Source organism: Ochlerotatus camptorhynchus, unplaced genomic scaffold (assembly GCF_037179485.1).
Source record: "Ochlerotatus camptorhynchus isolate MF236.1 unplaced genomic scaffold, CSIRO-AGI_Acam_v1.1 ptg000827l, whole genome shotgun sequence".
Classification (NCBI taxonomy): Eukaryota; Metazoa; Arthropoda; class Insecta; order Diptera; family Culicidae; genus Ochlerotatus; species Ochlerotatus camptorhynchus.
The window spans coordinates 58,024-130,112 of record NW_027041288.1 but is presented as its reverse complement, the minus strand read 5'-3'; the positions used below and the strand labels follow the sequence as shown (position 1 = coordinate 130,112).

The 72,089-nt window shown below is 39.8% G+C and overlaps 2 protein-coding genes and 1 pseudogene across 2 annotated transcripts; all 3 read right to left on the bottom strand.

Annotated features, from left to right (window-relative positions):
* Nucleotides 1-24,846: 24,846 nt before the first annotated feature.
* On the bottom strand, nucleotides 24,847-25,492 carry LOC135715164 (uncharacterized; annotated as a pseudogene).
* An 11,358-nt stretch (nucleotides 25,493-36,850) lies between these two features.
* On the bottom strand, nucleotides 36,851-37,835 carry LOC135715163 (zinc finger C2HC domain-containing protein 1A-like). The gene is made up of 3 exons (XM_065238563.1): nucleotides 37,791-37,835; nucleotides 37,377-37,511; nucleotides 36,851-36,973 (listed from the first exon to the last, which is right to left on the bottom strand). The coding sequence occupies exons 1-3, from the start codon at nucleotides 37,833-37,835 to the stop codon at nucleotides 36,851-36,853; spliced, it is 303 nt and encodes a 100-aa protein (XP_065094635.1).
* A 2,307-nt stretch (nucleotides 37,836-40,142) lies between these two features.
* Nucleotides 40,143-58,469, bottom strand: LOC135715162 (transmembrane protease serine 9-like). Its single transcript, XM_065238562.1, has 9 exons — nucleotides 58,225-58,469; nucleotides 42,798-42,895; nucleotides 42,620-42,735; nucleotides 42,285-42,550; nucleotides 41,889-42,221; nucleotides 41,746-41,831; nucleotides 40,915-41,686; nucleotides 40,755-40,856; nucleotides 40,143-40,696 (listed from the first exon to the last, which is right to left on the bottom strand). Exons 1-9 carry the CDS (start codon nucleotides 58,355-58,357, stop codon nucleotides 40,143-40,145), a joined length of 2,460 nt encoding a protein of 819 aa, XP_065094634.1. The 5' UTR covers nucleotides 58,358-58,469.
* Nucleotides 58,470-72,089: the final 13,620 nt, after the last annotated feature.

Below are 72,089 nucleotides of genomic sequence, written 5' to 3'. Positions count from 1 at the left end.
TTAATACTATTAAAGTTACTTGTACCGAGTAAATCTTAATAATATATTCACTCTATCGATTACATACCGTTGTTTGCTTAAATTCATCTAAATCAGCTAGAAATGTTGATGTCAAAACCGCATAAGAATTATTCTCATGAGTGCTTGATCATTGAAAAATGACAATGATAGTGAGAGAACCTGTTTTCTCATCGTCACATGACGGCCGTGATATTTATCAGCTCTGTTGCTGAGTCTTGGATAATTTTTGCTGAGATCTCAGTAAAACTTTTTTTGGCGACATTTGCACAGCCGAGCTCGGTAGTGTGACTTTGTATCGGAACATAGTACCGAAAATCCGGATTTCCGGGAATCAGATGAGCATTGTTGGCAGTGTCCAGAAAACGAATGAGTTTCTGAATCCAAATGTGCCAAAAGATTTGAAATCGGTCAAAATTTTCCGTGTAGCAAGCATTTTAACTGAACTCTTAAAGGTGTTTTTTTGTCAATCACATAAGGGTTAAACAGCGACTTAAGTGACACTCATACAAAAATAGGGACCTTTATGTTACCAGCTCACTGAAAAGTTACACATCAAAAAAATTCTGAATTTTAACTATCGCATAAAATCTACCCTCGTTTAATTTTGAGCTATAGTTGGTATAAACAACGAAATCGTTTACAAGCTTGCATACAATATTGCTAATAATTTATGTGATATTGTGCATAAATTTACACGCGGAGACGAACCAGCCCAGGGCTGAAAGTCTCCTTAATAAAGATATAAAAAAAAAAAAAAAATTACACGAAATATCGTGTAAATTTATGCCAAATATAGCCACAATTTTATGTACGCTATATCTTGCAGAAATTTACATGAATTTTTCAAACAATGTATAGTGCAAAGCCTGAATCCTTTCCACAAAAAAAGCTTAGATTTGTGCGTTAGCTGGAATATTGCGGCGTTCAATTCCAGGGTTTATGTCACAAAATTCGGACCCTTCACACGAAAAAATTATGATTATTAAATGAGACGTAATTGAAAAATGGACTTAATATTGCATGTCGTAATTCGAAAATAAACTAATTTTAAGTTTCACAAGACGCACCCAAAATAAACGGTCATATTATTGCCACTTTCCATCATGAACCTCATAATATTACTTCTTGGCAAATAATTTTACATGCGTGTACTCAAAATTATGGGAGTACACTTTTTTTTTGGTGCATGATGACTTAAAATTACACGAAAGAACGCTGGCCCAACGAAAGCGAAAACTTCAACGTCGTCGGTCGTGAGCGGTTCGTTAATGTGAAGTGTGTTAAAAACTAGAAGAAAAATGGTGTTAAACTGTAAAATTTGTGATGTAGCTATCGCAAATATAGATTTTATATTAAGAATGTTCGGTTGCATAAAAATAAAATACATTTTGAGTGTCCAATTGAAGTTTCTAATATAAAACAATACAAAGTTATTTTCAGAGTGTGGAACAACAAACGAATGCTCTACGTTTTTGCAGAGCAAGTACGGCTGAGTGAAGGAACAACAAATGTGGTTGCCGCTGTTGTGGATTTAATGTGCATACATTATGTTCATAACTTTTATCTGAAGTTCCAAAGTACACACTTAAAAATAACTAATCTTACATCTTTGACATAAAGGATGAGACGTAGAGAATCCATTATGACTCAATTTTATGTCAAAATTGACGCTCGTATTTGTCACCATACACACTTAGACAAATTATTGTAAATTTAGGTGCTGCGAGACTGACATATACGAGCGTCAATTTTGACATAAAATTGACTCAAAATAGACCCAAAATGTAGCTCAATCAAACGTAATTTCAAACTTTTCAGTCTCGGAGCACTTAATTTAAAATGACATGTTTGTTTACGTCTCATCCTTTATGTCAAAGATGGATTCCGTCACGTGTAAGATTAGGTATTTCTAATGTCGTTTTCGTTTTTGCGGTGTAGCTACACTGCCGAACACCGAAAAAATTTAGGGTGTAGCTATCGGTTGCACCTTTGTTTACAAAGAAATGATGATGAACTGTCAATGACTCGCACTTATTGCTGCTTACACTACACCGGTGTAGTGTAGTAAAAACGAAAACGACATAAGTGTGTACGTAAACAATGACAATGCATGTAGATTTTTCACGGATTAAAACTCATTCAGGTAAACCGCCATCAGCATCTGGTTATTGAAATCTACTCTATCCGGATCTAGTAGGATCTGTCGATTTTTATGATTAAGTTTTAAACCAAGAAGCATGGACGTTTAAAGTCATTGTCCACATTTGATTCATTGCATCTTTTCACATGTTGTGCAAGAATTGATAAATCTGTAATGTTAATCCCTTTCCTATAGCTATTAGACGGAATATTCCGTAGGCAGCTGAAAAATACGTCTCATTATAATTTTACAGGTCAACAAACTTACTCGTTCAAATTACAATTTTGCTTCATTTCACGACATGTAAAAATACTAACAGACGTAATTGTATGTTATTTGAGTCGCTTACATGTGTCGGTCTTAGGAAACTTAAAATTACATGAAGTTTTAGAAGTGCGTTAATACCTCCGATGATCATTTTAGCGCGGTTTTTTTTTCAGGCGGAAGTGAGGTTGGAACTATAAATAAACCATTTGTCCGTGTTCCCAACACAAAAGACAGAAAAATGTTAGGGATAGACTCAATTTTATCCGTAGTATATACATTTAAAACTCTATACAGCAGTTCCATTTCAAATGACGAATTTCATTAAATTTTTTGATCGGCCTTCTACGATTATGTTGAAACTTTACCTGTTGACCAACTGTGTTTTTTATTCAACCGTGGTCGTCGAAACTAGCTAGCCTATATGGGGCCAAATAACAAAATACAATTTTCCCATACGGTATCTTACTCATAATGAATTACATCTTAACTCATGCAAAACTGTGAAGTGCAAAGTTTAAGGAAATTAATTGCGCTTTCCGTTAAAAATACTTTCAAGATTGGACATTCACGAATGACATCTCAAAAGGGTGAAAATTGCTCAAATTATGCGATAAGTGAATTTTAACCTACGAGTATCTCAAAAATAACAACTTTGAGCAATATAAGCAATTTTGTAAATTTAATTTGTTTTAATAATAACGCCATTTCAAAGATATTCGATAACCGTAGGTAGTATTTTGGAAAATAGTACTTTTTTCAATAATTTATATTTTTTTTTGTTTATAAATTTCCCAGCAAATACACGTTGTCAGTAGGTATCACTTAATCTAAACTACAATATAAACATAAAAAAAATGCAATTTAACTAGTTTTAATTTTTTTTTATAATTTTTTTACAGCGAACATTTTGTCTTGAAAGACGCAATACGTGTACGGAACTTCGCCCAAGACACCACTTGATCAAACATATTTGTTTTTTTTTCTATTTATGCGCATCATTTTTGCATAATCCCTTTTCAAGTGTTAGTCGTGTACAAAATTAGGGAACCAAATATGTTAATCGACATGTTGGAAAATAATAAACAACTGTGTAAAATAACAAGTAATAATTCTAAAAACATCGATCCGAAACGATTTGCGAATCTTTGGGGAACTACTCTATACCTCTTCCTCCGTGAAATTCTTTACAACATCGCTGACAATGTTATCCACCCGCTTTCGCTTGTTCCATGGATTCCTATGAACGGACATTAAACTATTTTTTACCTTTATTTAGGAGATTTTTAGCCGTAGGCTAGTTCATCTCCGTAAAGGGTGGGAAGCCTTAGAAAGAGGTCCCCCAGCCACATTGCATGAGTATTATGCTACTTCAACCTTTGATAATCTACTTAGCTAAAATATAAACAGCTAGTACAATAACACAGTATACAGCATACGAAAAAGACAGACAAAAAGATACAAATTAAGAAGAACAAAATATAAAGTGAACAAAAAAACCAATAACAAAGCATAGGTCCACTGTAGAAGGACCTTGGGAGGTCCTGACGGCCGAAGGAATCGATGGTGCTAAATCCTGCAGTTTAGCTTCGCCGCTTTCAAAAAAGCGCATTACAGCTGCTTGAGTTGAGGTCACGTCTCCTAGCATGTTCCGTACGCTGGCAGGCAGACCGTGGCACAGTGGTTCCCCTTAGAAAAAAAGTTGACCAAAACCTCAAAATTGTTGCAAATAGGCAAAAACAGTTGAAATAGATGTTTTTTAGCTGTACGAAGAAAACTTGACAATCAAGACTTCACAAAAGGAGTATAGTAGAACCAAAACCAATGCACGATGGTCTCAAAGCCGTATTTAGGATGACAAAAATGTTTGCGCCCAAACCGTCAGTTTAAGGTATATGATTTCTTAGGGAAAGTTGCTTCATACTTTTTGGTTATTCTTTTTATGCTCGTAAAATTAGGGTGATCCATAAAATTGGTGAATTAATAATACAAACTTTTTTATTATTTGAGGTAGACCAAAGCAGTGTTCTGAACAGTTTTAGAACAACAATCAACTTTGTTGAAGACACAAAGTTTTTATCTCTTATGGTTCATGAGTTATGATTTTTTTAAACAAGCAGGTTAGGGTTCGGATTTCTTTGCATATCTTTTCATGCGTTAATTTTTCGTCAAAACATTGTTCTGATTACATTTAGAACTTTTGATGACGCATATTTTTGCTCAAGCAACTAGGTAACTATCTTTTTTATTAGAAAGTTAAAGGCTATTTTATTTGAAAAAAATGGCTCTTTTCAATTGTCAATATCTCAAAATAGAGCAAACCGATTCTCAAACATTTAATTTAATTGGAAACATCGTTTTTTCTTCATTTTTGGTCAAAAACTGCAACAGCTTTTTCTGTTTAAAGCATTTAATTTAATTTAAAAATTAAAACTAGCCATAACTTTTCAAATAAACGAGACAACAACTTAGCAAAAATATGCGTCATAAAAAGTTCTTGAAGTGTCTAGTATAAAAATTTCACGAAAAATGTATACGTTCATATTTATAAAGATATTTAAATAATGACGATTGTCTAGGGTCCACCCTACCCAAGTAACAATTCTGCAATCATTTGGCATCCACTCTGATTTATGATGGTTTTATAATGGCAATGAATAATCCATTTAGTTTAAATACAGCATTTCACAGTTTAAATCGTTCCTGCTTAGTAGTTCACCTTTTCGCTGTTTTAAAAACCTTTAACAGTCTGGCGAGAAGTCAAAAACTGTCTTGTTTTAAAATTAAATTTAAAGTAGTTCTCAATCCCACCATAAAACTGTTCTATAAATCAATCATAAACTTCATTAGCAATTTTGTATTAATGTCGTGATAAAATACTCTATAAACCTGTTCTATCATTATAAAGCAATCATAAAACCATTAGGGGGTAAAAGACATATATTGTTGCCTTTTAGGCTAAAATCTCCTCTGTTTACAAATTGAACTTTAAGGATGGATCCTCATATTGAATAAAAACCAAATTTATGACAAGGATATCTCGAAGGATAAACGAAGTTGGTGGAAAAATTCAAGCGATGCTAACTACCGAACGGAAGTCGATTTCAGTAAAATTTAGTTCTTTAGAAGAACCAGCACGTCCGGCGGAACGGGTACCATCAACGACTGAGTATCTGGTAGAGAAGAGTGAAGTGAGCTCCTCAAATTCATAAAACATTATCAAAACAGCCTGAAAACAGATATGTAGAAGGCTCTCCTGACCTTGCGAATTGATGAAGATCGGAATAACTTGCGTCAGTACCGACAGCAAACTACTGAAACTGTCAGTTAGCGGACACTAATTGGTTTCCGATCCATAGCTGCGAAAGGGTCATCACTTGGAAAAAAAATTCATTCAACCGTACATTCCTGCATCTTTCCAGAACCATCCGGAAGATTGGGTTCTTTTCGGGAATGATCGAGGTTACAGCTGTGCGAAATGCGAAATGTTGTGAACACTTTCTGAGTAACTGCTTCCAAGCCATCGGGAGAGTATCGCCTGGAAGAACGCTGAATCGCACAGCGCATCTTTCGAAAGATAAACAAACTTTGACGTTTAACATTTTGTAGGCAACATTGCCGCCATAAATCTGAACGGGTTAGGATCAACCAAAATGGCTTTAGATAAATACAATTCAGTCTACAAGTTTTCTTCATAAAAGCCATTTCAAAACCTTTTGAATTTGTTAAGGATTTCTTGAAAGCAAAATAACTTTATCACAAATGGCCCATGAAAATCAATTTTTATGCCTCCGCAATATTACAATTATTTTGTTTTTTTTTTACAATCTTCGATTTTCAATTTTTATTTCCTTGGATATAACTTTATTTCAGTCAATTTAGCAATGAGAACATATTTAGAATGTAAAAATCCTTAGAAACAAAAATCTTGGCTAAGTTTAATTATCGATCTAAAGAATATATATTTTTTTGCTTAATGTAAAATAATTAGTAAAATCGATGCTTTCCGTGGGCGGACTCAATTTTTTCGAAGTTTTCACGTACATTTTACATCAAATTTTATATGGCTAAGCCACTTCATGAAAACTATTTTATAATTTTTAGAATTGGGCAGGATTTTTATATTAAATAAAACAGCAAAAAAGGGTTATCTTCCATTTCATTCCACTTAATTAATTTTGGTATCCATGACAGATACGTATTTCGACTACAATGTGCAGTCTTCATCAGTGTCATTCCCACTAAAGAACTTATCAAAATCTAACCCCCTTAAGTACTCATCCCCTAGGTAAAAAAGTCAAGATCATAGATATAAAAATGAAACTACAATGTGTTGAATCGGAACCTACCTAACTAATAAAAACCAAAGATTTAAGTAAGCTAAAGGAGAAAAATCTATACAACTCTCTAATAAGGAAAATCCCCAAAGGCTTGGTAGAGCCATCATAATAAAGTTCTTTAGTGGGAATGACACTGATGAAGACTGCACATTGTAGTCGAAATACGTATCTGTCATGGATACCAATTTTAATCAAGAGGAATTAAATGGAAGATAACCCTTTTTGGTGTTTTATTTAAGCATTCCGCAAACAACTCAATTTCATTACATTATTACGATGGCTACCAAGCCTTTGGGGATTTTCCTTATTAGAGAGTTGTATAGATTTTTCTCCTTTAGCTTACTTAAATCTTTGGTTTTTATTAGTTAGGTAGGTTCCGATTCAATACATTGTAGTTTCATTTTTATACCTATGACAGTGCAGACACTCTTTTAACCATCCATTTGACATGAAATAAGCCGAGAAACATTTCTTCTCAAGCAACCAAGTTGATAAACACATTATTTTTTGCTATATTTGAGCAAAACAGTGTCAAGAAACATTACAATTTTTTTTTTCAAAAAAATTTGTGATATCGCTACACTATAACAACCATAAAAAATATGTAATCAACAGAACTGCACAAATCATTCAATTTAAGATACTCTTAACATGTAAAAATGAAAAAAAAAATATTGAAATAAAAACATCAACTTTAATTTTTGAGGTTTTGGCCAGCCAGGAACCACTGTGCGTGGAGGTAATGAAGGTGCTCGAATTGTCGACATACGCATAACACGTGCTCCACAATCGAAGGAATATGGCAGAATTCACAGGTCTTCCTGAAGGGTCCTCCGCTAAAATCCCGTGAAATTAGGGATTGTCCTGTCCGGAATCTGGAAAAAATCCTCTGATCTCGCAGGTTTGCAAGGTCCGTTCACTTTCCGATGTCGCCTTTAATTTTTCTAATAAACGGAAATCTGACACTGGACCATTCCGTTGCCCACGCTGTCCGCACTGTGCAAGTGATCCATCTCTTCCCGTCCTGCAACGGTACCTTTTGCGAGTACCGAGGATCAGATGGGCCTGACCCGGCTAGGTTGTCCGCCTCGATGTTCCCTGGGATCCCGCAGTGTCCGAGAATCCATGCTTAGGTAGTGTGTGGTGGCGCAACTTCCAGGATGCCTGGATCCAGGGGTGGACCGGGACCTCCGACGAAAGGGCCTGAATAACACTGTGGGAGTCCGACAGGATCAGGATTGGGCGATCCGCAGGAACCGTGACGGCATGAAGAATAGCCGCTGCTTCTGCCGAGAATACCGAACATTGTTTTTGCAGACTTCTACTTGTTGGGGAAATGTCACCAGCGATTCCCATTTCCATTCAGTTTTCCGCATATTCGAGAAGTTTTCCTGGGAAAAGCGTCGGAAAATTTACTCATTCTATGAGTGATCTACGTTTTCGCGAATTTGAGTAACCTGATCTCAAATATGAGTAAGTCTTACTCAATTTTGAGTTGTTCTCATTGGCCGTACATGCGGAATTTGTTTATAAAAGTATGGCAAATGCTCGTTGGTGGAGTCGTATGGCAATGTATTAAGTATAAGAAAAGTACGTTATGTAAGGGTGGATAGTATTAAAAAGCAGTCTGTTGCTTTACGTAACACTTTAATTGGCCCTAGGAAGTCAGTTTTTGTTAAAACTGATTAATAGTTACCGTAAAATGGGGTTGCTTTAATCATTTTTTTAAAAAGTATATTCTAAATATGTTTAACAACAATGTACTGAGGATCCTTGAGTGCATGCGTTAGTAATTTGTTTAATGGAAAATATTGCATCTGCACTATTTTTTTTGTCTTGTGACCGAACACCAGTGTTTGGTTTGTTTTGGGGTTATTTTGATAATATAGAAAAACATGCATCAATGTCAACCAATTAGGTAAAGAAATATTAGATTTTGAATGAATATATAATCAGAAACATCATAAGCAATAAGCAGCATTGAATTTGTGATGGCTTTATCGGAATCATTTAATACGATATCAGAAGTAATTAAGGGTAATTAGCTACAAACTGCCTCCCTTAGCTCAGTCGGTAAAGGCGCAGCTACAAAGCAAGACCATGCTGGAGGTGGCTGGGATCGGTTCCCCGTTTGGTCTATGATTTTTTCGGATTGGAAAATTTCTCGACTTCCCTGGGCATATAGAGCATGATGCTACTTGCTTGCCACACAATTTTACTAATGCATAAATGGTAGCATGCATCGAAAACTCTCAATTAATAGCTGTGGAAGTGCATCTGTAACCATAATTCTGAACAGCTAAAAGTTAACCGAGACACGACCGAAGATCGTGCGATATTTACTCGATGTCGGATGCGACATGAAGCATGCAACAAACTCTATCTCGTTTGCTCTGTGACAATACGAGCAGCAGTGAATACATTGTGTCGCGAGTATAACCGCCTCTAATTGTGGGCAGCTCAGAATAAGCTGATCGATCATCAGTCGGAGCAGTTCAGTGTATTAGATAGTGAAGTAAAACAGAAGAATTGTACTCCCCATTGTACTGGGTCAGAAAAAGTTATACTATTGTTAAAAGTGAGTGAAAGCCAAAAGTGGCACAAGGCGCAATTATTAAATAGCCTAATTTTTATTCTCGTTAAAGAACTGCTCCTCTTTTGTAAAACCAGATCGCTTTCAGAAAGATCCTGAAATTTGCAGGATTATAGAAAGCATCAGATTGATTAAACCTTCGAACGAAGGTTTTCTTGTTCGGTCGAAATTCGCAGGTTCGAGACTTTTCTCCACACCGAAAGCGCCACGCGGGAAGACCAAGCTAGTGCTAGTGATCTAACCTCCTATAGGTAGGAGAGCCACCTCGTGGACACATAGTGTTCGCTTAGTGCACTGCCATTAGTAGTCCGTAGGGGACCACGCTAACTCCCTGAGCCATAGGACGCAGAGTGAGAGTGTTCGAAGACTTCGAATTTGTTCGTCGTACGCTTGGCCGTGCTCACCGGTCCGATCTGATCCGTAGGGACCCCAGCCAAGGTCCTGAGCCAAAGGAATTCCGACACTCCTCATCTGTTACCGCATGCTTCAGTCCGTAGGGGCCAACATCAATCGCCCTGAGCCATAGGACGCAATCGTGGTGCGAAACGGCCTCAGTCGCCCTTTCAGACCGTGCTCACTCACCGGTCTTGCCGATCCGTAAGGGTTACACGTCACAAACCCCGAGTCAGTGGACGAGCAACGGACGGTTGGATAGGAATAGTTCCCCGCCACGTGGCATCGCTTTCATCATCCTTTCGGTGTGTCATCCTGCGTACAACAACCTGCATGCTTGGCTTCGAGTTTGGTGAATAGTAGCATCGTTATCCATCGGTGTTCGCTGTGGGCGAACGAAACGCCTAAGCCAGACCAGCCGCATCAAACAAGCCAATCCTTGGTACATCCGTCGTGGGACAGTCGAGTATCTTCAGAAGCCGTCTTCCGTCAAGTTGTCTGCGGCCTATCGCCGCGAGTAGCAAGAGTCGCCTGTGGCCCATCGCCGTATATACCGTCGCTAATATCATCGTCGACTGCGGCACTCCTGCCGCTGCAATCAACGTGTCGGTGGCCTCGCACCGCTAGGACCTGCCCATCGTAGGCCGACAACAGATCGGCGAGAGAAGGATAACTGTTGTCTCGACGTTTCAACCATCCTTTGCGGCTTCGTCGTGCATCGTGCGACTTTCATCGCCACGCCTATCAGCAACAACATCAGTGTCACGTAACACTACGGCGTCTTGGTTGTCCAGCAGATGATACAGGTTAGACTTTCACTATTTTCTCTCTAAAATCAATCAAATGGTCAGATGATGAAATTATATACGCAATCCCAAATGTGAGATTATCCAGCATGCATTGAATATAAGCTTAAAATGAGTGAGCATTAGCTTTTGTGAGCGATGCTCGATTGTGTGGAAGATCCTTCAGTTATTGAGTCCGATTACTACAGTTTTCGCATAATTTTGAGACGGATATTCAGTGCCGTTCGTCCGTCAGTAGAGTACTTGAGATTGGGTCGCGTTTTGCCTTTTACCTGCCCTGAATGATCTAGTCGGGTTCGAACGCGCAACTTCGCATCAAACCCCTTATTTGGAGTTTGTTGGCGCTTAAGCGAAGTTTGTACAGCAGAAAGGCTGTGATCAGTGTCTGCTCGGCCGGTTTTTTTTTGGTGTTTAGTCTGTTTGGTTCAGCAATCGCCCTAGAGCAACCCTGAACGCGTTACACATCTAGAACACTAAGTTAAGAGAACGCAATAAGCTTGAAAATCGAAAAAGAAGAAGAAGAAGCTACAAATTGGAACCAATGTTTCCAATGCGGAAATAGTGCAGAGAGTAAACTTTAATCTATATATTCTATTATCAAAGTTACCCGCATGATCAAAGATACCCCGTTTTACAGGACAATAGATTCTACACACCGAAAAAAAAATGTTTTACTCACATTAGGTTACTTTTAGTAGCGTAGTCCTAGGTCAACAGTTCGTTAAACCCCACCCACCCCTTGTAGTTTTTTTAAATGGCTCAAGAGAACCTGGTTTCCTCTTTATGGTTAGCATAATATCGAAGTATCACTGCGTATTGAGAATGTTTTCTAACATTCCTGGAAGTAAAATAAACGACATTATTTATGAATAGACAAATCTGCCGTAAAAGGAGTGACGCCATTTACATCAACTGAAAAATTTGCCCCAGCATAATTTGGGGTGCGTTGCTAATTCATAAACATACCACCAAAAAGCAACAAAACCTCTACTCATCGTGTTAAAATAAACAATTACCAACAATGGTACAACTAATTCGTGCCGAGCAGAGCCAAGTCAAGAACCGTGAAAAATGATCAAAACATCCGATATTTGACATTGAACCGTGAAATATCGTTTCGGTTCATCCTTGCACTCTTCTCCAAATACGAAGCGATCTTATTTAAACGAGATTGGTTACACCGCAAGTAAAGAGCAGACAAAAACTGGGTGCGAAACGACTTCCTTTTATCGACGTGAGCTACGAGAGCGGTGAAGTTGGTTTGATATTTTGCATAAACATTGTGCACTCGTTTGCATTTAGCTCTAATCGATCGCTTCCATCTCGCACCGAATCCAATCTGAATCTTACGCAAAAAAAATGAAGCAAGTTGCTCTTCACTAAGGTTGGTAACGAGCATGAAAAATTGCTCTCAAATTCAGCCTTGCTTTAAGTCGACAAGTAGGTATCACCACTTGCGAGGTTAGGTTGATTGAGTTATTTCATGCTAATCGATTTATCAATTGCACACAAGTGTGCTAACAAAATCGCTCATAAAGAGCGTACAGGTTTCTCACGACCATTATCCAGTAAAGTGTGGTAGATCTAAATTTTGACCGTAATAGCCCGAACGAATCGAGGATCTTCAAACAAAAATGGCCCAACATTTGCAAAACAATGCACCATCGCCGAGGTAAGACGATTGCTCACTTTTGACCCACTCGGGCGCAGGCAGGTTGAACTTTAACCGGTGCAGCTCATAGACCAAAGCGATGCTCACATCATCGGTCATCATAAGAAGGAGGTTGCTAATGCATGCGTGGGAGGATTGCCGAACCACCTTGAACTTTTCTTCTTCTTCTTCTTCTTTTCTTCAATGAGGGATAGCCTTAGCCATAAGGCTTATTGTTTATTGATTAATTCATTTGTTTTTGCCTTTGATTGACGGCTTGATTGAGAGGTTAGCGGTGAGTGTTGTGGGTGAAGAATAGGTTTGTAGATGAGAGGTGCTTTGAAGCAAATTGCGGAAAAAAAATCTCACAATGTGTGTGATGTGACAGTGCTGCGTGACATCTTCATTATATTTTCGCAGGCCATTTTTGTTTTATAAATTTTTCTTTCTCCATTTTCTTGCATTGGACCGCAGCTCGATATATCGCATCCTCCGTTCATGCGGTTTTCACTAACATCCTGCGATAATGAATTCCTCATAATTGTAAGCCCATCTTACATTCTTCTGTCGAGTGTAGCAAGCAAAAAACGAAACTTTGTTTTACAGCACTGAATCACTGTGCCACACACAATTTCATCAGATAAAGATTCACACTGCTTCCTGTTAGTAACTGATTGAAGATATATGCGTATGCAGCGTAGAATTAGATAGGTACCAAACACCCAGTAACTTAACTTTCGACGTTTGTTTTCTCAAAACTCGTGAATCTGATTAAAAAATTGTTAACTGCATGGTTCAAGAACATTAATTGTGCATTTTGTAAAAAATATTTTCAAGGTTGGACACCCACAAATAGTATTTCAAAAGGACGTAAATTACTCAGTTTTCACGATTAGTAAATTTTAAGAAACGAATATCTCGAAAATAACAAACACGGGCAATTTAAGAATTATGAGCGTTTTTATTGTAAATTAAATGCTTTTTAATATTTACACTGCCTTAAGGATAATTTATTACTGTAGGCAGTCTTTTCAAAAATGCTACATTTTTCAAAAAAACAATATATTTTTTTTTGTTTATTGTCAATATTTCACACGTTACCTGAGCTGCAATATATCTATATAAAACAAAGTGGCAAACATAAGACCACGCATAACTCAAAAACGGATCGTCCGATTTGAGCTGTTTTGTGAATGTCTTCATCTTCACCCAAAGAACATTTTTACTGCAAGAAAATCGGATGATTTTAAAGGAACATTGGAAAGGTCGGAAAACTATCTTCTCTTCTTCTATATATAAAACAGAGTGGCGTTCATAAGGCCGCGAATGTTCGATCAAAACAAATAATTTAGGGTGGAATCGTGAATGCTCGAATTTTTCTAAACAAAAATTCAATTTTGGGCAGGGCAAAGTTCACCGGGTCTGCTAGTTTTATTTAAAAAAAAGTATTGTGTTAAAAATATGCAATTTTAGATTTATTAAGATTTTTCATAATTTTCAAATTTCTTACTAAAAATACACAGTTATAGTTTTCACTGTATATTGTTTTCTAGAAAGGCGCAATACTTCTGAACAACTTTGCCCAAGACACCATCTTGATCAAGCAAATCGTTCTGGAGATATGTATTGTTGTATTTGTATTTGTCATTTTTACATAAGCCTTTTTCAGAAGTTAGTCACGTTCAAAACTAATAGCGAATTCGTTTATTATTCAGTTCCAACCTGGATGGGGTATCAAGATTGGGCCTGCTTGTTTTCTGACAAACGTCAGTTTGCTCGTTTGTTTTTAAAATCCAGCTCCGGTTGAGGTTCGCACTGACAAAAAGTTCGGTTTCGCGTTTTCGCTATAAGGAAACAAATGTGTAAAATGGCATGTTGGGCAATAACAAACAACTGTGTAAAATTACAAGTAATTCAAGATTTGCGAGTCTGCGTGGAACTGCTACACTGTGACCAAACCTAACTTCACTCGACACCGATTCCTTATGGCCAATCGCGTCAAAATCGGTTCTATATATCAGACACTCAAAATTCAGACTTTGATAATCAATTTTACAATACAAACCTACACTGAAAATATTTTTTCGTTAATTGTCTCACGCTCGTTTCGTAAAAATGGGTTTCGTAGATTGAACCATTTTTTCCTTAATTAAGTGAAACATTCGTATTGCACGTCGTTAGATATAATACCGATATTACGCAAAGTTCGTGCAATACAAGAACCGTTAACCGTACCGAACCGTAAACACTGCTAAAAAAAATTATTCGTACACATTACGAATGCACTCGTTGTTGTAAGAATTCGAATCGTTTGTGGCACGAATGCAGAAGTAATCAAAATATTAGTGGCTACTGAGTAGAATTGTCTAATTGATGGTTGATATCAGAAATCCCTCGATTCGATAGACATATTTAAGGATTATCTCCAAAACGAGTAGTTTGCTGTCCTAGATGGGGTAAGTAATTTATAAACGCATAGTATACATCTGTGATCTAATATTCTCTTTCTATCATATTAACAGCATGACGATCGTTTCTCAAACAAAAAGCCGGCAGAGTTCCATCGGAAGATGACTGGCAAACTTAATGGTGATCAAGTGCTACCTGATCTACCTGGACTTCCTCCATTCTATGCACTATCGAAAACTTCATTCCCCCCTCGAGGATCGAGATTCTGGACCCTGCTACCGGTCGGAAAGGCCCTGACCTACTTTCTACTGGAGCAGTTTCAATTGTGTCAACCGAAGCGGCTTTCGATCGGTGACATGCTGCCACAGGAAGAGCTGCTTGATTTTCACATGTCATTGGATTGCAGCTTCGGGAATGGTTCTACAGTAATACTAAAAGTTATATGTGAGCTAGTGTTAATAAATTAATACAGTTTTTATTTTACCTACTAAAAACAAACTGGGTGACACTCGGGGTCGTCTCCCCTCATCAAGCAGAACATTATACCATACGTGGGAAAAACAATTCCTGTGAGCGGGGTGGGGTGGAGGGATTTGAAAGTAGTCTCTTCGTTGTTGATAACACTAGTTTACAGCATTTTTGAACTCGGTAAGGTGATGATCATTTCCAATGCAAAATCCTACGCTGAATTTAATGCCGTGGTCAGAAAAAATGAAAGTAGAGCCATTTTTGAGATATACAAAAATTTTGATTTTTAGGAAATTTTGGACAAAAGTACGATTACTAAAATGTCAATATCTTTGGAACTAGTGCACCAATTTTAAATCTTTTTTTATGAAAATGAAGCTTAATAAATTTGCTATCGTTCACTAAAATATTATGCCTTAATTAAAAATTTAATTTTAAAGTCATTTAAAAATTTACAGCATTTTTTTTTATTTTTCCTGCGAATTTTCCATAAAAATCTTGTTTTAATCAACATTTTTAATGGGATAAAAAGATTCAAAAAATCATTCCACAATTTATTCTTAAAGTCCATTCAAAACCGGAGAAAATGAGCCTTTAATGGATGAAATCGGTTGGAAATTGTCGAAGTTATGAGCATTTTTGTAAAACACTTAAAAATGTTGCTGAAATACAACAGCTTTAGAGTTCCTTTTCTAGGTGTCGTTGTAAGCATCAAAATCGCATGTAATGTTTTCATGGGAGATTCTTTTCTCTACATATCAATTTGATTAAGGCATATCAGGATTTAAAACCGAGTTGATACAAAAAAAAATTATTTAGGTTTTATTAAAAATGATTGAGATTCGAATGACTTTGTCTTCGATGTTTTGAACTTGTTTCTCGAATCAGAAACCAACAATAGTCGCCCATCATTGCTTCATCCCAAAACCCTTGGTAACGACGTTCCATCATCTTCATTTGTTGGTGAAAACATTCGCCGTGCTCATCACTCTCGTCACCAAGATTTTCCGGGAAAAAATCCATTTGAGAATGTAGGAAATGTATCTTCAAAGACATATTCACACCTGTGTTCAGTGAAATAAAAGGATTTGAAATTAATTATATGTAACAAACACAATATTTTTGATTTATACCTATTTTCTCATAATTTTTGAGCAATTCATCGACGGCTTCCTCATAATCTGGGCTTCTGAAATTTCCTAAAAAGGTTGTGACAACACGCTGGAACGATTTTCACGCTTCTTCCTCATCTGGTGTCAAAACTGTATTGAATGCGGAATCATTGAGCAGTTTTTTGATCTGTGGGCCAACAAATACACCTTCCTTTAACTTTGCGTCAGATAAATTTGGAAATACTGATTTCAAGTACTGGAATGCCGGCCCTTCTTTTTGCAACGCTTTGACGAAATTTTTGAATAGCCCAAGTTTTATATGTAGTGGTGGAAGTATTATGCGTTCTTTTACCACAAGGGGATCAATTTTAAAATAAAGCCTGTATGCAGTTTGCAACGAAGCAGTGAAATTGACCGATTTTGTAAATATATAGTTGCCACACGCGTAACAAAACTTTTGAGGATCATTTTACACTTGAATTCACGTTTTGTAGTATACATCGTTAAGCAATGTTAAAGAAAGAAAGCTTTCAAATTGAGTTGGTTGCGTTAGGTTCTCGCAGAGCGGTCTCACAAACACTAGCGTAAATTATATTGTTGAAAATATCCCATTTAATTTTGCGTAACAGCTGGTAGTGTTAGTGAAATGCACCGTATGCGTACACGTCCGCAGAAAGGCTTACTGGAAGTGGTGCATGAACCTAGGAGCGGGACAACGGCCAATCTTGGAACATTCAATTTCCATGATTTTACAAAAAATCTCATAACTTCGACAATTTCCAACCGATTTCATCCACTAAAGGCTCATTTTCTCCAGTTTTTAATGGACTTTAAGAATAAATTGTGGAATGATTTTTTGAATCTTTTTATCCCATTAAAAATGTTGATTCAAACAAGATTTTTATGGAAAATTTGCAGGAAAAATAAAAAAAATGCTGGAAATTTTTAAATGACTTCAAAATTAAATTTTTAATTAAGACATAATATTCTAGTAAACGATAGCAAATTTATTTAGCTTCACTTTCATAAAAAAAAGATTTAAAATTTGTGCACTAGTTCTAAAGATATTGACATTTTAGTAATCGTACTTTTGTCCAAAATTCAAAAAATCAAAATTTTTGTATATCTCAAAAATGGCTCTACTTTAATTTTTTCTGACCACGGCATTGAATTCAGCGTAGGATTTTGCATTAGAAACGTTGGTCAACCACTAAAGTTCACACTTTTTATGTTGTTTTGTAAACTAGTGTAATTTATTAGATTTTTCGACTGGTAGGCGTATGGAGATTTCTTTTATATGGCTTTCTCAGTCTAGGGTAATCCAAACAGTTAGTTTTGCATATCCAAAACAGTCTACCGTTTGTCGTTAAATTTTGTTTGTTGCAACGATAAGCTTGGAGGAGCTTCCTGTATGGTCCAATGAGTTTAATTTTAGTTAACATGGGACACTATCCCGAGCAGGAGAAAATATCTTATGTGTGTGTGTGTGTCATCCTCTATCCCTCACCCAGCCGGGGGCGTTGGACAAGTAGAACTGCGAATAATTTGATCAAATCTCATGCTCCGTAATGGTGCCCTTTATGTTGTAAAGACTAGTACTACAAAAAGGGCAACTTTTGAGGCAAGACAGGGTGTCTCAACAAGTTAAGGAAACAGGATGCACTAAATGTCCACAACAGGTACAGCAAAACATCACATAGACGCCCTTATTCACACTAACTACTCAGGGGGTAGAAGGTCAAGAAGAGCCACCGCCGCCAACTAAAGCTTGAACCGGGTACCTGGGACTCCCACGATATACCCGCGGCAATGGTCAGCAGACGATGCCCTGTGTGTATTTAGTATGTAATATGTTTTATTTGGATACACAAAATGTTTGAAGCCATGCGTCATCTAAACCATAATTTGCATCACCACAAATACACTTGTCAACAATCTTCAACTGGAACGTACTCACTAAATCACTTCACCCGGGAGCGCATTCCCTATGCTTCCACACATATTTAATTTCCCTCCACTCCAACCACACAACAACCAAATATCACTTTTCTTCACTTTTCTTTTTCAAGTCAATCCTTGCACAAAAGCAATGCACATCGCAAAACCCTAACAATAGATCAGCGCCGTTCTCATCACCGCGTAAATAAACAGAAATTAAAATTTTCACTCGCGATGCCACAAATTTCTGGTCCGGGAGAAACAATCAAACCACGCAGCGCCAAATCTTCTGATGCTTACAATTTTGCAAACATGATGAATCAAGTTTTCTTTCTCGATTCTAAAACTTCTCGGAAAGCGAGAAAACCACCACTCACACAACGTATAACCGTCCGGGAGGCAGAGTGCCAGCGCTAATCCGGCAAATGCAGCCGAAAACTATGAAAGCGAATGCACGCACAAAACAGAGAACGAACTTAACACACAACCGTATCCAAAGGCGTTCGAAACTCGACCCGAGCAGGAGAAAATATCTTATGGATACCAAATTCAGGTATGAAAATAGCATAACTGGCAACCTAAATATGGTATTGACGAGGCTGACATAAGAGGTAAAATACCAAACATAATACCTCAAAAATGTTCTACGAATAACGAACTAATAATTAATTTAGTTATTATAATAACTGACAGATAACAGACATTTTTCTAATGCCAGAATACAAAAACTTACTATTTCTATTACCAATAAAATAACTCTTTGAGGTGTTATTGTCTCAAAACTGAAAGATCACATATTGTTATTTTGATATTTATTTGATATTTTACAATATATTTCGATAACTGAATAATATCAAAACAAGGTTTAATACCAGCAGTTAAGCAATCCTCAAGGTTATCCCAACAAACAATTTTAGCTGCAGCTTAGCTTATACAGGCAAAAATTAGCTGCATAAGGCAAATTTTGGCTGTATAAGCTAATCTGCAGCTAAAATTGTTTGTTGGGATGCCAGGGCTAAATCTACCGTGTGCAGTGTCGCCAAACGTTTCTGCGAGCCGAAAACTATTGTTTTTAAGAATCACAGTAAGCGTCATAGTGGAACATACGATCGAGAACTGCATTGAAAGGTATTGAGAACAATTAGAGCAAACCCTGAACTTTCTGATGGTGACATTGTCATAAAATACAATTACATCAAAAGCACAGTCTGGAGGATCCGTCTACGCGAAGGCTATCTTTCTCATCGAGCCAGAAATCAGCCAAACCGGACACTGAAACGGATCCGAATGGCCAAAACACGCACCTGGAAGTTATATAGAGAAGTTCTCACGAGGAAACCAGGATGCATACGGATGGACGACGAAACGTATGTGAAGATGTACTTTGGACAGCTTCCTGGGCAAAAGTTCTATGTGGCCAAGGCTCAAAGAGATGTCCCCAACAAATATAAATTCGTTTTGCTCATAAAGGGTGTAACGTTTAAAATCCGCACACACGAAATTCATTCTCAAAATTCGAGTTTTTATCCGATTATCACCAAATTTTCAGGGAGTAAAAAGAAACAATTAAAGCTAGTTTTTGCATCATTCATTTAATTTTTGTCGCCTTTATATCCGAATGCGCGAACCTTGGCCTTAACCCCAGCCATAAGGTTCTGCACGACCTCAGAATCGACAGTTTTTTACATATTAACCCATGCTTCTGCATTTCTCCTATAGGTCGTTTTAGAAGGTTCTCCTTCATAATGGCCCAGTATTTTTCTATTGGGCGCAGTTCCAGAGTGTTTGGGGGGTTCAGATCTTTCGGCACAAAATCGACATCATTCACCTTATACAACTCTATCACGTCCTTCGTGTAGTGGCATGATGCCAAATCCGGCCAGAAGATCGTCGGACCGTTGTGAGCCTTCAGGAGAGGGAGAAGCCGCTTTTAGAGACACTCTTCCAAATACACCTGTCTATTCATGGTGCTTGCGGTAACGAAAGGTGTACTCCGCTTTCCGAAAGTACAAATCGCTTGCCAAATTAAGAACTTCTTGGCGAACTTCGACATCTTCTGTGTCCGGTGGTTCTCGGGAGCATCAAACTTATCATTGGTAGTCACATACAGGTTTCCTGGAATCTGATTGATATCTCGTCATCCATTACGCAGCAGTGTGGTTTCGTTAACTTCTGGTCGTACAACTTCCGGGCACGGCTTTTAGCGACCGTATTCTGTTTCTCGCCTGTTTTGCAAATTTTTTTCGCGCGCGCACTGTTCTTTCGTTGCCATTTTGGAAACTTGTGCGCACCTGATAAAATCAACACACAGAGTGTAAACAATACACATTAAACTATGTCAACGCAAAATTTCAATTGATTTTACCCAACGAATCAAAACATAGAGCAATTTGAGTGTGTGTGAATTTTAAACGGTACACCCTTTAAGGCTCAATTTTTTTTTTAAATAATGCGTTTATTTTTCCAGGCTCATTTGCAGTAGCTTTGCGGAGCCGATATTCATTGTTTAGAGAAAAAAAAATTACTTAAAACTAACGTTAGTAAAGTGGGGGCCGATTACTCGCGGCTATCTCGAGGTTAGGGGTAACAAATTGTAACAAATGGATGGCAGGGTAGGGATTGAAAACACAAGGTTTGGAGAGCGATGTGCTCTTGATCTCGAACTGTGATATACTGATGAAAAAGACAAACATGGGGGTACACCGATGGGCAGCTAACAACTTGGGAGTACACAAGATGACACTAACTACTAAATCCTCAGATCTATCTATTTAAAAAACACATAAATTAAATTCAAATAGTCGAAATCTCGGCTAGCCAAGACATCTCTAACGGGTATCGCGGGTTGTTTTCCTCTGGCCCTGAGGCATGTGGATAACTCATATATGACAACAAGGTTTAGGGTACACGACCAAACAACATGCTCGATATCATGATACCCACTGCCACACGCACATAAATTGCTGCCTGAGAGCCCAATTCGATAGAAGTGCCAGTCTAACGAACAGTGATAGTACATAAGCCTTTACATAGCGCGTATAAAGTCACGGCTCATATCCACCCCTTTGAACCATGGTTTGTTCGACACCTATGGGAGAATAGAATGTAACTCTCTTCCCAAATCACCATCATTCCATTTTTGTTACCAACTGATGAGGACTTGCTGACGAGCAATGGAGAAAAATTCGTTGAAGCCATTTTGTCGCTCAAAAATATCGCCTTCCATAGCGCCAACCTTAGTCAACGAGTCAGCTTTCTCATTACCCGGAATTGAGCAATGAGATGGGACCCAAACTAAGGTGATAGAATAGGAGCAGTTGGATAAAACACTCAGTTTAGATCGTATTTCAGGCAGGAAATACGAGAAGTGCTTCATCGGCCTCATTGAACGAATAGCCTCCATTAAGCTAAGACTATCCGTAAAAATGAAATAATGGTCAGAAGGTAGTGAGGCAATTTGCTCTACTGCGTTAAATATGGCTGCGAGTTCCGCAACGTATACGGAGCATGGTTTTTGCAGTTTATAGGAGGCGTTATGAAATTGATAAATACACCAAATCCAGTGGAAGCATTTATGGTTGACCCATCTGTGAAAAAAACTTTTATCGTTACTTACATGGTGGTACTTGATTGCAAAAATTGAGGGAAAAACCATCGACCGATGGTCATCATAGTCATATCAAAATTTACAGAGGAACTATAGAAGGCTTGAAAGCATGCTGCATCACGATTGGAGATTAATTTAGAAGGACCAATCTCCAGCGTCATGTACTCATAGTACAAACTCATGAATCTTGTTTGAGGATTTCGGTGGAGCAACTTCTCAAAGTGCTCTATTACCAAAGGATTCATTACTGCACAACGAATGAGAAACCGGAAAGACAGCTCAGCGAAACGATCTGTCAGTGGGAGAACACCCGCGAGTACTTCGAGGCTCATTGTATGAGTCGAGTGCATACAGCCTAGCGCAATACGAAGGCTACGGTATTGAATCCGTTGCAGCTTAAGGATGCTTGCTTTTGCTGCGGATTGGAAGCAAAAGCTGCCGTACTCTAAAACCGAAAGGATGGTTGTTGGGTACATCAGATCAGATCAGATCTTCCGGGTGGGCTCCCCCCCCTCCCCACTCCAAGTTCCGGTAATTGTACGAAGAAAATTAATCCTTTGCTGGAATTTTTGTTTCAGATACGCAATATGTTTTCCCCGTGTGCATTTGGAATCGAACCTGACGCCTAAATACTTAAAAAAAATACTTTGAGTGATTGTTTTACCCATTAGCTGAAGCTGTAACTGTGCAGGATGATAAGGTTCAATTTACTTTGATGCATTTTCGAAAAATTCAAATGCGTTTTTTTTTGCGACGCATCATTTCAGATTGCAAAAAGCTCGCGACATTTTTTTTATAATAGCAAAAATAATAGCGAGCTTTTTGCAATCTGAAATGATGCGTGAATTGAACCTTATGTTCACTAGAAAATTCCTGATTTGGCAAAAAAAAACTCAAGTTTTCGTTACAAATGAGTCAATGGACTCGAAGCTCTACAAGAAAGTGGCCTATAAAAACGCATTCTACCATTTATCAAAGCACACAAAGGCCCCGTAAAGTTTTTTGCCAGATTTGGTTAGCTGCCACTACATTCGAGAGACACTTCAGTGGTACTGTGACAACAGGGTGGATTTCACCGAAAAATAAAAAAAAAATATGTTTCGAACTAAAAAATTAATTAATGTTTCGAACTGCTCAATTTCGAACTATTAAATTAGGCAATAAGCGAAAAATTTTGATGTGTATGGAAAATAAGTTACTGTACTAACAATTTTAGAGAAGGCTTCGTCGATCATAGAGCGGCTATGGTCAATGGCTTTACCCGTATCCTACTTTCTTAGAGGGAACTAAATTGTGTGTACATTTCCAAATTACACAGCGCATGGATTTGAGGTGGAGCGGGGGTGCTCAAATGGAAAACCAGTCAGTACCCAGCTCATAATTAACCATGAGCGCACTGTTTGACTCCCTGCTTACAATTTTACAACAACTCTGGTAACCATACTTTCAAATTTCTGGGTACATGGTTGCACTTCCATTTCCTGAATCGAATAATCGTATAGACTTGTTTGCGTGGTAAATTTTTAAACTGATTCATGCATGTTTGCCACCTAACGATGCTCATTCTAAGTACCTACCCAAATATCACGAATCCTATCGTATTTCGACGGTAGTACCAGCTGCTTCAAATACCATAGCATTAAATGTTATCCAACCTACTGCTAGGAACGTGCTTCCCTCGTGTACGCATCCGTGGTTCTTAACTTAATTACATGCCCCCACAGGCACGCGAATGTAAACATCCATTCAGAACGACCACTACCTGCACTTAAGTAGCCAAAATACACAATAAAATGTGTTGTTTTCAACTGATCACGAAATAACATAGACAGACTCTGGTTACTGTTGAGAGGTGCTTTGGTACACTCCGACAACAACACCATAATCAAAGGTTTGGCGCATTGGTTCGATATGTTTTCCAATCAATCAATAAAGCCGATGCTTCTCGTCCGCCAGGCTTCCACTCACTGATTTGATGGATCACCTTTTACAGAACGTGCTCTGTACCTACCTAGTAGCCTTGTATGAATTATTGTCGATATATGTATCGCCAGTCTGTGCCACTCTTCACGAAGTGGAGAGGAGTTTTTTTTTTCAAAGTTCAAGTTCTTTCCGAAATCTACGAGGAGCACTTCTCACTTATTGAAGTGCACTGTCTCACCGTCTCACTGTAAAGTTTAAGTACAGTTATACCATGGGGTACTATCGAGAATTCAACAGTTTCAGTATTGTACAAGTCCAAAGATAATCGATAACACGATCCTTATTACTGAACCGGTCTAGTGAGCATGCTTTCATTAATAGCCGAAATTTGAATGTGTCATACTAGTTGCGTTCTGCTCAAGCTCCTCCGATCGATAAACATGCGATGAGCGATCCGCAATAATTTTGACCAATTCTTTGTCGGATCTGCCACAGCACAACGCACAGTTCAATCCAACATCATGGCCAGGTCCGATCCGATGCTACCTACATGAAACTTGGGTGATTCTTTGCTTCCATCGATGACGCGTTGCACACAGGGGGAGGATCCGTCAGAAGGTGATTTTAATTGATTATATTTTTGCGCTCATCGCCAATCACCGAAAGCTGCTGACTGCCGCCGGTGGCCAGGATATACCTATATATTATATACAATCAATTTCCACCATCAGCAAAGTTCGACCTTTGTGATTTGTGCTTAAACAACGTCAATAATTGAGCCAATCGGTCAAGGTTGCACCGTTTATTCGGCGATTATTTTAAGCTGCAATTAGGCCACCAAAGAACATTAAACGGGCCACGCAGGCATGAAGAGAGCGCGAGCGATTGACGCTTGTGTCGGAAGTGATGTTTATGCAGCGAGCCAGAATGAGTATGATTCAATTTGTTTGTAATTAGGAAATGATTGGCTTATGTTTTTTTGCACTCTTAACGAGAAATTACGGAGTTATTTCGTTAATCATCCTGACTAGAGGAATGGCTTTGGTAAAATAAGTCAACTTGAAACGATTTGCTGAGGAAATTCAGAGAACGAATTCTTGCAATTTGTACGAAAAAGACTTTGATTTCAAACAAACACCAAATCTAATTTTGTTGACGCATAGTCATTCAAATCGTGACGCTCATGATTGCCTCATAACGGACTGATTCAGTTCTCGCTTGAATCGATTGATTATTTTACTTTCTGGATAAATCAAAGTTTCGTACGTGGGACAGTGAGGCTCATGCCCGGCCGTCAATAGACTATCTGCCGTTAGAATGGTCGTGATGATCTTCACCCCATTTGGGATACTGATAATTCGTGTGACTCCGATAGAATCTTGCACAGTCCCGATCGCCCTCGTCGATGACTGTCTGCATTGATTTCGGCACATCTCTCTTAATCGGGACACTATAAAAGATGCCATTCATGAGAAAAATTCTCCACAAAAATGGACTCGATTGATCATACCGCTGATGGCTGCTTCCTCCGAATGTTGGGACACTTTTGCCCTCGGAGTCATTTTCTCGTGATGATTGCAAATTTTCCTCCACTTGAATTTTACTCTCGAACAGCTGTCGCATTTCGTGAACGCGTGACTTTCCATCGGCGGTGCTGGCGGTGGCGCCAACAGGCGTGGGACACACAAAATCACCGCAGCACGCGACAGGCTGTTGGCCCTGCCGAAGCTGACATTCACACTCGATGGCGTTCATTACGGTGTGATTTATGGTTGAGAGGGGTTTTTTCTTCGTTTGCAAATTATATTCGATAATTTAAATGCTAATTACGATCTACACGGGTCTTGATTTTCAGCAACGAAATGTTGGATTACGTGAGTTTGACTTGATCTGAGAATACGTTGTTATGTAATGGCAGGAAAAGCCAACTGAGATTTGCTAGAAGACAGGTTCTAGCGCGTAATGCCTTGTTCAGACTGGAGAGTTATAACATGTTATAACGGTTGTCAAATAATTGCAACACAGAGACCACCATCAAGATAGCGCTATAACATGTTATAACTCTTTAGTCTGAACGTACTATAAAACGCTGGCCAGACTGGAGAGTTATAACATGTTATAACGGTTGTCAACTAATTGCAACACAGAAACCACCATCAAGATAGCGCTATAACATGTTATAACTCGTAGTCTGAACGTACTATAATGGGTCACGGTGTATTTGGTAGGATAATAGTACGTTCAGACTACAGAGCTATAACATGTTATAGCGCTATCTTGATGGTGGTTTCTGTGTTGCAATTATTTGACAACCGTTATAACATGTTATAATGCCTTGTTCAGACTGGAGAGTTATAACATGTTATAACGGTTGTCAAATAATTGTAACACAGAAACCACCATCAAGATAGCTCTATAACATGTTATAACTCTGTAGTCTGAACGTACTATAACTCTCCTGTCTGGACAGCGTTTAACATTATTATTAACCAAACGAAATATTAGGTGGCCCTCTTTTTTTTTTTTCCTTTGGTTTGTTTTTTCCGTCGATCTTGTTTTCCGTGCTGAGCACCAATGCTACCGACGTGCCAGGAAGGCAGCTCCCACACCTGGACCCTACCTATCGACCCATCAACTCATGAACCGGGGACCAACGGCTTTACTTCCCATGCGAAGGAAGGCGTGATCAGAGATGTTATGCCTCAGAACATCCCGGCGGCGCCGACTGGGATTGAACCCAGGCCTGCTGGGGTGAGAGGTAATCACGCTTACCACTACACCACCGGCGCCGTTGGCCCTCTTTTGTTTGAGGCTTGTTTTAAAATGTTCTATTGGGGGTCATTTTCTTTACATTGAATGGTCTTTTCTTTCCTTCATTTAACGTTGGTCTCTGTTCCGCAATCTAATGCCAATCACCGACGGACATCGATTGCCATCCATTGACGGCAATCGAATGTGCAGGAAGGCAGCTTCCACACCTGCGTAGGATACCGCACCCATTCAAACACACATGGGCCGGGACCAACGGCTTTACTTCCCTTCCGAAGGAAGACGTGACCAGAGATTTATATGCCTCAGAAAAATCCCACCGACCTCGGCTGGGATTGAACCCAGACCCATTGGGGTGTTAGAAAGCAGTCACGCTTACCACTACACCACCGGCGCCGGCAAATTAATTTTGAAGCTGCAGATAGACTTGTTATGCCACGATAATTTGTCACGTCACGTAAATGTAAATATCTGCTCCAGCCAGACGGGACTGTCCACGTCGCCGCAAAGCTTTTCGATATTGGATGATGTCGATGGTGAAGATGAGCATGAACATGTCCAATGTCAAATAAGTCAGAAAATTTATTTAAAAGAAAAATATTTAGTGCTTTTTAATTAATATCTTTTTGGATTAATTTTTAATGATTTTTATTCGGGGACAGAGGTTAAAATGTTTAGTGGCGCTGTAGCAGTGATTCTATTTTAATCAATCCTGAACTAGTTCAGGTTGAGCGTTGAATGCTTCCTGGTGATGCGGCCGGTTGGTGGTCCTGTTGGTGTGCCGGATAGCGTATCTATGTCTGGAGCTCTACAATAGGCAATGTTAGTGAATGTTTTGCTTCAAAATCCGTGAAGCATCTGGAAGTCAATACAGAAGTGCATAAACTTCCCAATTCCGTGGCAGCATCTGCACTCTTACGTTGGCTTTCAAAGATTCTTATTAAATCCACCTGGTCGTCGTCGTGATGTCGGCATCTTCTGTTGCTCCGGTTGCGGATCATAGCAGTAAGGGTGATTTAATGGCTCCGGCGAAATTATTTGTTGCGGATACCGAAAATTGTTTGTGTCAACAATAAAATGTTGACACATTCTCACTGCACATGTGCAGAAATAATGCAGTGATGCCAGTTACTTTAGAGATCACAAAAAAAATGTACCTTGGGTGTCAAATGAGTGAGCCATGGTGTGCCCTACTGTGTTTTTGGCACACTGTGCTGAGTGACCTACCCCTTGGGTGATCCTAAATGTTCGATAACGCCTTCCTTTGGAAAGGAAATAAAGTCGTTGTTCCCCGGTTCATGAGTTGATGGATCAATAGGTAAGGTCCAGGTCTGCCTCCCTGGCGTTGGTAGCATTGGTACTCAGTCACACAGTTCCAAAAAGTCGTGTAAATTTCTGTTACTGTGATGTACATAAATGAAGCGTCATATATCATTCAAGATAACTTTATAGATCATGTAAATGTATGAGATATGTCATGAGATAATCTTTATATTGTATGCAACAGTCCATCTTTGTAAGATACATTTCTTGCAAGTTGCTGATTTACGTAAAAAGGAAGATTACGTGCATGAACGCTTGCATCACTAATAGAATTAAAATTTTTTTCTGTGTGCAGGAAAACAAGATCGACGAAAAACACATCAAGGAAGAAAAAACAAGCCTAGGTTAGTAATCTTTCACAATTAGTCTAGTAAGAAATAAACAAGTATATCACGTCAGTGTTCGAATCCCATGCTCAACCGTTTTTTTTTTGATTTTATGTTTGCAAATACAATTTATTGATTATTATGATGTTTTCTAAAATATGCTATAAGACCATAATATACTTTAATAAGCTCCTCCTCTCACTTGGTTTTCTGTCATGTGTGAGAACTCGATGGAAAGTAAAAAATAGTTTACCAATAAGCGGAGCTGGTCTACTTGAGAAGTTACAAACCTAGCACGACGAATCTCCGGAGCCCAGCAACCCAACAAACAATTTTAGCTGCAACGTAGCTTATACTCTCAAAAATTAGCTGCATAAGGCAAATTTTGGCTGTATAAGCTAATCTGCAGCTAAAATTGTTTGTTGGGAATAAACCCACAAACTGTAACTTGTTGCACTCACAACAGTTCAGGCATCGCCAAGAAAAATTAGTGAGTAACGAATATTTACAATGTGCACACACTTACAAATGATACACACACAGACATTTTATGATTTCACTTTATCACTTTATCCTCCAGGCCTTTTAACAAAAATGTGTAATTTGAAGTTTCCGGTATACCTAAACAGATGTTACCGCAAAACTGTCAAAACAAGCAAACAACATTGTAACGTCACGTAAAATATGTCAACCACACATGTTTACACAGTCTTAATGTGTCAAAAAATAAATGCATTCATTGCTCTATTGAACATATCTAACCGCTTTCTTATTAGCATCAACCAGCGATCATCAAGCACACACCGTTCCTAATTTGTGCTACATTCCATTTTCAGCGACATTTAATTCCATCTGCAAATTTCTACTCTATTAGCTTTATACCAACCTCGACCCGTCAAGCCCAAAGCGTCAAAAAGTGATTTATACAAGTCAATTTGTCGGTTCAATCTACGCTGCTGGCAGTCAGTAAATATGACACCCCCTAAAGTGGATATGTCTTCTAAAACCAATTTACCATGCAAATGTCACCCGTGCGCGTTTTCGCCGACGTCTAGACGCGTGAGCCAGAGCATTCAAAACCTAGGCGCCTTTTCGACTCCCGAGATCCGATCTTATCGGCAATCGCAAAGCTTGGGTATGCAAAGCGAGCATTGGCTTACAATTCCAAACTGTTACTTAATTGCAGTGCAACTTGAAATCCGCCAGGAACTGAGCAGTTAGCGTAACGGTTTCGCCTTGAGGACACAGGCAGGCATTGAAGAGAAGGTCGTGATAAACTTATTGACTTGGTGGTCTTCTCGCTTTTGACCTATAATTGGATTGTGCTTTACATTATCGTTCTTACTCGGCTGGTGGGAGTCACAATCGACCATTTATCTGTCACATTCGAGCTGCTGGAACGGGTCCCACGGAAGATCGTCTCAACCGGGTCACCGAAGAGGTCAATTGAATTGACTATTGAGAGTGAACGGTAGTGGCGTAGACTGACTATATTTCGAAAGTTAATTGGACTTTCATACACCACGGCACCAGGCTGAAGCGAGATGCAATCAGTTGGGCTTCCCTGCAGTGAAGCGTGCCACTTGAGTAGGCTACTTGCTGAGCTACTCCAGAGTGTACTCTTTCATGAATGCAAAAATGAAACCAGATTAGGTCTTCTTCAGACAAGGAGGATGTCTAAACAAACCAAAACCAGCAATTAACGAAGGCAACCAAACGGCAATCCGGCTTGTTGTACCCGATGATCGTGAGTGAACTATCCTTTGCTGGATCACGACACGCTCGGCTCAGCGGCATCTTTGGACCTGTTGCATGACATTAGGTACCATTCTGCATAATCATGGCACACAAATGAACAAACAAAACCGTCGCTGACGGAGACGTTGTTGCTTAGAATTTACCGCAACGAAATGGGAGTGAAGAGCACATTGCTGGCAGGTCAAGGCTTGGAATTGGAATATGACTGTTCAAACGACTTAAGCAAATATTTTCAAAATATCACTTTACAGCTTCCAAAGTAAATAATTACCCCAGCCATCCACGTCCTTGGCCTCTAAGTGGCACTATCATACTGTGTACCATTCAGGTGAGCTATTAATTTCAATTAAACTCACTCCACACACAAAAAAATAGCCGCCATCGAACCTTGCTACCTCTTTTTCAATGATACCCTTCTCTGCTTATTCACATACCTACTACCCTACCGGGGTTCATTGAATCTGCCGTACATACCGCAATTTAAATTCAGCGCAGAACACGCCGTTGAAGCTTACGACGAGAGATCAAAGATGCACAATACACATTGTTCAATCACATTTGCTCGCCCATGAAGAATCGACAGGCCAGAAGGCATTCATCGTTCAGGTCGAGGAGGATCAACGGCGGAGTGTCCAAAAAAGGGTGTTTTCGTGCGGTACGAATTGATTTGGATAAACAAACATAACCTTTCGGAAGCAAAGAGGAGTGGTGTGAACTGTTCTGAGAGGCAACCTAAGCAAACCGAGCGTATGCGAAGCGCTAGATCAAAGTAATCGGCAATTGATGAGTCTAGATTTTGTCAAGGCAGATTAGGTTGATTTATTGTAGAATCAATTTTCTAATGATCGTTACGCTTCGCATTTTCTCAAATAAAAATATTAAGTTTTTTTTTGTAAATGTACCTGGCTGAAACAACATCTGGTTATTTGCTGCGGAGAAAATTTGACAGCGGAAATTTCAGACGGGCGTACCAGAGGCTCCTATCGAAAATTTCCAGACGATTGCGACAGGGACTCGGAGGTTCCTGGCAAACCTTCCTCACTTTCTTAGACGCTTCTGAAGCAAATTCAAAGCTTTTTCAACGAAAGTTCTACACGTCTACGACTGATATTCCAGACGTTCTCAATGGAGGTAGCAAAACGATCCTAACGGAAATGCCAAACGTTATCGTCGACGGAGATTCCAGAATTTCCCGAATTCGGTGGACTCCTTTACATATTGCAAACTAATAGGATGACAGAGCTTGGTAAAAGAAGGTGATTGATTAAAATTGGTGATTGATGATCGTATTGCTGCATAGCCGCAATGGGACCACTGATGATAAGAATATAGAAGCGTCTGATCCTTCACCTTCTGAAAACTGTTGTTTGTACTCACGAAGACCCATCACAGCCCCACTTTAAAAAAAAAATCCAGATTTAACAAATCACTTACCTGTATGTCAACAATTTTTTCTGAAAACGGTTCAATCAGTCTTTCTGCGGTGTGTTCCAGTAGTGCTTGGAGCTGTACTCGAACATATTTTTCGATAATTTCAATGCAGGAAGGATAACATCGAACTTTGGCAGAAACAATAGTATCGTAGGACGGATACACATTTTTGCCGGGGTTCTTATGATCTCGTAAGACGACTTAGTCAGCTTTACATCAACAAATATGGCCAAAGCATGATCGCCACTTAAGCGAGGATCAGTTTTATTTTGCAAAATATTCAATCCTGCAAAATTTCTTTCTAACCTCATTTGCATTGTTGTAGTATGGAGAAGCTCACCAGCGCTATATCTTTTTCCGAATGTCTTCTTTCTTCCTTCATTTACTTCGATTACTGCTGTCTTCAAATGGCTTCCTTGGTCTTTCTCTAACACTACCAGATGAACAAGAACCACTAAAGCAGATGTACTCCTCCAACCAATCAGCATTGGTGCTTTTGAACTGGTTTTGTTTCCTCTGCGCATTTTGCCATCGACGTTGAAATTCCCACCAAAAACTATTGATAATACTTTGGGTACCATCACCGACAAACCGACATCAATGACCATACAAAGTACCATCAAATTTCTGATCAAAGCACACAACTGACATCTGCGACCGTGTTCGCGAAAAATGTGTATTCTAGCCACGAACACGCATACAAAATGTATGAGTTGGTTCGTGTGTAATCCGAGCAAATTATTTTTATCTAGATAATAAATTTCTATGGTTTTGACAGATGGGATCGCTGCACATTTGAATTCACCGTTATGGATTCTCGATCAAGAGTTAAGTTTAAGTTTCATGTAGGTTTGTCGGTGGTACCAATCACCTGTATGAGACCGAACAAATTCAAAAACTGCATTCCGCTTCAGGGCTTTTGTCATGCACAGCATCCAGTATTTCCTTTCTTTTTTACAATATTTCTTGACGAAAACATGAATATTAGTATATGATCTCTTTTTTTTTTCAACTGTGCTTACCTACCACTCATTTCCGTCGATAAAAAAGTGTTGTAACCTTAAAATATGACCGAAAAAACTTTTATTTGCAACTTCCGTGCACTTCTGAGTCATTTGTTGACAGTAATTAAGTGCCTGAGTTTCGATGAATATGCCCAGTTGTAACTTTGGATGTTGCATGTTTCATGCAAATAAAATATCATGCGTTTCCATAAGACAGCATTCCGAAATTAAAAAAAAAAAAACGGACCTTAGCGCGAAAAAGCGCAGAACAAGGCTATATTTTCTGAAAAGTAGACAAAAAAAAAACCTAAGTCATGCAATAGGTTTGATTGTTCATGATTGTTTATGAATATGCTTTAGACACTTCGAAAATTTTAAATAGTTTTTTTTGTTCTGCTGATGAAGCCAGTTTTTTCACCCTATCAAAAACATTTGAAAACATCGACATAATTTGCACTTAATAAGTCATTTGAAATAACTTTTGCACTGTTGCAAACTATTCTTCCAATATTTGTATTGCAAATCACGTATATAATATTATATAATATAAATATAAATATGCAAAATTTAAACATGGTAATTCACTCGACATGCTCAACTTTGAATAATCACCAAAAATTTAATTTTGATCCAAACTGTTTAAAAACTTAAGTAGAGTATGTTTAGATATTATACTTTTGATTAAAAATATACGTAAGGGGCTTTTCATAAACTACGTAGACAATTTTTTGGGATTCTTAACCCCGCCTCCCCCTGCGTAGACAATTGCCCATACAAAAAATTTAAAATTTGTATGAACCGTGGATAATTGTCAACCCCTTCCCCCCTAAACTGTCTACGTAGTTAATGAACAGCCCCTAATGATATATTATCTAAGTTGAATTTCTAGGTTTTGGCCAGCCTTCTCGCCCTAGCAGGAAAAAATAACAAATGAATACCTAATTCTGATTTGAAACCATTGTTTGGTATTGGTGAGCATGACGTAAAAGGTAAAATACCAAAGAATAATACCAAAAACTTGCATGCAACATATACACCTATGCTTAGACTGAATTCCCTTTTAATAAACAAGAACCTGAGAGGATTTTTTTAAGCATCATTTTATGAAAACAAATCCTCAAATTTCATGTTTTTTTATTATGAAACTTCACAACAAATATGCTCACAACAAATGGCATGAACATCAAATGTAAGGGTAGATTTCATACATCCTCCGCTCTTTTTCTTACCATAAATGTAATGACAGTTCTAAGAAGTCAACCCTGGCATAGTGGTTACCATCCATAGCTCTCACGTGAAACTCACGAGTTCAAATCTCACCCCCGGTCACGAATGACCCAGGAGTGTTAAAGTGACTTTGATAAAAATAAATACAGTTCTTACAATGGATAGTAACGTACACGAAACATTTCCCAGAATGAATATTTTCATATAACCTTCACGAGATGATTTCCTAGCTGCAGTGCAATTTGGGGAAATAAACTTTGTTCGAAAACTTAGCTAACACAAAAATAGCAAAATTATTTTAAAAAAATCTTCAATTAAATTCCACTACCTTATTATAAGCAAATGACTACAATACAATGAACACAATACAATACATTTTCACTACACCATAACAATAAATTTTCAATATCACACTGAAGTACAATACAGTCGAGGATGGAAACGATTATTTTGCAGATTTTCAGGTCATCGGCAAACAGCAGCGTGCACACAAATCACTTACAAACAATACGAAAATTAATGGTCCCAGCGCACTGCTCTGTGGTACACCGGAAGTGATTGAAAACGATGCCGAACGAATGGAGTTTAACGACACCAGACAATCGGGGAGTCCTATAGCTTTCAGTTTTTCACAAGCACGGTACCGTGTCAAACGCTTTTGAAAAAACAATGTGGACCGAGTCAACCTGATTGCGAAGTTCGACGTCGCGGAACAATGGGTTGGTATAGCACATCAGATGTAGAACGATGTTGGACAAACCCTTGTTGATACTCCGATATGAAAGGCTGGACAACGCACTGGACAAGCGAAATACCACGATAGTTGTGGACGTGGTTACGGCTACCGGATTTGTGTATTGGTACGATAGCAGCAGTTTTACATATGACGGAGAGCGTCCTCTCGGTCAGTAAACGGTTGCATATACAGCAAATCCGGGCCTTTTTGATACATTAAGATTGGTCAAAACTGTATGGACATCATCTGGCGTGAAGCGCAGTAAGCAAAAATTCAAGTCATATTCATTTCAATCGTTAACACTGAAAGCGGAAAAGCGAGCTTGCCCATAAACACCTTGACAAAACATAGCGAACAAATTTGCGATCTCATCCGGCGATGTTGCGGTTTTGCCGGTTATACAACTGTGTTGAGTATGCGAGTGCACATTCTTTGCGACTTCACGGATTTCCAGAAATTCGATGGGTTTTGTCTCAGGTTTGACTGTGTTTGTTGAACATGTTCATCGTAGATAGCGGCCAGTAGTATGTTGTATTGAGTTTCGAATGAACGAAGAGTATTTCGGTTGTCCTCGGATTTATAGATGAAAACCCGTTAGCGGGCCTTGTGGAGGTTACGCAGCTCTGTATTCCACGCAGAGTAGCCAGAGAAAGGTTTACGAAGAGGAACACACTCGTGGAAAATAGCGTGCATTTTTTCGTAGAACTGGTGGGGCTGTTCATAAACTACGTAGACAGTTTATGGGGGGGGGGGTTGAGAATTATCCACGGCCCATACAAATTTTAAATTTTTTGTATGGACAATTGTCTACGCAGGGGGACGGGGGGGTCAAGAATCCCAAAAAAACTGTCTACGTAGTTTATGAACAGACCCTTTGTAATGACGTCCACTGAATCACTTTTCAGAACCAGGGACCAATTTACTGCTGTAAGTATGTGATCTAAGGCGGTTAGGTCACAGTTTTTAAGATCAAATACTGCTGGAGCATCATGGTGATCGGGCAGATTGAAGTGCGCATCGAGGTTCAGAATGAATGGCCCATGATGGATGTCAACATTAAGCTGTGAAACCGCTGGTTCAAGGAGATCAGAAACGTCTGGATTAATAGTGAATGCCAAATCAAGCAGCTCTACATGTGTGTTTACAAATGGGTTGACCTGAATAAGACTATTAGCAAGCATTTCTTCGATAAGAGTCACTTCCTGCTCCGTCCTCGTCTAAACTCCAGAGTAAATGATGGTGATTGTAATCACCCAGCTCCATGATAATTTCATCGCTCAAGGACGTCTCTGAAATATTCCGTATAACTACGGCATGTGATTTGTGGAGCTTCGAACCTGATAAAGGGCGAACGTAGTTTCCGGAGATGAACAGTGAGTGATTCTCCAAACTAATTCGGACAATGCCCTGTTAAAGCTGGTCACAGTTTTTCTACGAAACCAAGGAGCAAGGGTGCACAGATTTGACTGCTATGAGTGTACCACCTTCCCTGGATAATTGACTGGACGATTCATTGTGAAGCGGAATATTTGGTGGTCCGCCGAAAGTTTACAGTTGGATGCGTCCGGTCGAAGCCAGGTTTCTGTTTAGACCACTGCATCGTAGTCAATTAAACCATAATTAGCTGTGATGAACACTTCGTGTTATTTGCAGCAGACTGCGGGTTAGATATTTTCTGTTATTATTTACAAAAATAGAAGATTTCTCCCAACGATTCCAAAATTCAACTTATAATATTTCCACATAAACCTTGACCTTCCGTTTTGAAACCTAGTAATAGTCACTTAATCACTGTGAACGGAGTTCTAATTTCTTGGTCAAGTCAAGTGAAATATCTTGGATTAGTACTTGACCAAACATTGACTTTTAAAGATCACATTGAGAGCATTCAAGCGAAGCGAAGACATATCAAGAAGACTGGCAACTCTTCCAATTTCTCATACGTCCGCTATGAGAAATGTACAATCGCGTCATCTGCCGCTCAGCGACTGTGTTTGTGCAAACGTCTTGTACATGTGCCTACTCTACTAGCTTAAGAGGTACATCTATCCTCACACAGATGTCGCTACCGGAGACGATACAGCCCAGGGCTGAAAGTCTCCTTAATAAAGATTTAGGGGAAATGTCTCTAATGTTGGCCTAAGATTGGGCTCATCGCTAAAAATCTGCTATTTATCAATTGTATCTAGAAGAACGCGTTATTGGGACGATACTAATGGATATTTTTGTTTGCTATTGAAAATTTAGTCGATTTCTGAATTTATGTATGGGCCCAAATTAGGGACACTTAGGCCGATATTACCTACATTTCCCCTATATATTTAAAAAGATGTCACTACAGTAGTATTCAAAAATGTCTCTTTCTGTTGTGTACTGTTTTGTATTGTATTTGACAAATAAAATTATAGTTCGTTTTTTTTTTGGTAAAATGCAAGGATTTAATATGATGGCTTGTTTTTCGTTTCATTTTCACAGTGTTACAAATTGGTATACAATTAATACACGAGTTGCATTTCTGTCGGATTAAAAAAAATTATAATTAATAAATACATTCTCGTCTAATTGATTAAAAATACCCAATGCACTGCACCAGTTCTGTTAGTTAGATGATTTAGAATCGCTTCGCTTTCGCGGTCGGTTTCGGTTTGTTGTGGATCATGGTGGCGCACTTGGGAATGTGTCGTTCGACCGCAGTCCGGTTGAAACGGCATGTCCGAAAGCTTGCCGCCCTTGACTAGGTGGGCTTTCAACCAAGGTTGCAAAGACTCATTTCAGCTAAAATAATGTTTTTCGGAATAATAAAACCAAAAGATGGTATGATGGCATGTTTTACTTGTAACATACAAAAAGAGGTTACAAAGTATGCGTTGGAAACATAAAACCTGTAAATTTTGCTTTCTATGAGTCACAATCAGCGATTTTCTGATCGCTGAGTGAGTGAGTGAGTGAGTGAGTGAGTTTGTGAAAAATCGCTGATTGTGACTCTCATGAAGTGAAATAAACAGGTTTAATATGTCAAACACATTCTTTGCAACCTCTTCTTGTATCCTACCAATTCAAAATTTGATCATGGCATCTAATTATTTCATAATTTAGAAAAACATTGTTTTAGCTGAAATGAGTCTTTGCAACCTTGCTTTCAACTCCTTGGTCGCCCGGATGGTTTGGATAAATTCCTCGTGCTTCCGGCGCCAGTCACTCTTTTTAGCATCGGCCGCGGTGGCAGAGGCAGCGGTAGCAGCCTTCGCCGTGGAACCTCCGGAAATGGATTTCTTATGGATAGATGTACCTCTTGCACCGACAAACCTACATGACACTTATATCTGACTTATGCCCGAAAATCAATTAAATGTGCAGTGATCCGAACTGTCAAAGCGATAGGATTTTTTGATCTAGATAAAAATAATTTTTCCATAATAGATCAGACACGAACCAATTCATAACTTTTGTATAGGGGTTCATGGCTTAGCAAAATATTTCCCGCGAACACGGAGCCAGATGTCAGTTGTGTGCTTTGGTCAGAAATTTTATTGTTATTGCTATGGTCATACATGTCGGTTTGTCGGTGCCTCTTGAGCTAGTGGGTTGTTGCGCATGTACTAGACGTTTGCACAAACGATGATTCCAACCATAGAAGAAAGGTATGTGTATTTGCTTATTCGTCTATACATTGCTTCCACCTTCTCCCAAGCGCAGCGCTACTGTATCTGTATCCTGGATTCTGGCAAAGTTGCCAGTTTTCTTGATATGCTGTCTTCGATTAAAGCCAAATGTACTAAATATATAAAATTGTATCCTCTTATAAACAGGCAATAGAAACTATGTCTTAATATTAACCTTCTAAAATTTCAACAAGTTTTTAGACTGGCCATGCTTTACGCTGTGTAAATGTGGTCTAGTTGTTGCACTACCAGGAAAACGCACTTCAAAGGATTCAGAACATAGTTCTGAAAATGATTTTGAAGTTGCCTCCCTGGTACAGTACTACCGAGGTACATAGAATCTCGAATGTTGAGGCTTTACAACAAATTTCCAACAAAATAATCAATAATTTCAGGCAAAAAATCATTGCAATCCTCAATGGCAACGATTAATTCATACTTAGATAAAATTAAGTTTTAATTTTCAGTTTTAAGATGTCAATTGTTATACTGACATGCAGGTATACAAAACCTGTTTGAAATACTGAATTGGCAAGGCAGGAACAATGTAAAAACGCTTAGATATTAGGCTGGTAAGTTACTGTAGTGGCTGGAGCACCTAGGTTAAAATTAAATGTAATTTATTTTAAATTTGGAACAATTAAAGAGTTAAATAAAGAGAATGTGAGAGCAGCAAATAAAGCACGATTGCAGCAGCGCTTTCTTCTTTTTTAACAAATTTAAATAATTCAGAAATGATGCCACTCTCCTGTTTTGCCAAGGGCTCTCACTATTTCTCAGCGTAGACTTATGTGATTTTAGCCTTCATTGATTCGTGTACCTATTTTGCTGTTGGTACCACCGTCTGACGCTAACTGGCTGACAATATATTGGAAACTTTTGACTTTCCCCACTGCTTGCCCTGCTGCTGTAAAATAGGATGGGTTGTCCATGTTGACATCGGTGAGACCAGCCACAGATGAGCATTCGGTCGTTGAGCTTCCTCTGCATATCAGAGCGGTGTTGTGCTAATTGTGCAACATCACCAGTCAAATCAAAGTTTTTGAGGTGCATCATAACGAAGTTTTTGAGATGCACCAAAGCAACCCACGGTTTGCAATACGGCCAATTTCACCAACTTGTCGACATGAATACACAAAAGCTAGCTCGAAAAACCCATAAATATATGTATCTCCTTGGTGATCATCGATTCAACCAATGATTTTCTTGTATTTGAAGAACATCTACCAATTCAATCTTCGTAATTTTTTTTTTCAAAAATAAAGTATAATGATTATTTAAACTAACTCTTTGATTTCTTGGGTGCCACAATAATTATTACTATACTATTTGTAAGTCGGTTTTCAAGTTTTTTCATAGTAGACGGATTTTAGTAAAATTAGCGGCATTTTTAGCGGTTTTTCTAAAATAGCTCTAACTTCCTACACACTCATCCAAATAAGCCAAATGAGCCAGTAGCCAAAAAATTAGAAATCTATCTTTTTAAGCTCGTACAGCTGTTTTTTTTCTGAAATGTACGGACAGTTGTGCGCACAATTTTGAGATACACTGTATGTACATGATGCAATTGATTCATTCTTATGCCGTGGATACACTTGGATGACAAACTATGAGCTTGGGCATTATTTGTATAGTAATTATTAGCACTATACTGCTCTTTTCAGCATAGTTGTCCCATTCGTTAAAATAGCAAGCTGAGAAAAACGCTGTTGTAGATAATTTACGCTATGGGCTCTTGTGGATTGGACAACATAGTTTTGGTATTTTTAGCAACATTTTCAAATCAAAGTAGGAAACTTATCGAGTACATTGTAAAGTGATGGTATTGTCAACGATTCTAATGTATAACTCATTTTCGCTAGAAATGCTAATGGGACTGTTAAGCCGCACAGGGCAGTAAACAACAACTATACAAAAACTATACAAGTGTGACTATGGATGTGCTCAAATTATATTATACAAATAATGCTCATGTTCATAGATTGTCATACAAGTGTATCCGTGGTATTACGCTCATATTGTAGCACGATAATGTGGCTTCTTAAATGATTTAGAATTTCTTTGATTCTTAAAATTGGTAGGCGCCATACTTTTTGATGTGTCCTTATATTTATTTGTGTACAACAACAGCTTTCGATTTTGATAATAAAAAAAAAACTCCAAACTTTTTACCTTCATAGTACGCTTTGAGTATTTTTGCATTCCAGCGAACCTCAATCAGTCAATATCAATTTTACTTATTCAAAAACCTGGACAACAAACCGTCAGCAGCTCGTAATTGCAGTAGGATAAACCACTCGCACTCGCACCCTCGCAGTGGCTGTGGTGCACACATCTTCCGGTCTGCCCAGAGCTGAGGGTGCAATGACCACCCGGATAGAGTTCAATTGACTTCACTATACTGAACGATGACGCTGGGCTGGGAAATGGATTAACCGGTAATCGCCGTTGTACCGGTGTCGGTTGATAGTGAATACTGTTGATCAAGGGAGTTATGTAAGGCTTGGGCCAAAGTTGCACTAGCGTAGGTGCTGGTGACGAGGGAGTTTGTGAACGTGAGCTATAGACTGTTGGTTGCTGGTGAATAGTTATTACGCGGCTTGACTGTGGGACATCGAGCTCCGATGATTTGACAATTCCCACATTGTTGGATGACGGTTGGTGGTGTTGAATGGGAATTGAACGCAATGTTTGGAGGATATCATCCGTTCCAGAGGGGATGTGATTTAATTGTGTACCGTAGATTGTCAGCATCAATGGTTCGTCATCGTCATCTTCTTGTAGATTATGATGAACTGAAAATAAAAATAAATCTGAAACATGGTAAAATTCTAATTATGATTGAATACTCACTGGAAGCGGTAGCTAATGGTGTTAGTCCGCCTGGAACCAATCGATTTCCATACGGTCTCAACCGTTTATCAGTAGCTATCAATCCTGGTAGAACGAAGGACACTGTGAATAAAACAAGTTCATGTATACATTTTATTTATTACCAACTTGTCAATATTACCAAGCTGACTCTCGTAGGGAAAGCTACCACGATTCACTGCATTAATACTATTAATGTCATCATAATCGATCCGGGAGTTCACAGCATTTTCCGTTCGGTTCAGTACAATTGACTCGATCCAATCATAAAAAGATGATATTCGAGTAGCAACGAATAGATTGCCGGTTCCTCCACATTCCTCACCGAGAGTGTTTATTCCATAAACATAGGGGATTACATTGTCTCGTCGGAAGTTGGAAATGGGCCCTCCAGGTTCCAGTTTGCAAATACCCGGAACAAGGGCAACGGGATTCTCCGCACAAACGAAATCCCCATTGAAACCACCGGGTAGTTGACTTCTGAACTGGGCGCTGTAGTTGTCATTGCATCGTCCATTGTCTAGGAAGAACGCCGTGAGGATCTTCAGAGGGACATTCGATACTTGCGCTGTCAATTCTCTAGACGTATCCGGTCCGTACGCAGAATAGAACACGATTGGTTCCGGAATTTTGTCCTTTCTCCAGATACAAGCCGGGGCAACGATTTGGTAGATCTTTTCCGGGTTGTAGAATTTGTCCAATCGTAACACGGCAATGTCGTGGTACCGCTTTCCAGGAACGTACAGAGGATGACGGTTGATTTCGGTGATGTTGATCAGTTCATCGTTCGCCAGTATTTGAGTCGGTTCCAGATTGTTATGTTTAGTGCAGCTGGCAGAAGTTACCACATGCCGGTAGTCGATCAGGGCTCCACTGCATTGATTGAAGCTTTTGCCGTCGCGGTTGAGTTGGACCTGAAACAGGAGTGCTTATAAACACCCACCTCTGAATCCAGATTAGCTCTAATACATACCCGAAAGAAAGGTGAATTATTCTGCGGTGAAATTCGGCTATCCGAGAATTTCCTCGAAGACAAGCACTGTGATTGGCGAGCACATTCTGTAAAAGTCAAATGTAACAATTTCAACCATTTCAACAGCTTGCTTTTAATCTCACCCAAAGGATCAACGGTGACGTTTACGATTGACCTAATCCAGCCCACGTAGCTTGATACCTTGGTGTAAACTCCGAACGATCCATCCCAGCATCCCGTCCCGAATGAAGTCACCCCGACCAAAAACGGTATCGCTTTATTGACGTCCGACAGTTCAACTTGAATCGGACCACCGGAGTCTCCTTGACAGGTGTCCTTCTTCGGTGTTTTCGCACAAAACTGATCCGACGAGAGGCCTCGGAAAAGCGATCTCGGTCGTGGTAGCATGCTGTTACAAGTTTCGTAATCGTAATAGTTCAACGTAGCTTTCTGCAGCGTTGGACTTTGATCGGATGCTGAGAAATCAATTTGGTGGTTAAACGTATTCAATTCACTATTTCCCTCTTATACATACTCACCGTAGTCAGTAACGCCATAACCTGCCACCTGGAGGCGACCGGTGAACTGTTGAATATTGTCTGTTGTCCACAAACAAATGGGACACACCGAAACATCCAGCCTTGCCTCCCGCTCTAGCTCGATCAGTGCGATATCGTAGTATTTCTGAGATCGTTTGTAGTTTGGATGTGCAATGAAACTGCGTATTTTAATATCCTGAGCATAGGCATCATCTTCTGTCGAGGCGAGATTGGTGTCCCCCATTCGAACCATATCCGGGGGAACGCTAGCATTAGAAAATACAAATAATTAATAATAATAAAAAAAATACATTCCTATCAAGAGAATTACAAACCTCCTATCGTCAAACCCACAATGGCCAGCCGTGATGACATACCGAGAAGATATTAGCGATCCACCACAACCGTAGTCCACTCTCCCGGTTAGATTATTTGTCCACCCAATCACAACCTTTTGCGAAAATAGTTATTATTGAATTCATTCTTAGCATTGTCTAAAACTAAGACACTTACCACGTGGGGAAACTCACTACGAAATGCTCGCAATCCTCCTAGTATGTAAAATCCCAGGGCACTGGACACATCGTTACTGTAGAAGCGATTAGGGCAATCTGGAAGCAGGTATTGGATAGTTTTGAAGGTGAGTGAGTTAAACATGTTGTTTTAAGCAGGATCTTCTTCTTCTTCTTCTTCTTCTTCGCATTTCAAGCTTATTAATTGAAAGTTTCCGATGCCTGTACCATTTTTGCATCAGCATAATTGTGTAGCAAGGCAAGTACAATCATACTCTATGCCTAGGGAAGTCGAGACATTTTCCAACCCGGCAAATTCCTAGACCGATCCGGGCCTCTTCTTCGTACGCTTTCTGCTACTTCTCCGTATGGTTAATGTTACCAGTGGGTGTGTGTGTTTTTTTTTGTAGTGCTACAACTAGACCATAATGGCATAGCGTAGATACTTTAAAGAACCTTTAAATTGCCACAAGGTAAGTAACATCTCCAGAAGTGGTAATTGTAGTCATGGGCACTCACTTTGAATCCGTTGGTTTTGTTTTCAATGTATTGGCACAAGATGGGTTTGACACGCTTCAGGTCGATTCTAGTCTCATAACCCATATTCATCTGAGCATGTTCCGGTCATATCTCTGGATCCAGTGGACCAACTCTAACAATATTAAAAGCCGTTCTATGGTACCACAATACCTTTCATTTTGAGGCAGTGGTTGATGAGATTACGATCTTACACTTTTGTATTACAATCACACATAGTATGTCATAGTATGTATGACCGGAACATGTGTTGGAAGTTCGAACGCAAGTGGAGTGCCGTAACAGTACTTGAGGAAAAACTTCCTCCAAGTATGACAGCCAACCAGAGTGGACGAGGAAAGAGTCAGATAAGCCTGACTTCCTCCAACCCAGCTGAAGAATCAAAAAGGGTTTCTCTCATGCAATTTCCTAAGATAAACATTACCTCTCGGAAACAAAAACGTACACAGAATTCTTAGACCATCAATAAAACTATTTATTTAATAAGAATTCAGTACTGCATAAAGGTTACATTGATATGTTATGATTCCCCTACTAATTATCTGATAACAAGTTGATCTATCGATAACTAATAGACAGATTACACTAGGCTCATTCAGCTTCGGAAACACTTAATAGAGACCTGAGCTAGCGAGAGCGAAATGGCTCTAATGAGAGAACATCCCAAGCAACAATTTTTGTTTTATTTAAGTTTTATAGCAGTTGATATAACCAAATTATAAAACCTTCACTGACGACCACATTGCTTTAACAATCTCCTGAGAACCGCAATACAGCCATGTCATGGCCAATTGGCCCAGTTTTAATGCAGTTATTAAAACTTGATATGCGAACTACTTTAGGAGCATAGGATTTATGTCAGTTTTATCACACTCTAGACGTGATTGTTAAAAATGAAAACATAAAACCTCCTCCAGGTCAGAAAGTTTTAACAGCCTTCTAATGACTACCATAAAACTATATTACAACCGCATAAATCGCTCCTGAAGAAGTTGATAAAACATGATACGCAAAACATTTTGACAACTTTGAAGGTTTTAAGTTGGGGTTTTTGGATGATAGTTAATATTGAGAAATATTTTATTGTGGTTTTATTCTTTCGATGTTTGATGTGGAATCATGATCCTTGTCAGTTGGTAATAATGGCTGATATTATTGTACATTGAAAATAAGACGACTTTATTGTAATTTTAAACCAATCTGTATATGCTTCACAGCATGCCGTGCAATATTTATGGTGATTATTATACCAAATAGGAGCATAAATTTAGTGCACCATATGAATACTAAAATATAGGGATATTTTTAATTTGTCTGCATTAGCACCATGCATTAAAGAGTCATTCAAAGATTATCTATTTAGTACAAAACTTTTACTACTGTTGAGCAATAACCAGTCACATATTATTTAATTATACATAGATGTATGAAAGTGTTTTATTGCCTATCAATTAAAGCGTAATTATTCATACTGTGTGAAATTTGTTCATACGGCGACATTTTTTTTCGTTATAACTTGCTACTCCTTAAAAATACCTCAATATAACATATTCTCCTAGATTGGAATTCTATAGCATAAAATAAACCTAATGGTTGTATCTTAGCATTCCGTAGTCCGAATTGAGAGCGTTAAGTTATATTTAAGCTATATAACTAGCTTGCTGGTTTTATTCGGTACAGCGAATCAAAACAAAACAAAAACCATGACCACCTGTCAAAAAGTCAACATTCCAAGCGATCCTCCTATTTTCGCTTGAAATCAAGATGTAAGAAATGCTTATTGGATCCACTAAAAGCTTTTTCAATACAAGGTTTAAAGCCGTGATGTCAATAGTGGCCATCTCCAAACGGATTTAGTGAAACTGTCGGCGTTGCTTTAAGAAGGGTTCGTGGATCTTTCGGAAGTGTATCGGAAAGCCGCTTGTTCAATATTTTTAAGAGCTCCTTCACCGCACTGTGCCTTATGTAGGGATCGTATAACTGTAGTTCCTCCAGGAGTTTCATATTGTCGATCGTCTCATCTTCATCGTGTTCAGAAGCACTGAAGGGGTTTTCATTTGATATATCTGAATAGATTTGTTTTTTATAATTACAAAAAATTTCAGAGTATTTTTTGTTGTAGCAGTATATTTCTTATCTGTGAATCTTAGGCCTCTGATAAAGATGATAGTTGTAATGAAGCTTTAATGAAGGTCTAAGACTGCTTCAAGTTTTATATCGGTCATAAAAAGTGTACCATAAAACATAATTGTATGTTTTGTTTTGGTTTTATTCTTCAGTTATAAGTAGTGATGCAGAACCACCTTACAGCTACCGTTAAAACTATGAAGTCTGAGTTTTAATTTAGTAGTCATAAAACAGTTTTATAGACGACTTGACGGCCTGATTTTATGACAAGCACACAAAACCGTAATACAACCACAGGCTGGAAGGGATGCTATGATAAAACAATGATAAAATAAGAATAAATCTTCCAAGCATTTAGATTGTTACTTGGGATTGAATCTGCTTATGGTTGTGAAAGAGACAACCTGAGTAAAAGAATAGAATCTATACTATAAATGAAAATTGAATTTCAACACTTCCCCTCAATTTTGCATTTTTATCATTTTCATGAATCCATCTAACTTAGCTCTTACTAGGGGGTTGGTTAGAAAATCAGCGATTTGATCGTTTGTTGGAACATATTTAGCTATGAGCTTTTTCTCTTTAATCTGTTCCCTGATGTACATGAATTTTACATCTATGTGCTTCGTCCTCTGATGTTCCCTTGGCTCCTCTGCAATTCTAATACAGGGTATGTTATCTTCAAATATAGTGAATGGAATCGACAGAATTCCAATCTCACTCAATAGTTGAGACAACCATATCCCTTCCTTAGAAGCATTGCAAAGTGAAACCAATTCTGCTTCTGTTGATGAAAGAGTCACTATCTGTTGTCGTTTGCTGCTCCAGGACACAGTGTTCCCATACACCATGAACATGCTGCCAGAGTTCGATTTACGGCCTTCTTCGTCGTTCGCAAAATCGGCATCCGCGTATCCGATCAATGCCATCGCCTTGGTGTATCTTTCGTATATCATCCGTGCCTTCTTCGTGCCTTTAAGGTATCGGAGAATTCGCTTCAGTCCCGTCCAATGTTCCTCTGCAGGTTCACTCTGAAATTGACTGAGAATTCCAACTGAAATGGTTATATCAGGCCTTGAAATCAAGGCTAGGTATTGAAGATATCCAAGTAATTCCTTATAAGGTCCTTTTGTCTGATTAGTTGACTTCTTCCATTTGACATTAGGATCCATAGGGATGGCAACCGGGTTGCAATCAGACATACAAAACCTATCCAGAACTTTATCAATATATGACTCTTGAGACAAAGTCATTTTTCCAACAACTGCATCATAATGAATATCCAAACCGAGGAAATTATTTTCCTCATTCAGATCCTTCATTTTGAAATGTTTGGAAAGTTCATTCTTAACCCAAAAAATATTGTCCAGATCTTACCCAAAAATCAAAATATCGTCAACATACAAGATAATTATGATTTTTCTGTTCTTACATACATAACCACACGAGTCACTGTTTAGTCTCTTGAAGTCCATATCTGTCATTGTTTGATCAAATCTAAGATTCCAACTTCTTCCGGCTTGTTTCAGCCCATAAATGCTCTTGATTAACTTACATATTTTATCATCTTCATTGTCCAAATTAGGTAGTCGCATGTAAATGGTTTCTTCAAGAAAACCATTCAGAAAAGCTGTTTTCACATCCATTTGATGGATAATCCACTTCTTTTGTACAGCGACTGACAAAAGTGTACGAACACTAGTCATTTTGGCCATTGGCGAAAAAGTTTCACAAAAATCCATTACAGGACGTTGTGAACAACCTTTTGCCACAAGACGTGCTTTATATCGATGTAAATTATCATTAATCTTTATCGTGAACACCCACATTGAGTTAATGGCTTTTCTTCCATTTGGAACACTGCCAACTAACGTCCAAGTGTTGTTCTCATATAAAGACTGTAACTCCTCATCGATAGCATCCTTCCATATTGGCCAATCGTCACGTTTCTTGAGTTCGTTGATGTTTTGTGGAATATTATCAATACAATTGATCGCTAAAAAATTAGTCTCGTATTCATTCAGCCAACCTGGAACTCTTGAATTCCTCTAGCTTCTGCGTAACACCGTTTCATTTTCATCCTAGTCTGGTTCAGAATCCGATATGGCTTCCTCGAATTCTTCTGAAGATATCACACTGTTATCATCATTTTCAGTTATAAAGTTCATTCCAGTTTGATCACACGTATCAAAAACCTCTACAACCGGCAAATCTGCCACGTTGTCTTCAAATTGGTTATTTTGAGCATCCGTTCGATCACAACTGATGAAAAAAGACATAGATTCATCAAACACGACATCTCTTGAAATTATAATTCTTCTTTTTACATTATTCCAAAGACGATATCCATTTGGAGCATATCCAACAAGACCCAAACGTTCACTCTTCTTGTCCAATTTTCTACGGTTTTCTTTATTAATATGTGCATATGAAGTACATCCGAAAACCCTCAAATTTCTTACATTTGGAACAGACCCAAACCACATTTCGTACGGTGTTTTAGCCAAGGTTGCAAAGACTCATTTCAGCTAAAACAATGTTTTTCTAAATTATGAAATAATTAGATGCCATGATCAAATTTTGAATTGGTAGGATACAAGAAGAGGTTGCAAAGAATGTGTTTGACATATTAAACCTGTTTATTTCACTTCATGAGAGTCACAATCAGCGATTTTTCACAAACTCACTCACTCACTCACTCACTCACTCAGCGATCAGCAAATCGCTGATTGTGACTCATAGAAAGCAAAATTTACAGGTTTTATGTTTCCAACGCATACTTTATAACCTCTTCATGTAAGTTACAAGTAAAACATGCCATCATACCATCTTTTGGTTTTATTATTTCGAAAAACATTATTTTAGCTGAAATGAGTCTTTGCAACCTTGGTTTTAGCTTCCGTCAAAGAACTGGTTGGACTTCTGTTTGTAACGTATGTTGATACATAAATAGCCTCACCCCATAGCTCATAAGGAGCACCACTATCGTATAACATACTTCTTACCTTTTCCATGAGGGTCCGGTTCATACGCTCACTTACACCATTTTGCTGAGGTGTGTATGGAGTCGTTGGAACCATCAGAATCCCTCTTTCGCGACAAAACGAAACAAATTCTTTACCAAAATATTCTCCTCCATTATCCGTTCTTAGTTTGGAAATACGAGTTGAGAAATGGGAAGTAGCAAAAGCTTCAAATTCTTTGAACTTTTGAAGAACCTCATCCTTGCTTTTTATAAGATACACCATCACAAAGTGCGTGTAATCGTCTATAAAACTCACAAAATACTTATACCCGTCATATGTCTTATCTGACATTTGACCGCACACATCTGAATGAACTAGTTCCAAAGGTCTTTTGGACCTTGGTCTATTACCGCTGTTGAATGGGTCTCGAGAATGTTTTGCTTCTACACACGGTTTGAAAATTGTAGAATCACTTGCCAATGAAGACGGTTGGAAATCCAACCCTTCAACCATTTTGTCCTTGGCGAGCTTCAACAAATTTGTATCCCCCAAATGTCCAAATCGTTTATGCCATACAGTTAAATTTGTATTTGTTTTACCAAAACATGCTTTTTCATGTAGATCAACAAGGTTCACATCGAGTTGGTAGAGTCCACCGACCCTTACCCCTCTTGCGATCACCTTTCCGACTTCGTCACGAATCATAACCCAACCATTCTCAAAGTGGACCGACTTCCCAGAAGACTCAATACGGGAGACAGATAGCAAGTTGCAATGTAGTTCGGGAATGAAAAGCACATTGTACAAATCCAAAATCACTTTATTTGATCCAACTTTGCTTCTGAGGGACACATTTCCCCTTTGTTTACCAACAATGTTTGCTCCTTCTTAAGCTGTAGCAATCTTCACCTCCTTACACTCCCATAATTCGCTGAACGCTTTCTGTTCTCGGAGCATGTGCTCCGACGCACCGCTGTCCAAAAAACACGGGAATTTAGTGGGCATCTTCACAGGCATCTCGAGAATTGGCATCATCATCACACGCTGCTCACGGACATTGTTTTCTTTCGTTTTCAACTTCATTTGTTCCGAAGACGAATTGACGGGCTGGCGACCGGTGTTCGCAGAATGGGTCAAAGGTACTCGTACTACAAACGACCCCTCTCCACGAGCCACCAAGGCCACTCTTTCCTGCGATTCATGTCGGTTTCTTCCTGCTTGACGCTGCTCTTTTGCCTTTTTACGACGCAACAAGAAGCATGACTTTTTCTTATGACCAGGCTGCCACATTCGAAACAAGTCAATTGCTTCCTTGGTCGCTCCTGATTTTGGCCACGACCTCCCACCAGCGCGACTTGGGAATTGCTGCTCGGGCCAGGTCTGCTCTCCACCTCCGCGTCCAGAAAAACACGTTTTACTGCTTCCAACGACATCATGGTTAGATCTTCTTTCCGTAGTACCGATAATGCTGTCACCACGTGACCGAATTCCTTGGGGATGGCCACCAAAAGTGTGTTAAGCTTATCCGTATGTGAAATTACTTCGCCCATTCCTTCGAGCAGGCGGATCAATTCATCATGTCCACAGAACAGTTCCTTTAGCGACGCATAACCAACGTCTTTTAAAGTATAAAGACGAGAACGTAGCCCGAGCATGGCTACTGTTCCTTTTGGTTGGTAAATGTTCTGAAGTCGGTCAATAATTTCCTTAGCATATTTGCTTTCGAAAACGTAGGCCATAGCTTCAACACCAATGGTCATAAAAAGCTCGTTAACGGCTGCGCCATCATCTTTTATTCGCTTTTTCATTTTGATTACCCTTGCAGCTTCAGCCGCAGCATCCGCCACCGGCACAGCATAATCTTCTTCAGTTGGAATCCTTTCGAGTGTGTAAAACAACTCTTCCTGGATAAGATGGTGTTCCATGCGTTTCAACCAGAACGGAAATGATTTCTCATCTCCTCTGAATACCGGAACCACCACACGTCTAACTTTATCCATCTCGATCAGAAAATATAATCCAATAGATTCCGAATAAAAACCAGTTAGATTTTACAAAAATCCTATTGAATCCTTTTTCTGGGCCCATAACCTGTTGGAAGTTCGAACGCAAGTGGAGTGCCGTAACAGTACTTGAGGGAAAACTTCCTCCAAGTATGACAGCCAACCAGAGTGGACGAGGAAAGAGTCAGATAAGCCTGACTTCCTCCAACCCAGCAGCCATCCATGACTACTGTGCAAGAAGGTGCCGGTATCAGTTTGGGTGATTGTCTATGGAGGAACATGATAGTTTGGGTTTTGGAGGCATTGATTTTGATTTTTCAAGTTTTTGCATAGTCAGCAAAGGTGTCAAGGCATCGTTGTAGTTTGTTTGTAATTTCGCGAGGCATTCTGCCCTTGACTGATATCGCGGTATCATCTGCGAACAGGAAGAACACGCAACCGTCTCCGAGGGGAGGATTGTCAGAAGTATACAAGCTGTAGAGCAAGGGGCCCAACAAACTGCCTTGCGGAATGCCTGCCGGGATGGAAAATTTGTCGGAGAGACAACCATTCAACGATACCTTGAACGACCTTTGCTGAAGGTAGTTACGGGTAATTTTGACCAAATGCAACGGTAAATTGTAGTTGCAAAGCTTGTATATAAGTCCGTCATGCCAGACATTGTCAAACGCCTTTTCGACGTCTAGCAAGGCCGTGGCTGTGGACTTGGATACAGCCTTGTTACTTCGAATGTTGTTCATCACCCGTACTAGTTGATGAGTGGTGGAGTGCCCCTTCCTGAACCCAAACTGTTCCGGTAGGAGAATATTGTTTTCCTCCACAAACTTGAGCAATCTATTGAGAATGAGTTTCTCGAACAATTTGCTCAGCGCTGAGAGGAGGCTGATCGGTCTGTAGCTTGAAGGCAATGCTGGATCTTTACCGGGTTTGCGGATCAGTATTATTTTTGCTATCTTCCAGATGCTTGGAAAGTAGTGCAGCTCCAAGCATCTGTTGAAGATGGCAGTTAAAACTGCATAGACTTTCATGCTAAGCCTTTATATGATTAGGTTAAATACGCCGTCAAAACCGGGGGCCTTCATATTCTTTGAATATTTCAGCGCTGAGCAAATCTGTTCTACCGTAATTCTATCCTCCGGAGGCACGGCACAAGGGGAGTAATCTACATTGTGGACGCATTGCGTCACCTGGTTTTCGAGCGGACTTTGGATAGTTGAGCCAAGCAAATGCGATGCAGCAATATGATTGCCAATCGCATTTGCTTTCTCTTGTGGGGTTTTGAGCCGATTGTCATCATTTCCGACTCTGAGAGGTGGACGGGTTTGGGATGAGTTTTCAGCACCTTGGCTACCTTCTAGAATGGACGGGAGCGGTCATCCAGATTCTGGACAACACGCCCGAAACTTTCATTTCGGAGTGAGTCCATTCTGGAAGCAATCTGCCTGTTCAGATCGGCCATTTCACGTTTCCTCGCTAGATCTCCAGTGCTCTGAAACTGGCGTCTACGCACATTTCTCAAGCGAATCAGTAATTGGGTGTGGGAATCAATGGCAACAAACTTACCCCTCACAGGAACTTGTCGAACACACGTCTCGTCAGCCGCGGGTATGGCCTGGTGGAGTCCTTCCATTGCCCGGTCGATGTCCTCTACGGTGTCAAGCGGCGGATTTTCATCGATGTTTCTGTCGACCACATGCCCAAACTGCACCCAGTTGACATGATGGTAGTCTTTGCGTAGGCTTTGAGCAGGTGCCACGTGGGTGCCGACTTCAGCCACCACCGGTTGATAGTCGGAACTGAGATCGTTGATCGCCATCGGTTTGGATAGTCCAATGTTCAATAGAAAAAAGTCCAAAAAGTTCACTGTATACAGCCCATGCTGCGAGTGGTCGAAGAGCAGACGTCCGTTCTGATTCCGCTGATAGTTCCGCCATGCTTCGTGGTGGGCATTTAAATCGCCCCCAATGACGAATCGTGAGCTCGTGCGAGTGATGGTGGTCAGATCATGCTTGAATTGGATGCCTAATCCATTACTGGCAGCACACTGACGAGGGCAGTATACGGCGACGAACCGAACGTTTCCGGTTGGTGATTCCACCTCCACACTCCTCGATGATAGAAGTGCGAATATGCGGCAGCGTGCAGAACTTGATTCCTTTCTTGATGATGATCGCAACACCACCCCCCCTGGAGTCGATAAGATCAAGCCGGGTAACGTGGTGATCAGGCAACCAAAAACTGTCACCGGATTTAAGATGGGTCTCTGTTAGGAGGCCCACATCGATACTATGCTTGCGGAGGAAGTCAGCAAGCTCGAGTCTTTTTGCTCTTACAGGTGCCGACTCTGCCCAACTTGAATTCGGCTTCAACGCCCAGCAACGCCAGATCTGCGATGAGATCGTTAAGATGGGCATTTTTTACTACCAACGGAGGTAGTTTTACTTTTGCCGTGCTTGTGTCGGCAACGTCACCGAAATCTCCGACATCACTGCCGTTTGTCGCAGTGGCATCGTCGCGAGAAATCGTGCAACCGAACTGGCTCCGATTCTTCTTCCTCTTCTTGCTGCGCTTTCCTTTTGCAGCTCGCCGGGTATGCCCATCAATGGGAAGAACAGCAAACCTGTTCGATGTGGGCACACCGGAGCTTCCTTCACCGGGGTTCTGGTCCTTCACCGGGCTTCGCGAGCGATGCTTCCCCATTTCGGGGCACACACACGTACAACAGACCACGAAAGAGAGAGCGCGTACACTAACTAAGAAACTTTCCGAACAACTCAAGAGAGCGAGCTCTAACCGAACTAAACTGCTTGACGTTCAAGCAGAGAATGAATGAGGTTACATTGATATGTTATGATTGCCCTACTAATTATATGATAACAAGTTGATCTATCGATAACTAATAGACAGATTACGCTAGGCTCATTCAGCTTCGGAAACACTTAATAGAGACCTGAGCTAGCGAGAGCGAAATGGCTCTAATGAGAGAACATTGAATCTGCTTATGGTTGTGAAAGAGACAACCCGAGTAAAAGAATAGAATCTATACTATAAATGAAAATTGAATTTCAACAACATGCTCAGATGAATATGGGTTATGAGACTAGAATCGACCTGAAGCATGTCAAACCCAACTTGTGCCAATACATTGAAAACAAAACCAACAAAATCAAAGTGAGTGCCCATGACTACAATTGCCACTTCTGGAGATGTTACGGGCACCCTTGTGGCCAATGTGACAAAATTGGGTGTACCAACTCTTAAAATGTGAGTAAATCTTAAAACTCTTTAAAGTATCTACGCTATGCCATTATGGTCTAGTTGTAGTACAAAAAAAAAAAAAACACACACACACACACACTGGTACCATTAACCATACGGAGAAGTAGCAGAAAGCGTACGAAGAAGAGGCCAAGCGAATGGCGCTGATAAGGGAGATATCAAATAGAAAAAATAGCATGTTCCCGGAATGTTCCATTCGGTTAGAGTTAGTATTTTCATAGAATTTCAAGCTTTTTACGTCTACTAGTTCGTTGCAACCTTTTTCAATAAACTGAACTTGCCCTGGGGTTTGAGTTTGCCGGGCATCCAAGTGGTCCTCTGTTCAGGTTACGCTTAGGCCATTTGTTTAGAAACCAATCTACGGAACGCCCTAGTAAACCGATTTTGGCTAGCCTACTTTTGGCGGCTACAGGCTCTGCAAAGCTATTACTATTGAGCCTTCCAAATAAATGAATAGATAAAAAAATGTCAAAATATCTTTAAGTCATAAAAATGCTAACTTCTTGAGAACTGAGAAAACAATAATAATATGAGCCATCACGTAAGTATTATGCTTTATGCTTGATGTCATGTAGATTGCATACATGTAGGTGTAAACTTTGTGATCGCGCACGGGCAGAACTTCCCTACGTTGTGTTGATACGAAAAGAAATAGAAATAAAAACACACCGATTGTTCGGCCGTCCTGCCATGGCGGAGGCATGCGAGAAACTACTATTATTTATTGATAATGTATAGGACACAATACAATGCACAGCTGGTAGGGTAGTACCACACGTAGTGGACGTTTGCACAAACACTTTGTTTTATTTTGCAGGAAGAACATATTTAGGAGGCATTTTATAAACCTTAATAAGGTGATCGAAAATCATTAGGTTTTCTCACTGAGTCCGAGGCTGGAAATGTTGCAAGTTGAATAATATATCTGCTCTTATTTTTGCCCATTAAAACTCTATCAAACCATCTAACAAATTCAAGCCCCCAATAAGGTGACAGATAACCATAGTTTCACGTACCCATTTGCAAAACGTAAACAAAGGGATTGTTCTTCACCGCCGCAAGGGTTGTCTCCATGGGAAACCAAGTTTTCATCCCATAATTGGTATCCCTGAAGGATTCAAATATGTGGATCGAGTCCTAAAGAACATTTTCCAATGGTGGTTGCACTGCAGAATGTGCCAGTGTAACCACCCTGTAAGGTTTTAGGAATTTATTTAATGCTAATAATGATTTGAATTTTTATAAAGTTTCCTTGCCAGCAAACAATCCCTGAAAGATTTAAATATGTAGATTGAGTACAGAATGACTTTTTCCAATGATGGTTGCTCTAAAGGATGTGATCAATTTAAACTCAATAGAGTAAGGACATAGAGAAGCCTAAATGTATCCTTCCTTTGCGTGAAATCAATTAGCGCATTTTACCCCACAGTATTTCGAAAACAGGTTTTTGTATGCCTGTAAATGTTACCAATTTTATTAATTTATTTTTGTTCAGCATATCAATTGTAATCAATATTGCCAATAGCCTGAAACCACATTAAGATGATATTGCACCTTAATATCGATTCACTTTGTGGATTAAGCGGAGATCTTCCTTAGCATTTTATCCCCCTCTCGTTAAGTAAGTACTACATCAACATTTCCTTCCCTATCCCTAGTTATGGTAAAGATGGGCGTGGCCTGGAACAGCGACAGTCATGCTTCTGTTACTCTTGTTTAGATTGGAACCAATGTTTACTCCCCAGCATTATTCCTGAAAGTAGTAAGGCTGAGAATTTCAGAAGAGACGTGAGTGTCGCTAGTATCCAATCTACGAAGTATATCATAACAACGCTAACGCTAACGCTAACTAAACGGAGATCTTCCTTAGCATTTTACCCCCATCTTCTCTACATAAACATCTCCCATTCATCCCACTCATCCCACATCATCCCACTTAACATTTTTCATGTCGCGCAAAATTGTTCATGTCATACAACATGTTTCATGTTGTGCCAAATGTGTGGTGGAACGCAACATTTTCCATGTTGTGCAACATTTTTCTTGACCTAAAATACATTTTTCATGCCATGCAACATTTTTAATATGGTACAACATGTTTCATTATTTGGGCCAATGCAAAAATACAGCAACCGACTAAATTTTCAATAGCGACCAAAAATATCCATTCATCTAGATAAAATTGATTAAAAGCAGATTTTTAGCGATGGTCCCAACATTAGGCCATTTCCCCTGCTTACTATTTTATCCATTCCAATCGACAGAATTGTCCATAACGGGTGGCTGTCCATCCTGAGCTTGGTTGGCTAGGTGCGTTACACACAGACGCTGGTCTTTTATTATGATGAATATTAAATTATTGGCTGTTACTCGGCTCGATCGCGACTGTATCGTACAAATTGCGGATAACGAATTTCCTTCTCCTGAAACATTTCCTGGCTCGATAAATGGATAGCTTAAGCGCCACCTCTAGGGAGGAGTCGAGTCTTGTTTGCCTGGCTAGAAACCCAACCTCAGGGCGGGTTTGCTTAATCAAAACCAAAATCTTTATTGAGAACGAAACAGATTCTCCACAAAAAGAGGTCGTCTCAATTGTGACAAGAGAATAGTTGATGCTACCGATTTTTCTATCTCCTCACGAAAAACACCATTCACAAGTATCATCACTAATTCAAAAATCCCCGCCGATCGAGACACGTGAGTGGAGAGACTGATTTCCCGGCAGGCAGTCTAACCTTGGATACAAGAAACGGAAATAACAAAATGTAGAACGACGCGTAATGTTAGAACTCTCGAAACCAAAGTTACATATGAAATTTTAATACTTAACGGAAAAACTTTTACTGTAGACCATTTCAGTAAGTTTATTCAATTTTATAACCTAGTTTTTCATATTTGTGTTTCTTTCTTTTTTAGTTTCTCTACTGTGTGCGGATTTTGTTCTAGGTATTACTAGCTATAACGAAATAGCTGCCCGATGAATTGGTCGGCAAAGCAAATACCTGGTGGTTTGTGGTGGTATTGTTGCTAACGCCCAAAATCCAGCGAGCGGCGATGATGATACGGAGATTGCCAGTCGATGGATGGTCTCAAAGCTGGTACTGAAACTCGTTCCGAAATGGATCGACACTGCAGACGACGTTGAGGGGGTGTTGATGTTTTTACACGTGCACAGTTCCAAAAAGTCGTGTAAATTTCTGTTACTATGATGCACATAAATGGAGCGTTACCGAAATAATTAACGATCATTTTCAAACGACAAATCTCAGCAAGCCGGTTGAAACTCTTTCTCGCTCATACCGTTTTATTAAACTGTCTCGTTCAATCTATTTCTAGTTCCATTGTTTTTTTTACGAAAGAGAATGCATTCGAATCTTGAACTTTACAATGAGTTTCACAAACAGTGAACGTTTCCAGTGGCGGTTTGATATAAATTTGGGAAGGCAGCTTGTATACAAGTGTTTCGTTTTTATGCGGATTTCCGAAACGTTCCATTTTTGTAATAGTGATTGCAATTTAATTTATGTAAGCGTGAGCGTATTGGAATTAAAAAAAATAGATGGCAAAACAAATTATAAATTCAAAATCATGTTTGGGAATCCTTATATTTTATTGACATGAAAGGGACCACGCTACAAGTCAGTTAAAATGTGAGCCTCATATATTTTATGTGTTGTGCTCGATAGGGCGGGAATGGGCGATTAGGCCGAAGTAGATTTTTCCTCTATTGAGTGAAATTGATAAGCCCCTCCAAATGGCTCTCGAATGACTCTTATTAAATTTGGGTTTCCTAAATCCTTGAACGAAATGTACAGCTATCCCCCGAAGAACGCGTTACCCACTGAGTTGCACCCACTGCTTTTTCTCGGCGGGGTTTCAACCAGTCGGTCTGATTTTTTGAATGTGACGAAATGCTTTATTATCCCCTTATCGCCTGATCGAGTCATTCCTACCTTTTTACATTCATAATATAAGTTAATCAACTGCTAATGATGTTAGTTGTGAACCCTTTTATCTCATAGTTCTTCTGTAACGTTCAGAATCATAAGGGGCTAACTACGATGATCGGTTCTCTTCACATTGTTGCAATTAAGTGAGCTATTTCTTTCCAAAATTTCTCCAATGCACTGTAGTTGAAGGATGTATCAGTTAGCAAAAGCAAAATCAAATGCACCAAGAAATATTAATCCAGCCGAGATATTAACAAAAGACAAAATCGCTAGATCGATCGAATTGGGATTGGAATTTTTTTTCTCAAAATTCAAGAATAGTAGGGGAAATGCAGGTAATGTCGGCCTAAGTGTCCCTAATTTGGGCCCATACATAAATTCAGCAATCGACTAAATTTTCAATAGCAACCAAAAATATCCATTAGTAACGTCCCAATAACGCGTTCTTCTAGATAAAATTGATAAATAGCAGATTTTTAGCGATGGGCCCAATCTTAGATCCATAGGTCAACATTAGAGACATTTCCCCTATAAATATTCCTAATAATAATAGTAATAATAATTACCATCCAAGGAAGTCCGATTATAATATCCATCGGGTGGATCATCGATGAAGGCATTGTCTCCTCCCGCAGCCTTCAGCCAGCTGCTCACAATTAGCACGATCAACACCTTACCACAACACTTTTGCACCACCATTTGCCACTCAGATCAATCACCGATATATCTTATCAAACGGACTTTATTTTCGCAGATCACTTGTCTCGTCAACCGCGCGATAAACACTGAACTGTTTTGTCAGATCAAGCGCCGTTTTTTTCGCACTTCCCCAATATTGTCGCTTATGAATTAGAACACTTCTCTGGTACACAGATACCTACTAACACCACCAACAGCACAACCATCATGACAATCAACCGGCTATCAACCTACCCCAGGAATTTAATTGCTTCTGCCTTTGGACATTGCTACTGGCGGCATTCTCTTCTGGTTGGGTTTTATCTGTCGTTTACTCTTGCTGTTGTCATAAATATGCAACGCAACTTTTAATTATTGCAACACTTCGAAGCTGGCGCTACCACTACTACCAATTCGATGGCTGTTGCAATGAGCAGTCTTGTTGGACAAATTAATAAATCATCACCGCAAGTCCAGTGTACATTGTTGACAGCCGATTCATAAATAGAACAGTCAATTTTCTTAATTGTTGGATAAATCATTCGATCATCTTCGGTATCCAGTAGTGATGCAACTACCTTATTTTCCAAAGGCAGTGGATTTCCGTATGCGGCCAACCAGAGACTTCAACGGTTACTTCAGCTGCAAACCTGCTCAATGTATGGTGCGAATAGCAGAATGGGGTCCAAATTTTCCTATCCTAAAATCAACCACTCTCGGCTCACGAGGGTCACTTCTTCCGCCTTGTGACACATTCCATCACGAACATTAAATCTGGGAAAAATGGTTTGCCTACAATGGAGCGCGTGCTTCCTTTTGGACAGATTTTTGCAGCTGGGTGGCTAAATACGAACACAACGACGGTGCTGATGACGTTCAAGGTCATCAGATTACAAGAATCGCGCAGAGTGGGAGACTGACGATGATTTTAACAAGGTCCCTCAAGGTAAGATGTGCGCTTCAACGGCAGTAAGCAGCAGCGGTTCACTCTTTAGTTTAGGGTCGACAGTTCTGCTTGGTCAACGCCCTAGCATGTTTGACAGGCAGACGAAGAAACGGCGGTTGCGTGCTACCAATTCAGCATCAGGGAGGTCCCAGTCCTTATGTACTCGCTACCCGCCGTGAATTAAGGTGTCAATCGGAAACGATTAGTATCAACAACAATAGTCGCGTCATCTGGAGCACGCGATGTGGTTGGCCTGGGAATGTCCAGACAGACGACGACGGTTTGATAAGCGTGATGCTGGGAAATATCGACAGCAGCTTTGAGGTTCTACGCTGAGTTGATTGATCGATTGATATAATTAGTTTGACTTGACAAATGATTTCAGCATTTCTGAAGTAGATGATTGATTGCTGGGGAAAGACCAACGAACGACTGGTGCAATTCTACCGTGCCGATTCAAATTTCGGACACTTAAACTCGAATTTCGGACACTTTTAAAAGTTGATTATCTCGGTCGAATATGATCCACATGTCATGTAAATTTTAAATTTTTTTGACTAGTGCCCTCCACGATCATCTAACATTATTACTTTGTTTCTAACTGGATGTATTATTTAATTAAAAATGAAAGTGTCCGAAATTTGAATCGTCCGAAATTTGAATCGGAACGGTACTTGAGGAATGCAAATCTGCGATTGTAATGTATATATAATGAGCATACATGATCATAAGTGACACAATGATAAGTTGTTACCATGCCTGGTTTGGTCTTTCGGCGTTTGGAATTTCCGAAGACAAATACATGGGTGGGAAATTATCTCATTTCCAGGACAGGAACGATCCAGAACGGGATAATGTTAATCATTAGTACAATAAAATATAACATCATACCTTTTAAAAAAGCAGGCAGATGTGTCAATACTTAAGTTGAACTACTCAATAACAAAATGTGGAGGCATGATAAGTTAGTAAAATTGCATCAGTTATTTTAATAATATTCGCAATAAAACCAGAAGAATTAACAATTGGCGTCTTGCAGTGAAACTTTTGCAAGCTTTCGCCACCTACATTTCGAAGTAAGAACTACTAGAAGGAGGATAGTTTCCAAATTCTCCAAGTAAAACAGACGATTTTTGGGACAAATCGGTACATAAAGAAAAACTAATAATTTCCGGTGGAAACTTTTGCTTGAATCGTGTTAGAAAACTTGTTTGCAAACTAACTGTTATTATTTCGGTATGGATCGAAGATGTTTTTATGGAAAATTATGCATAACAAGTTTACACCCACAGGTAGAGGTTACCTCTTGCGCAGCTGCATTTTTCGGAAAATACAACATATGTGTTCATTTTTAGTAAACAGGGCCCCGCTGTTGTGTCACTTTTTGTCGAGTGAGTGAAGTCAAATCCATCCGTGCACTCGTCTATGAACATGCGTTTCGAGTCGTATTTCATGTCAAACAAGGTAGATTAAAATATTTTATTATTTTCTTAAACATAATCCGCGTTCACATGTTCGAAATCATGCATAAAAACATCATTTAAATGGATTGAAAATGTTCGGCCTGAGCTAGGCCCTTTCAGTTTTGGCTGTTTATTGTTTTCGATTGCGGACGAAGATTTTTTTTTTCCACTCGTGGTTTTTTTTTTTAATTAGGTTCCAGGTTCCAGTTCCTCTATTTACGAACCACACCGGCGGTTCGTAAATCGAAACAGACGTAAAAAAACATCATTTGCAATTTATTTTTGCGATTATTGGAAAATTTTGTCGAATACCGCACAATATGGGTAATTTTTGGTATCTGGGTGACGTACGGGAACCGGAAATCAATGCCTGACTTTATTTTTATTACAATATGGCGGCTTCTGGTTAGAGAAAAGCTGGGAAGTACTGCAAAATTACCAACAATATGGGTATTTTTGGAATCTTGGTGACGTGTAGGGACTGGAAATCGATGTCTGAAGCCTTTTTGAAATTCAATATGGCTGCTGCCGGTGCGAGAAAAACTTGTAAATTCTGTCAAATACTCCTCAATATGGGTATTTTTGGAGTCAGGGTGACGTTTGAGGACCGGAAATCGATGTCTGACGGCATTTTGACATTCAAGATGGCGGCTTCTGGTTGGAAAAGAAAACTTGGAAATTCTGTCAAACACCCCACAATATTGGTATTTTTGGAGGGACCGGACATCGATGCACGAGGCCGTTTTGAAATTTAAGATGGTGGCTTCCGGTTAGAGAAAAACTTGGAAATACTGCAAAATACCTCACCATATTGGTATTTTTGGAGACGAGGTGCTGTGTACGGACCCTAAATCGATGTCTGAAGCCATTTTGAAATTCAATATGGCGGCTTCCGGTTAGAGAAAAACTGGGCAATACTGCCAAATTACCCACAATATTGGGTATTTTTGAAATCTTTCTGGCGTGTAGGGACCAAAAAACCATGTCTGACGCCTTTTTGAAATGCAAGATGGCAGCTTCCGGTTAGAGAAAAACTTGGAAATACTACCAAATTACCCACAATATGGGTATTTTTGGAATCGGGGTGACGTGTAGGAACCGAACATCGATGTCTGAGGCCGTTTTGAAATTCAAGATGGTGGCTTTCGGTTTGAGAAAACTTGGGAATTCCGTCAAATACCTCACCATATTGGTATTTTTGGAGACGGGGTGCTGTGTACGGACCCTAAATCGATGTCTGACGCCATTTTGAAATTCAATATGGCGGCTTCCGGTGCGAGAAAAACTTGGAAATTCTGTGAAATACCTCTCCATATGACTATTTTTGGAGTCTTGATGACGTGTAGGGACCGGAAATCGATGTCTGAAGCCATTTTGAATTCAAGATGGTGGCTTCCGGTTAAAGAAAAACTTAGAAATTTTCTCAAATATCGCACCATACGGGTATTTTTGGAGTTGGGGTTACGTGTAAGGGCCGGAAATCGATGTCTGCGGCCATTGTAAAATTAAACATGGCGGCTTCCGGTTGGAGAAAAACTTGAAAATTAAGTCAAATTCCTCTCAATGTGTGTATTTTTGGAATCTTGGTGAAGTGTAAGGACTGAACACCCATGTCTGATACCATTTTGAATTCCATATGCCAGCTTTCGGTTAGAGAAAAGCTGGGAACTACTGCCAAATTATCCACATTATGGGTATTTTTGGAGTCTTGATGACGTGTAGGGACCGGATATCGATGTCTGAGGCCGTTTTGAAATTCAAGATGGCTGCTTACGGCAAGAGAAAAACTTGTAAATTCTCTCAAATACCTCACAATATTTGTATTTTTAGAGTCGGATTGACGTGTAAGGACCTAAAATCGATGTCTGCGGCCATTTTAAAATTAAAGATGGCGGCTTCCAGTTAGAGAAAGAATTTGAAATTCTGTCAAATACCCCTTATCTAGGCGTATTTTTGAAATCGGGGTGACGACCAGAAATCCATGCCTGGCGCCATTTTGATATCCAAGATAACGGCTTCCGTTTAAATAAAACTGGGATATTGTCAAATACACCACATTATGAGTATTTTAGGAATCTTGGGGACGTGTAGGGACCGGATAATAATGCCTTTTTTTAAATTCAAGATGGTGGCTTCCAGTTACAGAAAAATTGAAAAATACTATGAAATACCCCTCAATATGGGTATTTTTGCAATCGTGGTGATGTGTAGAGACCGGAAATGCATGGCTGACGACATTTTGAATTCAATATCGTGGCTTTCCGTTAGCAAAAAACTTGGAAATTCTATCCAATATGGGTATTTTTGGAATTGGAGTGACGTGTATGGACGGAAAACCCGCCTGTATTTTTCTATTTTTCTGTAACCGGAAGCCACGATATTGAATTTCAAAATAGCATCAGACATGGATTTCTGGACCCTACATGTCACCCGATTCCAAAAACATTCACATTGTGGTGTATTTGATAGTGTTTCCAAGTTTGTCTTCTATCGGAAGCCACCAGATTGAATTCAAAATGGCCTCAGACATCGATTTCCGGTCGCTATACGTCACCCCAAATCTAAAAATACCCATATTGAGGGGTATTTGACAGAATTTTCAAGTTTTTCTCCAACTGGAAGCCACCAGCTTGAATTTCAAAATGGCCCCAGCCATCTTTTTCCGAACCCTACAAGTCACCAAGATTCCAAAAATACTCATACTGTGGGTAATTCGGCAGTAATTCCCAGTTTTCACGCACCGGATGCCACCAGATAGAATTAAAAATGGTCTCAGACATCGATTTCCGGTCCCTACACGTCACATCAATTCTAAAAATTCTAACCGGAAGCCGCTATATTGAATTTAATAATGACCTCAGACATCGATTTCCTGTCCTTACACGTCACCCCGACTGCAAAAATACCACTTTTATGGGGTATTGGCAGAATTTCCCAGTTTTTCTCCAACCGGAAGCCGCCATATAGAATTTCAAAATATCTTCAGACATCTATTTCCGGACCCTTCATGTTACCAAGATTCCATAAATACTCATATTGTGGGTAATTTGGCAGTAATTTCACGTTTTTCTCGCACCGGAAGACGCCATATCGAATTCAAAATGGCGTCAAACATCGATTTCCGGTCCCTACACGTCACCAAGATTCCAAAAATACTAATACTTTGGGTAATTTGGCAGTAATTCCCAGTTTTTCTCGCACCGGAAACCGCCATATTGAATTAAAAATGGCGTCAGACATCGATTTCCGGTCCCTACACGTCACCCCAATTCTAAAAATACCCATATTGAGGGGTATTTGACAGAATTTTCAAGTTTTTCTCCAACCGGAAGCCGCCATATTGAATTTCAAAATGGCCTCAGACATGGGTTTCCGATCCCTACACGTCACTCCGATTGCAAAAATACCCATATTGAGGAAGCCGAAGAAACAAAAAAAAAATGATTGAAACAAATTTAGAAGTAATAAATTACCGAAAACCGCAACCATCGCTTATAGAACTCTAAGGTTTTCCATCCAGTCGACTGCAGCGGAGGTTACGACTCTTGTCACTTAAAATCGTCACTTCAGTACGACTTTTGTCACCGAAATACGACTGTGAGAATAAGGTGAGAGTTCACCGGGTTCATCCCAAGTGACTTTTCTCACCTCACTCGCCAGCTGGAATCAGGTGACACGAGTGACTCGAGTCACCTCACTTCATTCGCCACGCAGAATAACCCTGAATATTAAAAATTAAAAATTTAAAACGATCTCATCGCTGTTTCCTAAACATTCTGTCCCATTTTCGTGCCTATTTATTATGGGTTATTCTGCGTGGCGAATTAGGTGAGACGACTCGAGTCACCAAACTCACGCGATTCTGACAAACGAAAGAAGTGAGAAAAGTCACCTCGGATGAACTCTGATGAACTCTCACTGAATTCTTGCAGTCGAAAGTGAGTGACAATTATCACTAACAAATGTCTTTCAGAGGCGTATCCTAAAATGTTGACGACTAGAGGGAATGGAGGCGAAGAAGTAAGTAGATTAAATTTTGGCGATTTGATTTTTTTAATAATACAGTACGATTCGTTTTTATTTTTCAAAATAGCAGTTTTATTATATGAAGTTAGTTGCTTGGACAGAGTTTTAAATTTTCCTTACAACTGTAATCTCGACAATTCACCGTGGCGATAATTAATTTCAGTGATGTTGATGAAAGGCTTATGGTTCTAAGAGAAATCAATTGTTTCGATTGATGGGTTGTCCGATATCTGGCAGCTAGTTTTGAAACTCCGAAGCAGCCGGTTGGCAAATTCGTCGATCATTTCTATCTTTAAAAAACATGCAGGTCTTCGGTTGGATGCCATGGATCGAGTTCGATTTTGCGCCCTTTGGTAACGGAAACGATGCGTCTTTGCACAGTTGATCAAGGCTGGAAATCCGTACAGGCCGAAATACACATTTGCTTAGCAGCAGTCTGTTGTGAAGCTGGAGGCGAGTTCTTCGATTCACCAGAGTGTACAGAGATCGGGTCAGTCCCGAGCACTTTGCAAGCGTTTGGTTAATGTGTTTGGTAAAAGTAAGCTTGAGGCAGAGGACTAATCCTAAATATTTAGCGTCGTCGGACCATGGAGCGTCTTGACCGCCGATTGTCACAGGAGGCTGAAAAGTGATATTGAGAAGAAGACGGCTAGAGTTTTAGTGGGATTGATGTTGATTCTCCATTTTTCGTAGAACTCTTCAAGGCGATTCTGTGCTTCCTGAGGTTTTACCATTACGATTTCTGGATCTTGTCCGATACGAGATAACCGATATCATCAGCGAAGAAAGCATATATTTCTCCGTCTACCATTATGACATCGGCAGTAAAGATGCTGTACAGAGTGGGGCTAAGAACGGAACTTTGTGGGACACCAAATGACGGTGTCTTGGTGACGTGAGATTTTCTGCTCCTGCTGCTTAAGGTAATACTTCCGGTACGGACATTTCTTAAAGTTTGTCGTGTGATTCTGTTGGTGATTTGCACACTTCAACTTCTGCCGTAAGTTGATCTCCGTATCCTTGTTAAGTTGATCTTTCATGGGTAGAGGGCAAGAGTTCGATGTAATTAATTAATTAATTTATCTTTATTAGGGAGGCTTTCAGCCTTGGGCTGGTTCGCCTCCACAGAGTTCGATGTATGCTTTTTGCCACATTTGACACAGCGTGCAATCATATTGCAGTGACGACTATACCGTGCCCGAATCTTTGACAACGGTAGCATTGGATCACATCCCTTTTCTTTTTAGAGTAATAACGCCACCACACTATTACATTGAATAGGGGTCGAACATCACGCAGTTTTTAAAGTTTAATGTGTCCTTTATTTAAATGTATTAGATAAAGTACGCTATTGCCATCATCAGTTTCGGGCAGCAGTTTCTTTTTTTTTTTGTTAATTACTTTATTTGTACAGGCTCAATCGAATAAACTTTACAGAGCCAAGTTATCATGTTCTTTATACATTATAAATGTCTTAAATCTAAAATTAAAGGATTGGAACCGATTACTCGCGGTCTTCTCGAGGTTAGTGGATGACAATTGTTTGGATCGGGAGAGGGAAAAGGAGATTTGAAATATGATTTATGATTCAAAAATTTCACTATTTCTAAAACATATACTTAATCCTATCGACGTTATATCAACTCTGTAATTATACAATTATTACAGAAACAAATCTACAAAAAAAAAACACACACACACACATACAAAATACAAACTAAACACAAGATTAATCAAACTTACAATCTATGGTTAATATTCTTCAAGAAAACATATATGAGTTGCATAAACTCCAGATCGCGTCTAGCCAAAATATCCCGAACTGGAACATTAGGTTGTCTACCTCAAGCCCGAAGGAAATCGTACAACTCGGATCTGATTCCACGGTGCTCAGCACATGACCAAATAATGTGATCTGCGTCCTGGTAACCTTGTCCACATTCACAGAGATTACTAGGCAGCAGTTTCGAACACGAATATCGTTACTTTCGAGTTCTGCTGCTAGTTCATCGTACTTGAAAATCTGTAACCCAGAGAGCACTATCTTCATGGTAGCTTCTTCGCGTGTAAAGTGCGTAAAGAAGTCCACATTTGCCTTTTTAAGGCAATTCTCTATTTGTTGGAAAAGATCAGGGCATTAAACTCGGATTTGCACTGTTCCACTGTTATTCCGAAGAGTGAATTTTCCGTCTCCATTCAGACTGGAAATCAATGGACAATGGACTTATTCCGAAATGTTATCGGTGGGCATCGAGTGGTTCTTTTGTTTTCATCCTGCTGTACGTCTGCCAGCATGTCGTAGCCGGTGTGTTTAGGGATAGTCGGTTGAGACACTCCAGTGTCAGAATGGGAACACAGCTTATCGGACATTGATACACTTCGTAGACGCATATCTATTCCACGGTTGATAACAGCGGCTTCCTTTTGGCTGGCTGTTGACAGGTGTGCTTCAGTTTTCCTTTGTCGTAGGTAGTTGCGGCGCACGAAAACATAAGTTTTTTTTCACTCCGGGACCGTTTCTGGGGGCTGGTGATTAGACTGGCCCACAAAAATAAAATTTCTTATTTTCCACGGGCCAACCCCAAAATTTGTGCCTTTTGGTGAGAAAATTATTTTCTGAAAGTTTCAACTTATTTGGGTTTAAGATGAGCTGGCGCTTTTAGTTTGAATTTTGTATGGGGAATTTGAATAAAATACATGAAAAATGACACACCTACACTCTACCGATCATTAAAAAAAGTTTCCTTGTTCTCGATTTGATTCAGGTTTTCAAAACTTGTAGTTCAGTTAAGGAGTAACAATTTTGCTGAAGATTGCATCATGAATCCAGTTAGTTTTATTGAGATATTCGCTTGTGAATGTATATGATGTAATGTATGTGAAAATTTCAACCAAATCTCCTATAGGGTAGAGAACTACTTCGGCCTAATCGCCCATTTTGGGCCTATCGAGCAGAAAAATGATTTCAGAGTTAACAAGTCAATTATGCGTTTGGCACTCCACTGCGTCCTAGCAAGAAGTACGGTCGACTTAGTTCGCGCTCCGCTATTTTGGAAGTTTTCTCGATATTCACTTGATTTAAATTATCAGTTTTTCTCGCTTAGTGTTTCCTGACATAGTTCCCAGTTAAACAATTAACTAAAAGTGAGTTTTTTTCTGAGAAGAAAGTGTGTTTTCGGCATCATCGGAAGGAAAATTGTTTTGGCGATTGCCAATTCGCCAACCATTTTGCGCACCATCGGTGCGTGGTAACGCATACCTGCACACGGATCATCGTCATCGAGTGTCAGCATCTGCCTCCGCATTTACACCGCTCATATATCATCGTGTGTTCAGCTGAGTGCCGACCCTCATACAAGCACACACCAACGAAGACCGCCCGCACACGCTGATCGAAGATCATCAAAGCTGCGCGTCGCTCCGCTGCTGCTGTTTAAACGCTCGGTGGTAGTAGTATAGGATTATCAGATAAGTTTTTGTTCTTGTTTCTCTCTTTCGCCCATCTGTTAAATTTTAAGTTTGTGTTCTGTGTTTGTAGTTTTTTTTGTGTATTGTGTCCGAGTGATTATCGTTTCAGTGGTAGAGCGTTTTTCGCTCCCACTAGTACGGCAAAATGGACATTTTGTCGCAAGACGAAATGGACGTTTTGTCGGAAGATGACACCACTTTGCCACGCGATGGCAAGAAGGGTCGAAAACGTACGTCATCTCAGAAGAAAGATGATGTCATCCCTGGTTCATCGTCTCAGTCTGGCAAAGGACAGGCTCAGATAAACCCCCGATCGCGAGCCTATCCAGATGACTCGACTGGCCCATGGGTTGTCTACTTTCAGCCCAGAAACAAACCTTTGAATGTAATGCAAATTTCGAATGATCTGACGAAGCGATACTCGGCCGTGACTGAAATCACGAAGGTTAGGCACAATAAACTTCGTGTCTCCGTCTCTAACCTGAAGCAGGCTAACGAGATTGCTGCCTCCCAGCTCTTCACGCTCGAGTATAGAGTTTACATCCCAGCTCGTGATGTGGAGATCGAAGGTGTGGTCACCGAAGCGAGTCTGACCCCCGAGATCTTGGAGAAGCAGGCGGTTGGCCGTTTCAAGAACCGTTTGCTTCCTCCGGTGAAGATACTGGATGTCCAAAAACTGGGCTCAGTATCTGTCAGCGAGGGTAAAAAGAGTTTTACCCCCACAGACTCGTTCCGTGTGACCTTTTCTGGTTCAGCCCTTCCTCACTACATCGAGCTGGGAAAACTTCGACTACCTGTGCGCTTGTTCGTTCCCCGGGTCATGAACTGCCAAAACTGTAAGCAGTTGGGACATACGGCGTCCCACTGTGGCAGCAAGGCACGCTGTTCCAAATGCGGGGAGAAGCACGATGATGGCGCCTGCACAGTCACTGCACCAAAATGCGTGTACTGTAAGGGAACTCCTCATGGTATCTCGTCATGCCCGGTGTACAAACAACGCGGGGAGAAATTACAACGCTCACTTAAGGAACGTTCCCGGCAGTCTTTTGCAGAAATGCTTAAGACGGCCACGCCATCGACCAACGACAAAAATCCCTTTTCTCTTTTGTCAGATGACGAGACTGACTCTGACTTGGCTGAGGAGGGAACTTCTTTCCTTTTTTCAGCACGGAAACGAAAACGCATCCGTTCGCGGAAAGTTGAGAATGAAGAACCTCAAATCAGCTTGCCCAAATCAAGGAGTGGTGGAAAAAAGGAAGTTTCTACTCCTCCTGGATTCAGAAGAACTGACTATACCCAGGATTTTCCACCTCTCCCGGGGACATCCAAAACCCCTGATGTCCCATTTTTAAGAACAGAAGCCCCTTCTTCATCTGGGTTGTTCTCATTTGATAAAATTGTGGACGATATCCTCAAGTACCTGAATATTTCTGATCCTCTGAAAAGCATTGTTCTGGCAATGCTTCCTACTGTGAAGACCCTCTTAAAGCAATTGACATTGAAATGGCCCCTCCTTGCAGCAATCATTTCCTTCGATGGATAATTTTCCAAACGAGGTCGGGGATTTGATCACTATTCTACAGTGGAATTGTCGAAGTCTTATTCCTAAATTAGACTCTTTTAAGTTTTTAGTTCACAATAATGATTGTGATGCATTTGCTCTTTGTGAAACTTGGCTCTCTTCAGATATTGATCTTCCTTTTTATGATTTTAACATTATTCGACTGGATCGTGAGGATTCGCGTGGAGGAGGGGTACTTTTGGGGATCAAAAAGTGCCATTCCTTCTATAGAGTGAATCTTCCACAATTTCCAGGTATTGAAGTTATCGCATGTCAGGCTATTTTTAAAGGTAAGAGCCTTTGTATTGCTTCTGTTTATATTCCTCCTAGAGCCGTTGTTAATCGAAAACAACTTTCAGATATATGTTCGGTACTTCCTGCTCCACGGTTGATCATGGGAGATTTCAATTCCCACGGTACAGGCTGGGGGGAACTGTATGATGACAACCGTTCTACTTTTATATATGACCTCTGTGATAACTTCAATATGACAATACTTAACAATGGAGAAGTAACACGTTTGGCTGGACCATCCTCGAATGGAAGTAAATTAGACCTCACACTTTGCTCTAACTCATTATCGTTGGATTGCACGTGGAATGTGATCCAAGATCCCCACGGTAGTGATCACTTGCCGATCAAAATTTCGATTGCCAGTGGGTTCAATCCGTCGGAATCCGTTAACGTCGCGTACGACCTCACCCGTAATATCGATTGGACAACGTTCAAGACCGCGATAGAGGAAGCCGTGTCGTCGGTAGAAGGGCTTCCACCGTTGGAGGAATATAACTTCCTCTCCAATCTGATCTTGGACAGCGCGCTTCGAGCTCAAACTCGGTCGGTTCCTGGAACGTCTTTGCGTAGGAAACCTCCTTCCCCTTGGTGGGACCACCAATGCACAGAGGTTTATCGTAAAAAGTCCGACGCGTTTAAGCTTTTCCGGAAACGTGGAACACCCGTGTATTTCGAAGCGTACTCGACTCTTGAACGCGAACTCAAAAGCCTCATCAAAGCCAAGAAACGCGGATACTGGCGGCAATTCGTGGACGGATTATCGCGCGAAACGTCGATGAATACGCTGTGGAATGCGGCGCGAAGGATGCGTAACCGGTCTTCAAACAACGAGAGCGAGGAGTACTCAGATCGTTGGATTCTTAAGTTCGCACGAAAAGTATGTCCTGATTCCGTGCCGGCACGGATGATTCCTCGCGAAACGACGAATTCGGTAGACGAGATCAGCCAGCCTTTTTCAATGCTGGAGCTCTCACTCGCGCTCCTTTCGTGTGGCAATTCGGCTCCGGGGGCTGATAGAATCAAGTTCAACTTGTTGAAGAACCTCCCAGACGTCGCTAAGAGGCGCATGTTGAACTTGTTTTGTCAGTTCCTAGAGCTCAATATTGTTCCGGATGATTGGAGGCAAGTGAGAGTTATAGCCATTAAAAAGCCTGGAAAACCGGCTTCAGATCATAACTCGTATCGTCCCATCGCGATGTTATCGTGCATTCGAAAATTGTTGGAGAAAATGATCCTTTTTCGCTTGGACAAATGGGTTGAGACGAACCACCTACTCTCAGATACTCAATTTGGTTTCCGTAGGGGCAAGGGAACGAACGACTGTCTCGCGTTGCTTTCCACCGAAATTCAGTTGGCTTTTGCTAAAAAAGAGCAAATGGCTTCTGTGTTCTTGGATATTAAGGGGGCTTTTGATTCAGTATCGGTTGAAGTCCTTTCAGACAAACTCCACGCTTGTGGCCTTTCCCCATTAATTAATAACTTTTTGTACAATTTGCTGTCAGAGAAACACAGGAGCTTTTCTCATGGAAACTCTACAGCTTCTCGATTTAGTTACATGGGTCTCCCCCAGGGCTCATGTTTAAGCCCCCTTTTGTACAATTTCTATGTCAGAGAAATTGACAATTGTCTAAGTGACAACTGCACGTTGAGACAACTTGCAGATGACGGAGTTGTGTCTATGACAGGGCCCAGAGAGGCCGACCTGCAAGGACCCTTACAGGATACCTTAGACAATTTGTCTACTTGGGCTATTCAGCTAGGTATCGAATTCTCCACGGAGAAAACTGAGTTGGTCGTTTTTTCTAGGAAGCATAGCCCAGCACAACCGAAGCTTCAACTTTTGGGTAAACCGATCACTCATTCCATGTGTTTTAAATATCTCGGGGTCTGGTTCGATTCCAAATGCACCTGGAGATCCCACATTGAGTATCTGAGACGAAAATGCCAACTAAGGATCAATTTCCTTCGATCAATTACCGGAACGTGGTGGGGAGC

Excerpts from the sequence above, each read along its gene's own strand:
- LOC135715163 (XM_065238563.1), bottom strand. The coding sequence starts at position 37,835 with ATGCGCAACAACCCACTAGCTCAAGAGGCACCGACAAACCGACAT. Across the intron at positions 37,512-37,790 it reads AGGCACCGACAAACCGACAT|AAATCCATTTCCGGAGGTTC; the intron begins GTATGACCATAG and ends TCTATCCATAAG. Across the intron at positions 36,974-37,376 it reads GGGCGACCAAGGAGTTGAAA|TCAAGGGCGGCAAGCTTTCG; the intron begins GCAAGGTTGCAA and ends AAGCCCACCTAG.
- LOC135715162 (XM_065238562.1), bottom strand. The coding sequence starts at position 58,357 with ATGGTGGTGCAAAAGTGTTGTGGTAAGGTGTTGATCGTGCTAATTGTG. Across the intron at positions 42,896-58,224 it reads TAATCGGACTTCCTTGGATG|ATTGCCCTAATCGCTTCTAC; the intron begins GTAATTATTATT and ends ACCTGCTTCCAG. Across the intron at positions 42,551-42,619 it reads TGTGGGTTTGACGATAGGAG|CGTTCCCCCGGATATGGTTC; the intron begins GTTTGTAATTCT and ends TTCTAATGCTAG.